The following is a 72,089-nucleotide window of genomic DNA, read 5'->3' on the forward strand; positions in this document are numbered from 1 at the left end:
GATGTCAAAGTTTCATGTCTCAAGCAGTTTTTGGGAGAGAAAAGCATAACATTCTTTATTTATTTGAGTTAAACCCTTGGGTAACTTTTAAAATTCATTTTTAATGTTCCCTTGCAACAACATCTTCCCAATTACCTTGTCCTTCACAAAGTAAGATTGATCATAGAACTCAATATAGATTTTAATTTTTTTTATGTTAATTTTGATATACTTAACAATTTCTTTGTAGTCTCAAGAACATGTAAAACATCTTTGAGTTTTAAAGGTTTATATTTAATATTTATTATAACATTTTCATAGGCACAAATCTTAAGATTTTCTCCCGGCGGTTAAAAAGTTCTTACCAATATGATAATTTAAATCATGAAATTTGTTGGAGTCATGAGTTATATCATTACTAGCTCCACTGTAAAGATACCAATTAAGATCTTGTTTAGTATTAGGAGATGTCACATAGGCATGATTAGAGTGCTCTTTTTTTTCTTTTGATTTTTCTTTATTAGTTGTATGTTCCAATATAATTTTTGTTGTATCTATAAAAATAATAAAATGCAGCATGATCTAGTTTGTAACAAACTTGATAAATAATCTTATCTTTTGAGTCACATACTCTTCTTCCTCTAAAGCCCTTTGATTCCTTTCCAACTACCTTGATTATTAGATTTGTCTCCTCTATTGTCACCTTTAGTGATCACATTAACTAAATGGTTCAAGGTAAGATTGAAGATGTTATTAATTTGTTTGAGTTTGTTCTCAAAGGTAAGAAGTTGAGTTTGCATATCAGCTCAAGTAAGTTGTGGTTTATCAAACAATTGACTACAATTGGATTGTATTCCTTGTCTAAGTCAACAAGTGTTTTAGTAACAAGAGCTATTATTAAAATAAAGCATGCAGCAAGAGTGAGGTTGTGAGCTATATCGTTCATCTTATTTAGGTATTCCCCCATTTTTATATTATTTTTTCGTATTCTATAAAACTCAATTTTTGTGTGATATTAGATCTTGAGTGTGCTCCTACAAGACTAAGTCTCTTGCCAAAGTTGATTTAAAGATTCAGGATGGAGCAATTGAGTTGCAACTTCTTAAGACGTCAATTTGAACAACCATCCAAGAAATAATTGTAACTCATTCTTTAAAAATTAAATTAAATTTCTTTCATTTTAAAATTGAGACAAATGTTAGTACAAGAATATAGTCATTGAGCTTATTTCCTTGAAAAAGTAATAGCACCAAAAAACTTTAACTTAAGAATGAAAAAAAGTGAAACTCACATATTTTTATAATTTTTAATAGATTTTAATCAATAATAAAATATGTGTTAAAAAATATTAATTATATTAATAACATTACTCTTTAGCTTTTATACAGTAAAAAAAGCAAGTGATGTAATATGACTTGGGTCATAACTAAGAAATTAATTAAACAAATATCAATTAGACTAAACAAAATAACTAATTTGTTTAACTATTACCCAATTGAATGTACATAGTCCTGTTCGCATTGAGATAAATGAATTCAATGAAATCTACATTTTTTCCTCTAAGCAGATACACCCAACAAAATCATGAATAAAATATTTGCATTATTCTCAAATCAACTCCAGACAAACGTGTACGTACGGATTGCCCTCCCACGTGATTTTCTATGTCGGAGATATTGGTGGGACTAACTCCGAGAGGACCCTTCCAAATCAGTAGAAGCAGCAGCATCGTGTTGTGTTTCCTAACTCCCTTTCTCTTTTAAATTATATAATAGTTTTATTAAATTTTATATTATTTAATATATTAATAATATTAAAAAAGGTAAATTATTGATTATATTAAAATATGAATGAAGGAGTGATTTGATAGTGATGAATCACGTCACATGGTTGGAAGCGAATATGTGTTGAATCCAACAGAATTGATCGGTTTCACAGTGTAAATAAAACAATAGATAAAAACCAGATAAGGCGATAAATGTAGTTGTGGGTGGAATTTTGAGGAACTGAACAAAGGGCCATGTGCCATAACATAGAGAGTTTTAAATAAATTACAAATAAAATAATTAAAATAAGTTTTTTTTTTATTTTAAAAATATTTTGATAATGACAATTTTATTTTATACCATTAAACTTAACTCTCTTTCAACATTTACTCTTATTAGTTTTTTACCAACTCCATTTATTATAAAATTTTTTGTAATAAGAATTACCAAAACCTTTAAAAATTTCTTATATATAAAAAAAAGAATATTTGATTTTTTTTTCTACTTTCATTTCCTTGAAAAGAAAATCAATTGCTATGTTAGTGCGTGTATGGATTAAAACCCAGGAAGTGATAAATCTAGCTAGATTAACAACAATTTCACTTACAGTTCATCAAATTAACACAACCATGGATTAGTTTATAGATTTGAGACTCGTTAACCAACAATTTTATACATTTGTGGTAATTTGCATTGAAATAGGCAACTTCATGCAGAAAAATTGAATATTTTCAATAAATGAAACCATAAAAACATTTACTATTTTCTGTATTTAATAATTAAAATAATATTAACCGATATCATAAGGACGCTAGTTAAAGATTCAAAAAGAAAAAAATAAAAAATTAAAAAATATAATATTTAAGTTACTTCACATGTTTCTGCAAATGTAAGTTAAAAAAATATTGAGATATATTTAAGAGGGAATAAAATATTTAAACTAGAGTATCATGGACGTAGATTGTCACCACTCCCCAAATTCCAACATATACACAATTTGGGTAACTTAAGGACCAAACAAACACTTAAACTAATGACCCTCAAATCCTGCCCAGTGCAAGGAAAACAAGGTAGTTGAGACGTAGTACTCACATTAATACTTAGTACAATATTTTGAGTTTTGGATCAGTACTTTGACACTAATCACCGCCAAAAGGGGGTTTGGAAAATCACGTCATCAAATTAACCAAAAAGGTAAGCGATCAATAGCGGCAATGGCAAACCATAGCTCCATCCTAGAAATTATAATTAAATATAAATTCAAACAAAGTAAACAAAAAACGAAGGAAATGCAAGTAGCCTTTCTTTGATACAAAGGGATAAGACGGTAGTTTACGGGAAAAAAAAGTAAAATTAATTTTTTTATTTTTTAACTTTAAAATAAAATAAAATTTAATTTAATTTTTTAACTTTTTTTTATTCAATTTTATTCTCAAAGTAACTTTTTTTTACGTTAGTTATTTTTGAAAATTCTATAACTTTTTCTTTCTCTTCCCTATAACTTCCTCTCCCCTCTCACAATCCCTGCGTTTCATCATCCCTCTCTTATTCTCCTTCAACTCTCCTAAGTCTTCTTTCTTTTCTCTTATTCTCATTCCTACAGCCCCCTTTCCCCATCCTTGTAGCCCCCTTCCCCCTTTCTTGCATAACAAAATACATGTGTATTATTATCTCAAATCTTTCATGCAGCATTTTTAGAGGTAATTTGCTATAAGTTTGTTTTCAATAGCTTTTGATAGGCGTTTATCCACATCTTGTAAATTTAATATTCATCTTTTAAATTAATTTCCAGTTGTGACTCTCAGCACTTGCAATTTGTGAAAGTTGTTGATATTTTTCACTTGTAAAATTATTTTATGTTGATCATTAGTTTACCTTGATACAGAGCATAAAGAAGTCTTAATGTCCCAAAAGCTTAAATCTGCAAATTGAAGAAACTTTCTAGATTGCATTCAGTTTTAAGTTAATTACCTTTCTACCTCAATATTAAAAAGTGAACTCAATCTTGTAAAATAGCAAAACCAAAAATAAAGTGATATGTAAGCAAATGAAACAAAGGGCATAGAAAGAAGTGTGTTTCCCCACATTGCGCTGGATGACATGTAGTTCAAATTATCTATAAAGTATATTTCAGAATAAGATATATAAAGAAACATCAAATCAATTCTTTAATATGGTGTGAATAATTTTTTAGTTATTTGTACTCAATGTTCTCACTTGCTGGAGGTCTATTAGGGGGCCGCGAGAAAGGAGAAAAGGAGCTGCAGAAATGAGAATGAGAACGAGAGGAGAGAAGGAAGGCTTGGGAGAGTTGAAGGGGAATAGGAAATGGAGGATGAAGCGCCAAGCTGTGGGAGGAGAAGGAAAATTGTAGGAAAAGAAAAGGCGGGGATGCAGGAGGAAGAGATAGGGTTGGTGGGTTAGGGGGAAGAGGTGAAGGAGCTACGGGAGGAGGAAAAAGAAGAGAAAACTTCACCATTTTTTAATAATTTTTTAAATAAAAAAGTCAACAGAGGATTAAATAAATAGCATTAAGTCACTTTAGCATCACCTAGGACGTCTATAACAATCCTAAAATAAAGAATAAAAGAATATTCCTTTTAGCTTAAGCGAGATAAGTCTTGTTCAAGCGACTAAGGATAATGTCCCCAACTATTCTTTTGTCCATGCGAGATTGATCTCGCTTAGGCAAAAAGACACAAGGTGAATGAGGAACTCTCTAGACCTATTCTCGCTCAAACGAGAATACCCTCGCTCAAGGAAGAACATCAAAAAAAAGTTGAAAAATCATTGTCTGGTTTTCTCGGTCAAGTAGAAAGAAGCTCGCTTAGACGAGAATGACCTCGCTCAAGTAAGAGTGCGCAAATTTGAAGGGCATTTAAGGAATTTAAACTCAGAAAACTTGCATTACAATCAAAGAAACATTCTCTAACTTTCCTCTCTGAACTCTCTCTTCCTTTCCTCTCAAAGAAAACCTCTGAGCTCTGAACTTATCCCAAATCCGAGTTTGAACCTTCGTTCTACTGAATCACTAGTAAGTTTCTTGGAGCTTGACTCTTCAATCTTATCTCTATTTTCTTCTATTTTCTCTCTTCTAAAAAAGTACTCTTCTTTGTAATATGTAGGAAGACATTGGTCTTTTGGACGATCTATTCCACTAATTTCTTCACAAAATTATCTATTTAAGGTAAAGAGAACTCTATTTTATTACTGAGAACATGATGTGTTTTGTGCTCATGAGAATGTTATTGTGTGTTTCTTGTTTGTATATGTTTGAATGAAATTATTGATGAAATATGTTTTCCTTATCTTTGATGACTTGAATGATATGTGCGTTGAATATAATATATGTAAGATTTGGACTGAGTTCAGAGGTGTCCGAACTTTGGCATGATTGATTGATATATGATATAAAAAGTGGACTTGAATAAAATAGAAAGAGAAAAAAGATGAAAAATATATTATCATAAAAGTGACAAGTTTATGTTATGATGAGAAATAAAAAAAGAGTAAAGTCATAATAAGAAATGAAAATGATAAGGATAAGTGTGGATAGTTCAGAGATATACTAGAAGTGTGGAAGATAGAGGTAATTTTGGAAATCTTGGAGAAATGATGGTAGTGGATGTTTTTTCTTTTTATTTGTGCATAATTTATAAGAGTAAAAGCACCATAAGCTTTACATTCATTTTCTGACGTAAACTCCTGAATATACTTTTGCTAAAAAGAGTTAGGTTAGCATACGTTGTATCCGTGTTGCTACAACTATCCAACAACTATCTATATTAAGGAAGACCTCAGGAGATTCTAGAATCAATGAATGTTGAGATAAGGAATTTAGGAATATTAAAAAGCACGTTGGAATAAAATTATAATATTCATGTATATGAAATGTATTTTTTTATTCTTGATTGATTGGTGTGTTATTCATGTATGTATTACCTAACATTATTGTTAATCATGTTTAGTAATGAGAAAAGAGACTCATCCTTACTAATTATTGCAGGGAAGCAAGATGAATATTCCTTAGAGAAATATTAGAATTTATGTTTAGTTGGTTACATCTTGTATTTAGGGAGTGACAACGATTTTGTTACTACAAGTTTATTATAGATTATAATGATGAATTGGTAATGTCTTTATGTTAGAAATGAATATGGATTATAGTATTTCTTTTGAGTACCCAGTGGTAGAATTTGACACACTTATCCTGTATGTATATATCAAGGAATAGTCCAGACGCTAGGTGCGACGAATTATTTGTATACTTTCTTTATCATGACTATATAGGAAGACTTACTCAGTTCACTTTTAAGCGAGTGATTAATATTGAATTAACATTAACTGTTGTTTTGTTGAGGTTTGTATACCGAATGAGTTATAATCTAACTTTTACCCTAACAAAATGCTTATTTGTTTTGAAAAAAATATAGTTTTCCCTTTTGAGGTTTGTGTTCCGGGTAGTTTTATAATTACCTAAGAAATTTGAGAAGATGATTTGATTTTGGGTTGGATTTATGTATGTTTCCCTCGTTTATGCAGCCCAAGACAAGAACTTCCAGAATGGGTTTTCTAAAGTGAACAAGGTAATAAATGTTTGCATTTTTACTATACTATTACTAACATAACATTTCAGAAGTGTATCTAAACTTTTGCAACATAAAATTATCAAATTCCAAATATTGTATCCATGTGAGTGACGAAAAGACACATGAAATCCATGTTAACCTTCTTCTGTGGTTAACAGTTTGAATGGTACTTTTAATTCCTTCTGCTATTTTTTAATAAGAAAATATTAATACTTTTTTTTTCAACATGAGAAATATATAAAAACTCATTTTTAAATAAATTATTTATTGATGTGGTTGAATTTAAAATACCGGTATTTTTCTATTTATACAAATTATATATTGTTCTGAATACAGAATATCTGTACATTTAAATTGCACAATCAACATATTTTTTTGAGTGCATTGAATTCAAATTCCATTAAAATGAAAGGCTAATGTTGGGGGCGTAAACGAAAATAATTAGGATCAAATCAGAACTTTAGTGAAACGTTAGAAATGAAAAAAGGTGTATATCAAGTAGGAATACAAATCCAACTAAACTTCACAAACAAAATAATTCAATTTTAAAAGCATACGAGAGTTAAGTGAATTCAATTCCCAGCAATAAAATCTAAGCAACACAGTTGAAGGAAATGTAAGTATAAGAAAGAAAAGTACGAGTGTCATGTTGCCTGCAGTCACTGTCACACTTGATGTAGGAAGTTCAATTATGTTAAATTTGAAGCACTGACACAAATTATATCGTGCCCCCTTACTTCTTCCACCTACTACAATTTGTGGTCCTTGCAAAACCAATGGATCATAAAAATAAAATAACAAAAAATAAAATAAAAATCTCTGAAAATATAAATGAAGAAGAAATTTAAGAAAAAAAAACATTTGTTTTTGCAATTGCATGTCGTCCACGTGTGAAGACATATGTGTGTTTCAAAACTAATTAAAATTATGTTAAACCTTGTCTAAGCATAAAAAATTATAACTTATATAAAGTTTAAAACTAATTTGATGTCAATTCAAGCACAAACTATGTAGTGGCATGCCTCAAATTAAAAGAATGACATTCAGTACTTTCCATGATATATAACTTCTAATAAGGTCATGTGGGTAGGGAAAACATAGTATAAAACCAACATCTAAATATAATGTGACTACAATGAGGAAATGGGGATAGCTGTAAACATGTACGAAGGTAGGACCAGAAGAGGCATTTGAGAGGGAAAATTTTGAAGGAAGATAGCATTTTTTAGTTTGTAGGCGAATCAAATTGAAGAATTGGAACCGTATCTGCAGCACCAAACAAAATCTTGAATTATCTGTATTTAAATATGGGAGCACGTTTAACTTGATGCACAAGCCAGTTTGAAATGGATAGTTGATGCTTATGTTTGGCCTAACAATGTAATTTAAGTGCATTGGTCCATGTTAGTTAGATGTCACATTTATGTGGAAGATTTATAGGGGTACCACTCTCTCTCCATCCATGTGAGATGCTGTGGATATTTAGACTTAGTGCAGTGCCCATATGTTTGATCAAGAGAGTTTTTAGGACAATGAGAGCCACTTAAATTTAATGTTTCTACAATGCTTCTTTTGAGGATTGTATCTTCTAATAGATCCTCCCGTGGAGTTTATGCCAAGGGAAGAAGGGGAAGGTTTGGTTTTGTTTAGGATCAAATTACATATCGATTTTTGTTGCCCAAATTATGCAAACCATGAGAAAGAAATCTACATGAATTGCTTAAATACAATTAGAAAAGAGGGTTGGTCGGTAAAACTACTTGGTAACTCCCTCCCTTCTTTATTATATATGACACAACTTAGAAAATTTTGAAAACCAAGTGATTGATGTGGAATTGTTTAAATTTAATTTGAAATAATTTTGCTATATTAAATATTTGGAGAAAAATTTTGTTGTCCATAATAATTTTATTTAACTCAATGAGGATTGATTGATGGGGAAAATATCTATGATTTAGATGGAAAAATTTTAAAAGTTTTGGTTGTCCTTGTTACAAGATATGTTATAGTTCTTAAGAATCATTTTTTATTCTTTGTTTACTTTTAATGAATGAAGTTGATAAAATATTAAATTAAAATATTAGTAATGAGATTAAATATAATAACATTAAATGAAGATAAAATTAACAAGTTATGATATATTTTTAAATAAAAAAATCAATATATTTTAAGGGGTTTTATTAGTTTATGTAATTTAATTAAAAGTATGGCTTCTGGTTCCCTTCAATTTGGTTTTAGTTATTTACTCTGACAAATGACATATAAAAAGATCATTGGACAAACAGGGTGAGTCACCAAAGAAAATCAAAATTTTCATTGCAAATTGTTAATCTGAACTAAGACTTGGGAGTTTACTCAAAAAGGAAAAAAAATAAAAAATAAAAGATTTACACTTTATTCTTTGTTAAACAGAAAACATAAATACACACTAGACATTGTATTAAAAACCTACGAGGGCATATAATGTGAATTATATTATCAAGGACTAAACACATACTTGACATTGCATTATCAATGACAATACAATTAATATATTTATCTATTTGTTCTATAGATTATATGAATTGTATTAAAAGCCAAGGAGGGCATATAATTATATAAACAGTGAATTATTTATTTATTTATTTATTTTGTCAAAAAAGCTGAAGTTTGAGGCTTGAATGTAGATAAATGATGTCTATGAACCAAAGTTTTTACAATTGGATACACCTGGGCCTTTGAGGGACCCTCATCAACCGAATATGAAAACCACAGCAGCCGAATAAAGGTTTCAAAATGGGCCAATTTGATGCGTGCCTTACCCAAACATCGTTGTGGTGCAAGATTCGACCCAAACCTTCTTCTCAAGACCAAAAATGACTCAATTTTGAATTCTTATAATGACGAAAAAAGAAATTGAATTCTTGTGAGAATTCACTCACCTTTGCTAGAACCAACACGTTATTCTTTTGTTTTTTTCTCCCTTCTAATTGAAATATATTGAATATAGTACTATATCATATTTGATTAATCCCAGTATAACAATTTGGCAAAATACTAGTATATCTTGAACTCTGACCAATTATCCATAAAATTTTGATGTGTTCATTTATAAACTCATTTTTATTTCTTGTTTTCTTGATACTCATGCCATCATATTTTAAAAAACTACAAATGCTTTACTTTTCCATGCATGTCTCTTCATTTCGACAATTAAATTTAAACTAAGTATTTCCAAAAACAAATATAAAACAGTAAAGACTCTTTTGATAAAAAAAAAAGTCACTAATTCAGTGACCTACCAAACGAGGAATTAATAGTTGTCTCACAGCGACTTGTGTTACATAAATTCTCTTATGTTACTTCCATCCTTTTTTATTTTTCAAAATAATTTAATGTCTTGATTTTCACTGCTGGGGTCTGCTTATAAGAGGTGATTCAATAAGGATAAAGGATGCATTTCACAAAAACTCACTGCAAGCCTAGTTTATTAAATTAAAAATATTTAATAAATTTAGTTGTTAAATTAACTGATAAATATAAAATGACAAATGAAAACATCGTTAAATTTGGGTTCAAAGATTAAAATTTAATAATTATAAAATTTTAATTTTACTCTCATTTTAGAATATTTTTATTAAATAAAATGAAATAATATGAATTAATTAATTTATTTATTTATTTTTGGTGATTTTATATTGTAAAATATAATATTTAATGATTTAGTTATATTTTAATAAAATTTAACAATGAAATAATTTATTATTAATTACATGGATCAATTAGTAAGAGTTTTTTCAGCTTAACCTATGGTCTTGAGTTTGAGTCTCAATAAAAATAAATGCAATTATATTAAATACTCTAAGAGAGAGCTTTGTAATCTATAGTAGTCATACTTGACTCAAACAACCGTGTTAAATACTTAGAAGAATAAAAAATGATAGTTTTAAAAAGTTGAACTTGAAAATAAAGAGTAAAAGTTAAAGGAATAAAAAATATGAAGTTTTTAAATAATGGAAATAAAAAAAAAAAACTCATTTTAACTAGTAACTAAAATAATATTTTAAGACAAGTAAATAGTTGGTTCTTACAAAAGTTGTACCTTTTGAATTTAGTTCTACAAAAATTTTGTTATTATATAATATCTAACTTTTTTTAACTTATTAAAAATTAGTTCCTACTTACTAAACTTTGATAAGTGATGAAGTAAATTGCAAAAGTTAAACTCATCGCTTCCATGTGTTTGTTTCATTTTCACATTCTTCAAAATAGCCCTTATACCCATCATTGTTAAGAAAAAGGTGCATTGCAACAAAATTATTATGAGGAGATGTTTCAATGTCTTTGGACTGAAGGCTTATGTGCATTGCAGAGAATTTAATTTTCATTAATGGCACTTTGTAAATTAAGAAAAAATTGGGTTAGGGCTTACACATCGTCACAGCACAATCAGATCATCAGATCGACACCCTCACCATTAACACTCACCTTCATAGTCAATGCTCACCCTCAAAGTTGATGCCCACCTTCATTGTCGACACCTTTAGATCAACACCCTCACAGTTTACCTCACCCTCATAGTTGACACCTTCAGATCAACACACTTGCAGTTGACGCCCACCCTTAAAGTTGATTAGAGAGAAATATTTCTTGCCATGTCTACTGATAAAAAACAAGCATGGTTATTTAGGCTTTAAGGATAAAACTTTAGATATCTTTTTAGTATATTTATTTATTATTTCTATGATTATGGTTTTAATTTATGGTGAACATTTATTTGAGTGTTTTTATGAAATATTTTAAATTTTATGTTTATGTTATTACATTTTTATTATATAATTTTCATTGAATAACTTTTTTTATCAATGTTTTGTTGAAATTATATGACAAGTTATAATTATAATGGATATTAATAAAAGTGATGATTCTTTTTATGATTTAAGTGATGATGAGTTAACTAAGTTTCTTTTAATTAACATACTTTATGATTATAATCATAAATTTCTGAACAAAGAAAAAGTTTGAACATTTGCATTAAGTGATTTTGATTATACTTAAGAGTTATTAAATCGAAATAAAGAAACTTGTTTCGAGTTACTTCGAATGAAGAATGTCTGCTTTGTTAAATTTTGTGATGAGTTGAAGGCAAAGAGTTACTTAAGTAACTCAAGGAATATATTTCTTGAAGAGAAAGTTTTTATATTTTTATTTATAATTGGGTAGAATGTTCACCATAAAGTTATTGCATATCGCTTTCAACATTCAACAGAAATAGTGTTTTGTTATTTTAAGCAAGTATTAAGAGTAGTATGCTTGTTGGAAAGAAAAGCTGGAAAAACAATTGAGCTATTGTTATGGAACTACATAGGTGTAATTGATAGCACTTATAGTGTATGGGTTCTTGTTGAAAAAAAAATTGCATATAAAGATAAAAAAAGCAGCTATCACACAGAATGTTATTTTTGTTTGTGATTTTAATATAATGTTTATATTTGTGTATTCAAAATAGGAAGGAAGTGCACATGATTCAAAAGTTTTTTTTGGATGCACTTACCAACTCAAATGCAAATTTTTCATGACCATCTAAAGGTAAGTAATTATATTATAATTCAACTATTTTAATTGATGAAAAAAATATTCATAAATATATGTTCTATGTGATGTAGGTTTGTTCTATCTTGTTGATTCTGGTCATCCATGTACAGGAGGTTTTCTTCCCCCTTATAGGAGAGAAAGGTATCATGCACAAGAATATAGAGGTCAAGCCAGGCAACCAAGGAGACCTACAGAGTTATTCAACTACAGACACTATTCTTTGAGAATGACAATTGAGCGTTGCTTTGCAATCTTGAAAAATAGGTTTCTTATTTTGAAGTTGATGCCTCCATATAAAATCTTATAGGCAACAACTCATAGTAATTGCATGTTGTACTATTTATAATTACATACGATAGTGAAATTTGATGATTTATTTAGGATATGAGAAGAAATGAATTCTATCGAAATTGAGCATGAGAATAGAGTTTCGAGTCATAGAAGAAACTAGCTCCAATGATCATAATTTAGTCAAAATATTTAATAAAAGTACAATTGAGATGGAAATATTTAAAAATCATATTACAAATCAAATGTGAGCACAATATAAAACTAGTTAGTATTGGTTTATGCATATCCAATTATAAATAGTTATACATACGTTGCAAAATTTATTCTTAATATACATATTTACTTGTTTTATTATATTAGTGTTATTTTTTTTGTGATATTACTTATTCATATTATTTTTTTATTAAAAATTATTTAATATTAAAATTAATCATTATTTTATAGTTTAATATTGATTTATTTTGTAATTTTCATAATTTATAAAACTCTCTACATCACAAGTATTACTTCAATTTAATATTGAATTTTAAGATTTTAAGAATTTTTTAATTCAATATTTTTCTTTTAAATATAAAATATAGATTTAATTAAATAAAAAATTACTAAAATTAAATATCAAATATATATATATATATATTCATTTAATTTTAAATATTAAATAAAAAATAAATAAAACCAAACACATTTTTTTTAATTTTTAAAATTTGTTTTTAAAAACAAATTTATTAAATAAATTTTCTTATTTTCTCATCTTAAAAACAGTTTTGAAAATTAAATTAATAAACAAATTTTATTTTCATTCTCTTTTTAAAAATAATTTTATAAAATAATTTTAAAATATAATTTTTAAAAACTAAAAAGTAAAACTAAATCAAACAAACCCTTTGTACAGGTAACAAAATCTTGTCCAACCTTACAACGTACTGCAAATACTAGTTGTTGCTTAAAGCTTTTTAAAAAGTTCACCACATTCATGCATAAGCAAAACTGTTGCGTTTTAGGGTTGACAAAGTCGGAACTTGAATTCTCTTCCTCAGAAATTTTCCAAATCCAAACCAAACTCAAGTAAATGTAATAAACTGAAACGTTGTTATAAAAATGTTTAAAGGAAACAATAAATAATAAAAGATTGTGAATATTTTAATTTTTCTCAATTTTTATGAATTTTATTCTAAATTTTTAAAAATAAAAGTTGTTTTTTAACTTTTTCTTTATTATCTTATATAAATGTTTATTCTCTGTGAATTTACGTATTTATATTTATATTTTATTATTTTAAAATATTATATTTTAAAATTATTATAATTTTATTAAATTTTTATTATTTTAATATATATTACTTAAAATTAGGTTAAAATAATTTTTTTACAAATTAATATTTTAAATAATTTTATTATATATTATAGATATTTATTTTAAAATAAAATATTTGTATACGTAAGAAGTCTTCTAAACATGTTAAGACATATTTTTTAGGCTTTTGGCACCCTTTTATTTTCTGAGGAACTGTATTAGTATTCTTATATCATTAGATACTGGGTGTGAATTACGTGTCCGAAATTGAACAAGTGGGACGAGGAGACCTTTCTTTTCCGATAATCTAATAATATATAATGTAAAAGTAACTGAAAGTTATGGAAGCTTCGCATTTGGCATACTTTTTACTCTTCACTTTGTAGTTTAGTTTAAGCCTTTTCAGCTTTTTATTGTTGTCTCTAGCAAAATTCTCCTAAAGCCTAACTCAACGCTAACTCGTTTCCTTCTTTATTCCAATTCTCTGCTTCTGGGTATGTTACTCTCTGCTCAACTTCAACAACTGTCAACCAGAAACATCCCCTTACCTTGTCAATTTCGAGTCTGCTTATGCTTATGTTGTTCCTTGACTTCAATTTTGCTTATGAAATTGGCTGCTTTTGGGTTGTTAGATAATCTTATGCTATGCTTATTAACACTATTTGTGTATTTATCTTCCTGATGATGCTTTGGATAGTTGGTCGGTTTAGGAGTTTTGGTCATTATTGGCTATTTGCCATTATGTTGTTTGTTTTCTTCGTGAATTTGAGCTTTGGCATCTTAATCTTCCAAACTCAATATTTGATTAGTGCTTGCATTTGCAAGCATATTAAACCAGTTAGTTGTATCTCCTTTTATGGTGGTGAATCATTAAATTAAATCCTTATTGGCTGATTTGCTTATAATCCATCTACATTTGGATGAAATCTTGTTGGTACAATCAATATTGCATGTAGAAGCCCTGGAATTTAGAGATCAATTCATATTGCGATGTGTGGCTTTAATTTTCTGTGCTATGCATCAATTATGATTCATGAGACGAGGCTTCTATAAAAGGTTAATGCTAATTTGACTTTTTGAGAGACTAAAGAACAACAGCGTATAATTTAGTAATAATTTATGATTGCTCTTAAAACAATTTTGATATTGTTTTACAACAATGCTTAACTATTAGGACAGTACCTGCAAGAAACATCCTAAGAGGTGATAAGAAAATGCAGTTATATCATCATCCGTTGGATTTGGACAGCCAGAAGGTTAGACTTGCATTGGAGGAGGAAGGTGTAGATTATACATCTTACCATGTCAATCCCATAACAGGCAAGAATTTGGATTCCTCATTCTTCAAGATGAATCCCAGTGGAAGACTCCCAGTTTTCCAAAATGGCTCTCACATCATTTACAATACTATTGATATAATCCAGTATGCCCTCTTCTTAATACCCCTTGTTTATCATACCATTTCTAGTTACATGAATAGTTGTGCATAAAAGAACATCATTTTTGAAGAGTATGTGGAACTTGAAAGGGAAATACCAAAGAAAAAAGGATAAATTACATCACACCTCTGAATTTTTAAGCGATATTGCACCTGGACCTTCTTTTTTTGACCTCTCACAAACAATTAATAAAAGGTTTTCTTAACCTCAATCCTTAGAGCTGAATTTAAGCATCTAAATGTAGTTAGTTTTTATTGGAAATGAAAACATTCATTACATTAAAAATACTAAACTATATTAAATGTCTTATTTTTAAATGAAAACTTATTATTATTAGGTGTTTAAATTCAGCTTTAAGGGCCAAGATTAACATTTTCTAGTAATAAATCAGGAGATGTCTGTGTAAAGAGGACATGGTGTTATGTTATATTAATTGAGAGAGGTCTGTCTGTGATAAATAAAGGAGGGGTATCGGTACATTATCACTTTAGGGAGTGTGAAAGTAATATGCCAAAGAAGGAAATAGCTGAAAAATTGATTGCTGACAGAGCTGCTCTCTTCATGTACATCATTACTCTCAAATCAACTCCCTTAAAGCTGCAAATTGTTTATGCACTTAACATAATGGAGTGGTTTGTATTGTTTCTTGATTTGAACCTTCTTCACACTAAGAATAAAGTGTGTTAACAATTTGAATTTACTTTCAAATCGTTACGTTACAAACTTAAGTTTTATTGTTTTATTGAATGTTCAGGTACATAGAAAGAATTGCCGTGGTCTCCTCAGGGGCTGATAGCATCAGTACTAGCAGCAGGGAAGTGATTGAATGGATGCAGAAGATACAAGAATGGGATCCCAAGCTTTTCACACTTTTCTATATACCAGAGAAATACCTCCATTATGTTTCTAAGTTCATAAGGCGAGTGGTGATTGCTCGCATGTCTGAATCACCCGAATTAGCAAGTGATTACCATAGGAAGTTGAAAGAAGCCTATGAGACTGAAGAGAAATTGAAAGATCCAGATGTTTTGAGGAGAATCAAGGATCATTTGGTTAGATTGCTTGATGAAGTGGAGAGGCAGCTAAGTGAAACACCTTATTTAGCAGGTCAAGAGTTTACCATGGCTGATGTGATGCTCATTCCAGTATTAGCTCGTTTAGAACTCTTGAATTTAGAGAATGAGTACATAACTGGAAGGCCAAATACTTCTGAGTACTGGATTTTGGTTCAGCAAAGGCCTAGTTATAAAAATGTGATTGGTAAGTACTTCAATGGTTGGAGAAAACACAAAACACTGTTGAAAACATGGTGCTTAGTTCGTATTAGAAGTTGGCTGAAGAGGTACTAGTAACGTACTTGTATATTAATATCGCTCATGGTTGCCAAAAGGAGGTTAAATGAGTGAAACAGCCCAAGTTGCCAGTATCCAAAAGATCTTTTGAATGTGTATTGAACAATTTATGCGTTGCAATCTTCATCCATCAAAAGAATTGAGAAAAGGAAAATTTGTTTATACTGATATTGGAAGTACAGGGTTACTTCTTCTAATGTGTACGTTAACTCTGATATTTGTAAATAAAATCATAGAAGCAAAGTAAAGTAGTCTGATGTTATACATTTTCTTGCATTGTTCTACGCACAACTTGAACCACATGTGAAGTTTGAACAATGACTAGACAGAAAAGTTTACCATTTACTATCACAAACCGTGTCTTAGTGTGCCATAAAATTGTGAAGTGATGTTATTATATTTACATTAGACACAACATTGACTTGGTTGAGATATTGGGCATTGAGTCATTTAAACTAGTGAGTCATTGCTTAAATGGTTTAAACTGCACATAAAATATACGTACATGCATATATATATATAACATAAAAATTATAAATCATTAAAACTTTTCAATCCAATTTTTTTCACTTTACTTCCTTTAGAATATATCGATAAAATAATATAATAAAAAAAACATATATATCTTGGTCTAAGGTGTACGTAAATTAACTTTTGTTAAAATTCATCATTCTAGGAAACGGATTGGTCATTTGCTTTATTTCCTTCAAAGACATATTATTAAAATAACAATGGAAGGATATACTTAGTTTAAAAATAAGTTTTGGTTGTTCTTTTTCACCAAGAAGCGAACTTGTTTTTCAAGAAGGTAGGTTCTCGCCCTAGCTATCCATACAATCATTCCTGTGCAACGCTTGGAAGAGAGACAAATGAGCTCAGAGGTGGCTGCAACCTAGGATTAGACTGTCGTCATCGTCAACCTTGAAGGATGGAAAGGACTGAAGGGAGAAGAGATCTAAGGAAAAGGTGGACTTGGTGGATCAGAGTACAATGAAGGTAAAGATTGCCTCCAATGATTTGATTCATTTGCTGGAAGGAGGCATGCACGAAGACCCCAAATCTGAAGAGTTGTTGTCGGATCAGGTGTTCTCTAACCCTAAACCTTCTGATTCTTGTTCATATAAGGATAAAGTAATAGGTGTGAATGACTTTGATTTAGCTTTTAATGATGCTAAAATTGTCAAATCAGTATTAGACGATTTTAACATAAGTACTGAAACTGAAGATATTGAAGAAATACATCTTTCAAACCAAAACCTATGGCCCGACCTTAGGATCCCTCTAGAAGATTATGAGGAATGGTGTGCCCCTTGGAGATTTACACTTATTGTGAAACTTCTTGGTAAATCAGTTAATTTTAACTACTTGAATCAGAAACTGAGTAGTATGTGGGGGAAAAATAGTTTCCTAAAAATCTTGGACTTAAATAACAATTTTTTTTTTTAGTCAAGTTTGATAGCATGGAGGATTATACGTTAGCACTATTTGAAGGGCCTTGGTTGGTCTTGAACCATTACTTGTTAGTTCAAAGGTGGAGGCCCCTCTTTAGGATAAAAATTATAACCTTAGGAAAATTGTAGTTTGGGTTTGCATCCCTGACATGCCCTTAGAGTTGTATAATAATAAAGTTCTTTGGTAGGTTAGGTCTTGTTTGGGGTCGATGTTAAAAGTTGACCCCTATACTCCTTAGTCTTGTTTGGGGTCGATGTTAAAAGTTGACCCCTATACTCCGTACTTTCTAGGGGTAAGTTTTCTAAGATTTACATTGAAATATATCTTAGAAGGAAACTAATTCCTGCATTGAAAGCATTAGGACAGGAATTTAAGGTGGAATATGAGGGACTGCATTTAATCTGTTTTAAATGTGGTAAATATAGACATCATCAAGAACAGTGTATTGAGATGAGGAAATCCAACCAATCCAGCATAGGACCTGAACCTAGGAAACCTAATAATCTTGAAGCAGTTGGGGATGTGATAGGAAATAACTCTACTCTAAACAGGGATATGGTTATTGATAGTACTGATAATGAGGCAGGAAAGGAAGGTGCTCATTTTGGGCCTTGGATGCTAGCTAAAAAGCAACTTAGAAGAAAACCTAGTTCTCCCTTGACAAATGGGGTACCATCTAAATATGGTAAGGCCAAAGAAGTTTCACCAAAGTCAAGATTTGATGTCTTAAGTAGCTCCTCTAGGAACCAGGAACCTGAAGTAGAATCCAGTATTGATAGACCCTCAAGCCCTTCTCAGACTAAGGTTCCTTTTCCTACAGATACCTCAACTAATATGAAACCTAATAAGCCCTATAATTTCTCCAAAGTTTCTACTCCTGTTAAGAAAGGTGCAAAACCTAGACCTAACCCAAGAAAGGGTAGCGCCAACAAAGGTTTAGGGGGGAGTACTCAGCTTGCCCAAGGCAGCAATGATAATACAAAACAAAATGACTAAGGAAGTGATTTTAGTAAGGAAAGTAAAGAAACTCTCATGTTAATGAATACTTACCAACATATTCTTCATAAAAATATGGGCTTTAGTCATAGTATCCAGGACCTTATAGGACTTAATCCTGATTTTCTTTGGAAGGAGCAAGGAATCCCCTACCTGAACCCCACTAATAGACCCCTTGATATGGCCTTAACCATGGATCTTGATAAAACTCCTATCTAGGAGCAATTTCTTTTGGGTAATAATGACCCTATAGTTATTTCTTCTAGTTTGTCTTAGCATCCTAAAGATGCCTTAACCCTTAAATCTCTTAGTTCATGAATTGTATGTTTTGGAATAGTAGGGGTGCTAGGTGGAAGACCTTCCCCAAACTTATTAATGACCTAATTAGGATCTATAATCTGAATTTTTACCCTTTTTGAACCTAGGATTAATTTAAACAAAGCTAATCTAGTCTTGAAAAAGTTCTATCTTGATGGTTATGTGAAAGTTGATGCAGTAAATTTTGCAGGGAGTATTTGGTGTTGTTGGAACACTAAGAAAATTAAGGTAGATATCTTAGACCAGAATAAATACTTTATCCACCTGAAAGTGAGGAATGGCCAGCAAAATTGGGTGTTGTCCTCTGTTTATGCCAACCCTCAGGAAGGGCTTAGAGCTCAATATTGGAAATCCCTTATTAATTTTAGTCATACAATTTCAGGCCCTTCGTGTCTAGCTAGAGGCTTTAATTCAGTTCTCTTTGAAAAAGAGAAAGTTGGGGGAAGGCCTATTAATCTTGGGCTTTTAAATTAATTTGCTGACTGCCTTAATGTTTGTTGGCTTCAATATATGGGATTTAAAGGAAGCCTTTTTACTTGGCAGATAGGAGTCATCAAGGAAAGAATTGATAGAATTGTGATTAATGACTCTTGGAGGCTATTATTCCCTAATAGCTTTGTCATCCACCTTCCTATTATAAAATCTGACCATGTTGTCTTGTGGTTAAAAATTAGAGATAAGGAATGTCATATGCCTTGTCATAAATCTTTTAACTTTGTAGCTCTTTGAATAGCCCATGAGTATTTTAAAAATCAGGTTAAAAATTATTGGATCCCTTCAAACTCTTGGACTACTAATGTTAATAGTTTCCAAAAGCATATTATTTACAGGAATGTGAATTTTTTGGCAACATTTTTAGGAGGAAAAGACATTTATTAAACAAGATCAAGGGCATTTTTGCTAAATTAGATGTTCAATATAACCCTTTTCTTATTAACCTTAGGAAGTCTTTATGGATGGAATACCAGAATATCCTGGATTCTGAAGAAGCTTTTTGGTTCCATCATTATAAATCTAACAGGATCAATTTAGGCAATAGGAATAATAGGTTTTTTCATAGGGCTATTGTAACACCTTAAATTTAATTTCAATTTAATAAGAATTTCACAAATTCAAATAACCAATTTTTATAAAATACTTCAAAATAAAGGAAGGGTTACAAATTAATATCAAATGACTGCTACAAGACTAATTTAGTTACAACAAATTTTAAAATAAAAATTAAGTCCTATAGCAGTTCATCCATCCCTTCACTGAGTCCAGTACTGGTCGTCTTGATTACCTGAAAAAGGAATGTAAGAGTGAGTACTCTACACTACCCAAAAGCACATAGTCAGCATAGAGTCTCACCTCCAGCACATTACCAATACATTAAGCGAATACAACTACAGACAGCATTTCACATTCACAAGCACAACACACAAGCTCGTGCATACGCACAACAGCCACACTCACTATAGCACTGTGATCACAGATTTACACCATGAATGGTCGCCGATTATCCCCGCCTCACAGATACCACATGGGCAGTCACGGGTCGCTCAACAAAAATAGTGGTCAGAGGTCTGGTCAGGAAGAGAGTGTGTGGCCCGTGGTACACCCATTCCGCAGTCGGTGTCACCACCACTCCTTCTTCCCTGAGGTATTTTTACTGTCCTCATCTCCCACATCCCCAGTGTATTGTTGAACCATTCATAGCACATTACAGCGGCGTTACTACGCTCCAGTCACACACATTCAATACACGGCACATAGTTCACATTTAACAGTACACGACATTAGGCCCATATTTGTTAAACTATACGGCACTAGGCCCACATTTCATTTCCACAGCACACACAACACATAGCCCACAATTCATTCATGCCACACGGCCCCTAGCCTATTTTCATTCATACTACACGGCCCTCAGGCCCACATTTTCACAATTTTCATTCAGATATACACACATGTATAAACGGCACAAGTGCCCATTTCACATATCTCAGCAATTTCCTACCCTCTACTCAGCCACATTACAATATCATACATAAAGGAGTAGGGTAGAGTCCCCTCTTACCTCGAATTGACGTCCCACACGCTAAATCAACCAAGAAGTACTTCCCCTCACGGATTTCATCCTAAACACATGGAGAAACTCCATGAGAACCCAGGGAAAACACAAAAACAAAGAAAGGGGATGAAAAACTGAAACCCTAACAATTAAAACTCACCTCCAAGCGTTCTCCACACGGATTTAACCTTCAATCTATCTCCTGAACGACTTTGGAGGCAATTTAATCGGTGAAAAAAGGTTTAGGAATGAGAGAATCCAATGAATTTCGAAGGGAGAGGGAGAAATTACTCTCCCCGAACCCTAACCCTAACCCCCTTTAAATCTTTTTCTAGTCGCGACACTCTCGCTACAGCGAAAAAGTCAGAGAAAACTGCACTCTGGTTTCTGCAAGATCTCGCTACAGCGAGACCCTCTCGCTCTAGCGAGACTGTACCCAGAAATGCACCTCAAATTGTCGCTTTCTCGCTACAGCGAGAAGGTGACAGTTTTAGTCATTCTCCTAAGGCCCTCTCGCTACAGCGAGAACAGCCCAGTAATACGCCCTGCACTTAGGTACTTAGGCACTTAGCCCATTTCAGCCCAACCAGTTATGCATACACCCATCTACATATACATATATATATATATATATATATACATATTCACAACATATATCTAAAAATACACACATGAATATACATTTAGATTTATATAATTATCAATAATTAATATTACAAAATTAGGGGCGTTACAGCTATTATGATTTGTAGACAAATCAATCAGATTAAGACTCTTAGAAATGATAAGGGGATTGAGAATTTGATCCTATCATTCTACAAAACATGGTTTTAAAATACTTTCAGGATATCTATACTGATCATTGCCCAAATGCTGCTCCTTTTATAACCACATCTAATTTTGCCCTTAGGCTAGTTGACCTTGATATTTTAAATTATGTTCCCACCATAGTTGAAGTCAAAATTGCTCTTTTTAGTATATGTAACTTTAAGGCTCCTGGCTTAGATGGGTGATAAATCCATATTTTATTGATTTTTTACTAGCCTTTTTAGTGTTCTATAATAGAAAAAGTACTTAGAAAGTATAAATAAGATGAAAATTTCATTTCAGTCAAATATCATAGGTTTCTTAATTTTTGATTAATTTACACTGATTTACATAGATATAATTTGCAATCTTAATCATTTGAATAATTGTGCAGGAATTTTTAAACTTATTCTATGGATTTTTGGCTTTGGAGAAAATTTGAGGTGAAAGTGACTATTTTCAGAAGTGATAGTAACCACTACAGCAAGCTAATTCCAAAGGGTAGACCAAATTGACCACTTTCAGGAGCAATAGTGAACACTACAGGAAGCTCAGAACACTGCAGACTTGCGCGTAACCACTATCAGAAACGATAGTAAACACTACAGCGAGTACAAAATGATGCAGAGTTGTGAGTAGTCACTTTTGGTCACCATAATAGCTATGCGCGCTGCGAGTAACCACTATGACTTGCAATAGTGACAAGTTCATAAAGGAATGTAAAGGCTTGGGAGCTACGCGTAGCTACTATGGAGGACATCAACTTGACTATAAATACATTTTTGGAAATTAGGGTTAGGATCTTTTGACACTTTTATATTTTTTCCATTTTAGGAACACTTTATAGAGCTTAGATCAGTTTTGGGTGACAGTCAAGGGTCCAACCTAGGGTTTGATTTCTATTTCCTTCCTACTTCTCTTTGATTCTGCATTGATGTTAATGATTTCTCTTTACTTTTATTTTGTAATTGTGAGACACATCCTCATGGAGGGCTAAACTTCTTGTAATCCCTAGTGAGTTCATAAGAACTCTTGAATTCTTGAATTTTGAATGTTAATATAATTCCTTTTCTTGAGTACTATGATCAAAATTAAAAAATTGGTGAATCAAATGAAGGGCATTTTTAAAATTCATTGTAATATAGACAAAAGTTAAAAATTGGATGGTACCTGTGATATGACCCGATGGCGAAGAAGCTCTGAAGAATGAGAGGACATGTGATAATGAGTTCATTTGGTTGGTTATCACTAGAAGTCATTAACGCTTCTCTAGGATAGTGAATAACATATAATATTATAGAGGAGCAGACCACAAACCCCAGAAAATAATTAAGTGAAGGCAGAGAAGAAGCACTGATGAAAGGTTGGTGGCTTTGGGTTGGCCACTCTGTTGGAAAGGAGAGAGGTCGCTTAAGCACAATGTCTGAATTGCTAGGGGCAATTTGTTGCTTTCTATTTTGAGCTCTATGTTGTAAATATGTGTTGCCATTTTAATTCAAATTTTTTTTTCTTATTTCTATTGTATTGCGATGATACACTTTTGTTGTTACTATTACATTTTGAGTTAATTTTGAGCAAGAAGTATCCTGCTTATCCGGCATGACCAATGCCATAAGCAACTGAGAATATACATTTTTTTTTTATAAATCCCTCTTTTTAATTACTAAATAAATAGTATTTAATCTTTCTGACCTTTTGCTGAACGAAATTTGTTTCAAAGCAATCAATTGAAGTTCATTCTGCACATTTCTCCAAATCCAGGTCAGTATTCTACTTCTCTGATTTAGAAATTAGGGTTCTTCATTTTGCAGAATTGTGGAAAACACTGATGTTTTCTTAATATACTTTCAAATTTTATTTTTTGAAAATAAAAAACTATTTTTTTAGAAAAGCAAACATTTCAAGTTAAGAATGGAGAACAATAGGTTACAGAATTATTACCGATATCCATGTGCTCTCCCGGTCGCTTATTCAATGTGTTACAGTGCCTCACACCTGAACAGAAGGAGGCAGTTAAGTGTATGGGCTTTGGCAGCCTCCTCAGACATAATTTTGTCTAAAAGCCAGACGAAAGTAATTTTTTTATATTTTATTTGCTCATTTCGTATCAAAAAGGAACAAAACACCTGGGCACGTGGCTCTAATTTTGTATAACAATGAGATGAAACCGTAAGACAGTGACACGTTAGCAGTTGTAGAAATTTTGCTTAGAAATTAAGTTTTTAATCTTGTTTTTGAAGGAATAAATTGAGCAAGGATCATGGAAATGGAGGCTTGAAGACAAGGAAGAAGAAAGAAGCAAGTCTGGACTTATAGATCACACTTATCTATATGGAGTTGTTGAAGATTTATTGGTTAAAGTTGATAAGTTCATTTTTCCTGCAGATTTTGTAATTCTGGACATGGAGGTGGATGCAAACATACCTCCTCTTGGTGCGTTTTTCGTACCCTGGTGCCCTCTTGGTGCGTTTTTATGCACCCTGGTACCTACTTGGTGCATTTTTATGCACCCTAGTGCCCTCCTGGTGCGTTTTACTAGCTAACTCAAAGGCTAGTGGGATAATTATCTTACCGAAACAGATAGAGAAAGTATATTCTCTGCTGTCAAACTTGATAATAAAGGAAAAGCCATTATTGACATTAGTGAGCAACTCTCTGATGCTCAGAAAAATGGAAAAAAAAATGAACTCCAAAAATCTGCATGTTTCTGTTATTTATAGAATTTTCCAAATTTGCGCGTTATCACTTTTATGAGAAATAGTAGCCACGCAGAAGGTTTATGGTTGCGCGTACATAAAATTGTTAATACTTTTTAATATTTTATTTCAAGGTAGAAAGACGAGAAACCCACTCAAGGTCATTCGCAAGCAAGAAATCCGATAAAGATAAATCTATAACATATGGAGGGTATGGAATTTACATACGAATAGGGTATTGAAATTCCATCTTCCTTTAGAAACCTCTGGGCTCCATCAAGGCATTCAGGAGAATCAGAAGTTGGATTTTAAGGTTACAAAAATATGTCTTGTCAATTTGATAATTAATGGAAATTAGAATGGCTTTATGAAGAGATCATACCCAACAAGTCCAAGTAGGAACCTAATTTATCTTTTTAAGGAGAAAAAAATAATTTAAAAGTGATCTCGGCAAACATTACCTTAATTGTGAAGCTTATTAAAATAAGTTTTTTTGTTTCTTGTTAAAAGAAGATAATGAAAACTTATAATTCTAGTATGATTGTCTATGATGCAATTACCTAGGATATGCTAACACCATCCAGAGAGAAAGGAAACGCCTTCATCTTGACATGGTCTTCAGGCACTCCCTTATTCGCCCAGGATCAGTTTATGTTATTATTTTTCAAGGAGTTCAAAACTAACTTTTTTTTTTCTAAACACCAACTAACTAACTTATCATGTTAATTGTTTGTTAATCATTTAATGATAACATAATAAAGGGGCACTTCTTAGTAACTACCTTCAACTGTTGATGCCCATTATCCACGATTGTTTGTGATCGTGTTGTTGGTTGGAGCTTCTTTCGTAACCGCTATTGGCCATGATCTCCTTTGCGTAGTGGTGAATGTTGATAACTGCTTAAGTGATGAAGACGATCAGCGCCGGGCTCAGCAAAGGGATGGATGACACCACTATAGGACTTAAAATATTCATTTTGAAACTGAATTGTATTAACTAAGTCCTGTAGCGATTATGTGATTTAAATTATAATTCATCCTTATCACTGAAAATAATTTATTTTACTATATATTAATTTTTTTTATTTTGTTTGTTAAATCATTCATTCTGTCAATTTTGTAATAAACTTTTTTACGATAGTTGTGACCGAAAATGAAACTTGTTGTTTAATTCAATAATCTCTTCATTTTCTAGATCCCTGTGCCATTGTATGGCCTTGGTTCTTATTATTGGTTCCTGTGTTGCCTACCCATCAAAAGGCATTTGTGTGGTTAGCAAGGCTTGTTTATACCCAGCCCCCTCTGTGGGGACGTTGGGAAATATCAAAACAGTGCCTACATTGTTCCATTGACCAGAGGCTGTTCACCTTGGAGACCTGATGCGGTTATGAGTACGACCAGGCGTGGGAGGCACTCGGTCCTCCGAATTTTCAAGGGCCGCCGGGGGCGCACCCCAGCATCCCCATCAGTAGGAGAAGAGTCTAAGGAAGAATGACGCATGGAGCTAAAGACCGATGATGTTAGAACTAGTGGAAGAGGCGTGGAGCTGCTTGTTCTCATAAGCTCAAAGTATGCATGCATCTGCATAGAATTGTGGTGAATTTTTGGTTGAATGAGTATCCACACAACTTTTGTGAATGGTCATGGATGCATATGATGTGTTGGTGATGTCATGGTATTAACAATAGTGTTAATTTATCTTCTGCAGTTGAACACTGTAATATTAACTGCGTTAATTATATAGACAGGGTTTTCCATGAATTTCTTCTTCCTAATCTCTTGAATTAAATTAATGGTTGAATGAGAGGAACATTACTTAATTAATCCTAATTTGTTTTAATAAGGTTCTAAACTTGAATTGCTTAATTCTGGGTTTATTTCTAAGGTTGCGTAATCTTGGGATGATAAATTTGAGTTCATTGAATTACTTAATTCATATAGGAATATAAGATTAATTTTTGCTTATTGAATTAACCTAATTCTGGGAGTAGAGGAAAAATATTAAATTTTGAGAGGAATAGGGATAAAGTCTACATGAATGAACTAGGGGTTATTACATTTTATTGATTGAACTTTATAATTTTGCTTCTTGTTCTTTATATGGAATTTGCAATCACAAACTCTCCCTCCCCCCAGTTAATTGCTTTCTTAGTTAACGTTTATAACATGTTTGATGCATATTCTCAACCAATGTCATCAGAGACAACTTAGGCTTGCATCTTAGACTACATAATTTTTTTTGCATATTTTGATGAAGATTGATGACAAATCTTTATGCACATATGAGCAATCATTAATGGGCTACATGTTGTTTTCTTTAAAATCTAATGAGATTTATTGGCACCTTTCATTTTTAAGTTCGTTTATAAGATTTTTAATATTCCTTCTAATATTGTTGATGTCAATGAGACTGTGATTTCTCTAATTCCTAAAGTTGATACTCCTTTCCATGTAAAACATTTCAGGCCTATTTCTCTATGTAACGTTAGCTATAAAATCATAACGAAAATGCTGGCTAATAGGATTAAAGGGGGTCCTCCCTTATATTATTTCCACTAACGAAATTAGTTTTATTTAAGGTAGGCAAGGTATTGATAATGCCCTTATTTTGCAAGAACTTGTCCATTCCTTGCATATCCTTAAATAGAAACAGAAGTTCACGATAATTAAAATTCATTTGAAAAAGGCGTATGACAAACTTAGGTAGAATTTCATTAGAGATACTCTAAAGACTGTTGGTTTTAATGCTAATTGTTGTTCCCTTGTCAGCCAGTGTATATCTTCCTCATCCATGTCTATCAATTGGAACAGTAGTAGAACTAAGTTTTTTAAGCCTAGTAGGGGTATTAAACAAGGGGATCCTATTTCCCCTTATCTCTTTGTAATGTGTATTGAGAGATTTTCCCATATAATCCATGATAAAATTAATGTAATAATGGTTCTAAAATTTCTCATTTAATGTTTGTTGATGACATCATTTAAGTTACCAAGGTAGATAGACAGAATGCTTCAACTATTTTTGAAGTCCTTAACAGGTATTGTGTTGCCTCTGGTCTCTTTGTAAACAAGGAAAAATCTTCTATGTTTTTCTCCAAGGTTGTACTTCTGGCATTACTCAGGACATTAGTAGTTTTTTAGGCATTAGGTAGTCCTCGCAGGTTGGTACCTATCTTGGAATATCTATCAGTCACCTTAATCCTACTTGTTAGGATTTTAAATCAATTCTAGATAAAATTAGGAAGAAGCTTTCTATTTGAAAAATGAACTCTATATCCATGGTAGGTAGAATCACTCTTACCTAGTCTTGTAAAATGAGTCTTCCCAACTATATTATGCAGACTGTATCTACTCTTGTTTCTGTTTGTAAAGACATTGATCAAACCTGTAGGAAGTTTATTTGGGGCTCCTTGAGTGGGAAGAAATGTCATTTAGTTAGTTGAGAAACTATTTGTAAACCTAAGAGTGAAGGGAGCTTGGCTTTTAGAGATATTCATTTAGTCAATAAAGCGTTTAGTATGAAACTTTGTTGGAGACTTATAACATCTCCAAATGATCTTTGGGCTCAGGTGATTTGCCACAAGTATAGATTTGGTTTAGGAAAACCTATTATTTCTCCTAACTATAAAAAAAAAATCCCTTTTATGGAAGAATATGGTAGCTGTCTGGGACCATTTCTATAAAGGTCTTGGTTGGATTATAGGTAATGGTATGACCACTAGATTCTGGCAGGATAATTGGATACCTAATATTCACAATTTAGCTACTTTTTCCCTCCAACCCTTAAATGAGAATGAGTTGGAAGAGCCTATGGCTCTGTTCTCAAACCATAGTTGCTAGGATTGGCTAAAAATTAGGCAGGTTTTGTCCACTCCTATCTATAATTTGATTGCTTCGTTAGATCCCCCTATGCTGTCAAATAACAATGATCAATTTTTCTAGAGATTTGCAGGTAATGGAAAGTTTTCTCTCATGTTTGCATATAACCTAATTTCTAATTGTAACCATGATAGATTGAGTACTAACTAGATTTTTAAGTTTAGTTGGGACTAGAAAGGCGCCCTAGATTTTTGATTTTTCTCTGGAAAGTTGCTCATGGAAGACTTTTAACTTATGAGGAAAGATTTAAATGTTACATGACTATTTCTTCTCTGTGTCTTAGATGCAATGAAGTCTTAGAGTCTGTGATTCGTGTCTTGAGAGATTGCTGGTGGACTAACCAAATCTGGTCCAAGCTACTGCCTCCTAATAAATAGGTTTCTTTCTTTAGTTTTGATCTCTCTAACTGGCTTAATTTTAATTTGTCTAATAAATATTTTCTTGAATGGGTTTACTAGAAGTCTCTTTTTACTTTTGTGACCTATAATCTTTGGCATAATAGGAATTATTTTGTTTTTCGTAACTCCCCCTATGTAGTGATGCTCTGCTGCATAAAATAGTTCATGAATTTGATTATTTCTCTCTTTGTAACATGGACATTTTGATTTTTGTTGCTGGTCTTTTAAAGCACCATGATCAGATTAGATGGCACCCCCTTTTGGATAATTAGTACAAGCTGTACACAAATGGGTCGATTTTGTAAGGTGCACATCTTGCTCGTTGTGGTGGTCTTATTCGGGACCATAATGGAGTTTTTTTTACTAGCTTCCATAACTCTTTTCCCAGCTGCTCCTACTTTGCTGGTAAACTTTGGAGAAATGCTTGGGGCCTTACGTTAGTCATCCATAAGGGTATCCAAGTCATTTGAATTGAGACTGATTGTAAAAAAATCATTTCCTTAATTGTGAATATTCAGAATAGTAGTCACCTTTTTTTCCTTATAATTCTTCTTAGATGTATTAAATTTGATAGATTTAGTCATATATTAAGAAAAACTAATTAATGTGTTGACTGGTTGGCTAGGTCAAAGGCTGATTTTGGTTTAGATTCTTATTTTGATGAGACTTCTATCTCTCTTCTTCCCCTTCTTAAACTTGATTTGTTGGGGGTCGTCTTGGCCTAGACTTGTTGACTAGGTTGTTTGTTGTTTTTAGGCTTTGAAAGCTCTGTTTATTAGCAACAAAAAAAAAAAGTTTTGATTAACTTATTTTGTTTAATATTTTTTTTATAAACATTAAATTTTATTAATCAAAATGCTAACAATTAACTCTTAGTTATTAGTTAAAATTTATTAAAAATTATAAAATAAAAAAGATATACGATAATTTAAAAATAAAAAAATAAGACTAATATAAATTTTTTTTATAGTTTTTAATAAATTTTAACTCATTTAAAATAAGTATGATCTAATATTTTTTTTTAGATGAATTAAATATTATTCAATTAATGTAAAATTTTATATGCATGATGATAAAGATAAAATTGCATAATATAACTTTTATATATATATATATATATATATATATATATATATATATATATATATATATATATTGTGTGTGCGCATGCATACACATTAAATATTTATATCATTTAAATTTTTTTATAAAACATAAAATTAATTAATCAGACCATTATCTTGAAGGTTCTTATCAAATATATTAATTATATAAAATTTTATAAAAAATGAAATAAATTAATATTTAATCACATTAAATTATTTTAATATATAAGATATTTTTAAAATACAAGTAAAAATTAAATTTTAGACAACATAGATATAAATATTTAAATTATATAAAATTTAATATACATAATTATAAAGAAAATATAAGATGATTCAACATTTGAATAGATAATCTTATATTTTATAAAAAATTATGAAGTCATGGCTAATTCAATAAATATTAAGATATGTATATATATAATATTAAACATTACCATTTTTAATAAATATTTATTATTGATTGATTTCTTATTTTATATCGTTTAAACACATATTAAAAAATTGTATATTTGATACTTAATTTTTTTTATTATTATTTTACAAATTCATTTTACCTTAATCTTTTGTTTTCATCAATTTTTCTTCTTTCACTTGTATTCATTTACTATTGTAACACTTCTTCCACAAATTTCTCACTACGATGAAACAAACTTATAAAACAATTTTTGTTTATTAACAATTTAATATTGAATTAGCCTTTCTTAGTATAGATTTTATTAATAAAAATTAAATTTTTAATATAAACATTTTGAACTTATACAAACAATATGATGTATTATAATAAACAAAATAATTAGCATAAAATATTAGTATATATTATCGATACATAATAATAATTATTATTATATTATATATATTTCTTATTACAGATCTTCCAAGTTACTAATAATTTAATTTTTGTTAAACAACTATATTAACAAAATGTATCTTAGTATGTAATAATTTTTTTATTTGTAAACAAATGATTTATTTTCTTATAATGATTTGCATGACAAAGCTAATTTAACCTACTCTCAGGCTTAACTTAAGAACATTTGAGGCCACCTCAAATTTATGTTAAAGCATTTTTAATAATGTAAAATATTTTTTTAAAAAATTATTTTAGTAATAATCATCTACTAGTAGCACAACAACATATTAATATATCAAAGTGCCAATTTACTAAAGGATTTTATATATATATATATATATATATATATATATATATATATGATCATTTTTGTAATGTCCCAGATTTTTGTAATAATATTTTAATATATTAATATAAGTGTGTATGTGTATTTTCATGTGTTTGTATGTTTGATTTATGTATATGATGATGAGCATATGTGTGTATGACGTGGACATGTATAAATGTGTGAATATGATTGTGAAGAGGTCTATATATTGTGGTTGAAATGTAATGTGGATTGTGACTAGGCTGGAGTTGATTGAATATATATGCAGGTTAAATATAGGTGCTGTAGGGTATTCTACCTGTAGCGAGAAGACCCTAGGCGTGGAACATGAAACTGTGTTGTTCTCGCTGTAGCGAGAAGGCATTGGGACAGAGGGGTGAAATTGTCACGTTCTCGCTGTAGCGAGAGAGCGACAGTGGATGATGCATTTCTGAGTGCAGTTTCACTATAGTTAGAGAGTCTCACTGTAGCGAGATTCTACAGAAATTAAAGTGTAGTTTTTGTCTGAGATTTTCACTGTAGAGAGAGAGGGTGACCTCGCTGTAGCGATAATGTCTCACTGTAGCGATAATGTCTCGCTGTAGCGAGAGTGCCCCAATCAAAGGAGTATTTGAGGGGTCTAGGGTTTGAAAAAATCATTTTCCCACTTCTCCTTTCGAGTCCTCTCTCATTTCTCTCAATTCGCAAGTCTTTCTTACCGATTAAATTGCCTCTAAAGTCATTTAGGAATAAGATTGAAAGTTAAAAATGAATTTGAGGCGTTTGGAGGTAAGTTTGTGAGTTAGGATTTTTGAATTTCATCCCTTTTCTTTGATTTCTTGGTTTCTCATAGGATTTTTCCTATATTTAGGACGAAATCCATTTGGAGCGCACGTTTATTGTTGATTTACGTTGTGGGTCTTCATTTCGAGGTAAGGGTGAACTCTATCCTATCTCATTTTGCTAGAGATTTGTTTATTTTACTATGTATGGAATATGCGTGTTGATGGATATTTTGTGCTGGATATAATGTATTCTATGTTGGTTGGAGTTGAGTGTGATGGGAAGACTTGATTATGGTAGGATTTGTGTGAAAATATGATGATTATGTGTAATGTGATTGAGAATATGGGTGAAATATGTGTAAGTGTGCCATTGATTGACACTGTACAATATGAGATGATGGAAAGAGTGGGTGATGGCATGTTGAACGTATATATGGTTACATATGAATATGTTGGAATACCATGAATGGTTCAGCAATACACTGGAGTGTAGAAGATGGAGGCGATAGAAATACCTTGGAAAAGAGAGGGTGATGGTGACACCAACAGTGAGCATGGATGTACCACAGGACACACACCCTCCTCTTGACTTAGCCTTTGACTAACACCTTTGTTTGGGGCTTAATACCACACACGTTGTATTTGTGGAGCGGGAGCTATCCAGCGACCATCCATGGTGTGAATTTAGTAAGTCCTTGAGGTTGAAGGCACCAGAGAAACTGTGATTACAGTGTCACGGTGAGCGTGGCTAACGTGCAGTAGACGCACGGGGATGTTGTATGATGAGTGTTAATGGTGCACGATTTTAAATATGTTAGAAAATATGTGGAATTGGTAAGGTGAGACTCTATGCTTGTTTGTGTGTGGGGGGTAATATAGAGTACTAACATTTATATTTATTTTTCAGGTAACTAAGACGATAAGCACGGGGCCCAATGAAGAAAGGATGAAACTGCTATAGGGCTTAGGAATTTATTTTGAAAATTTGATGTATTACTTAAGTGTTGTAGCAATCATGGATACAAATTTGTAATCCATCCTTATTTCGAAACATTTTATTGAACTTGTGTATGAAGAACTATTTTAATGAAAATTTTATTACTCTCATCCTAAATTAAGGCATTACAATTTTGGCTTCAGAGCAGTTCATCCAAATTGGACTGGGGTATCGGGGTGAAGTGTCCAAGCTGTGTGTTGATATGTTTTGTTTACTTGGGATATAAATGTTGTTATTGATCTAATGTAGTGGAATATTGTTTGTTGAAATTGTTTGCTATATTAGATTAGAAATGGCTGGTAGAGGTAGAGGAGCTGAAGTCACCAATGACCTCCTAGAGCGGATGACCCAAGTTCTAGAGGCCTTGGTGCATAACCAAGATGTAGAGTCTGCTGAATACTGAGGGTTGTCTGCCTTCACTAGGCACAATCCTCCTAAATTTGAGGGTGGATTTGACCCCAAAGGAGCCCAGAGGTGGGTGGCTTGTGTGGAGAAAATCTTCAATGCTATGGAGTGCCAAAAGGAACACAAAGTGAACTACGTCACCTACATGCTATGTGGGGAGGTTGAAGACTGGTGGAGGTTTTCTAGTCAAACTTTGTCATAAGAGGGTGGCTACATCCAGTGGGAGGCATTCAAGGCAAACTTCCTAGAGAATTACTTTTCCCGAAACTTGAAAAAGTAGAAAGCTAGAGAGTTCCTTGAGCTAAAACAAGGAAGTATGACCGTGCAGGAGTGTGGAGCAAAGTTCCAAGAGCTGATAAAGTACTGGCCTTACTATCAGCATGAGGATGGAGAGAAAGACATGTGTGCTCAGTTTGAGCATGGGCTAAGGCCAGAAATTAAAGTTGTTGTCAGTGTGTTCTAGCTGACTGACTTGCCCACTTTGGTGAGCAAGTGCAAAATCTTTGAGACTAATTCGAAGGGCAAGACGGTGGACACCAGGGGGAGTGGTCCAATGAGACACGATAGAAGACCCCCTAAATTCTCGAAGGGCCATATTTAGGCTCTAGTAATTCTCAGTCGAAGAGGAGTTCATCCCAAGAAAGAAGCAGTGGGAGTGGCTCTGGTTTTAACTCTTTCAGAGGGCCAATCAAGTGCTTCAGGTATGAAGGACCACACATGCTAAGGGATTGCCCACAGCCACAAACAAACTGCTGTAACTGTGGGAAGTTGGAGCACACTGCTAATATATGATGGGCTGCAAAGAAGAGTGGCAGTGCGAGCCTAACTCAGAGACCTGAATCAAGGGGGAGCACTGGGTTGAAGCCGAGTATTCCTGGAAGGGTATTTGCTCTGAGTGGGGCCGAGGCTTTGCAGTCTTAGGAGTTGATCCGAGGTAAATGTATTATTAAGGGCAGACTACTTGATGTGTTGTTTGACTCAGGTGCTACGCACTCTTTGTGGTGACTATCCCTACAAGTAAGTCGGTTATGACATCGTGGGTATGTCTAGGATGTTCAATTATGGTGCATGGTAGGAAATTTAAGGTAGACTTTATTTGTTTGCCTCTTTTCCAATTGGACGTGATTTTGGGAATGGATTGGCTTGTTGCCAACCATGTGTTGTTAGATTGCAGAGAGAAGACGTTGATCTTTGGTGTGTCGATGTCGAAAGTCTCGAGAATTTTGAGTCATGATGCGTGAGAGAACACGGTGAACACTAAGATTTTTATGGTTCTATTCTCAATGGAAGCTGAGAGTGTGGTGGAACCGGAGTATATTCCGGTAATGAGGGACTTCTTGGAGGTCTTTCCTGAAGACTTTTCTGAATTGCTGCCTGAGAGGGAGATAGAGTTTACTATTTGACCTTATTCTGGGAGCAAGCCCGATTTTTGTGGCACCATATAGGATGTCGTAGTAGAGTTGGCAGAGGTCAAGAAGCAAGTGGAGGACTTGTTGCAGAAACGATTTGTAAGGCTGAGTGTATCATCATGGGAAGCGCCAGTTCTGTTTGTGAAGAAGAAGGATGGAAGTATGAGGATGTGTGTAGATTACTGGCAATTGAACAAGGTGACGATCAAGAACAAGTATCCACTTCTAAGAATTGATGACTTGATGGATCAGTTGAGAGGAGCTGTGGTGTTCTTGAGATTGATTTGAGATCGGAGTACCATCAGATCAAGGTGAAGGATGAGAATGTGCCCAAGACGATGTTCAGGACGCGATATGGTCACTATGAATATTTGGTGATGTCGTTTGGGGTGACCAATGCGTCTACAGTGTTCATGGACTATATAAACAGAATCTTCCATGAGTTCTTGGATAAGTTTGTGGTGGTGTTCAATGACGACATTCTAATTTATTCAAAGATTCAAAAAGAGCACGCCGAACACTTGAGGATAGCTTTGTAGATTTTAAGGGAGAGGCAGTTATAAGCCAAATTCTCAAAGTGCAAGTTTTGGTTATCTCAAATTCAATTTTTTGGGCATGTGGTGTCTAAGGAAAGGATTATGGTAGACCCTGCAAAGGTGGAAGCAGTGATCGGGATGGCCGAGTCTGAAGTATGCGACGGAGGCCTACAGCTTTCTAGGACTAGCAGGCTATTATAGGAAGTTCATTGAAGGATTTTCTAAAATAGCATTGCCCTTAACGAAGCTAACTCGCAAAGGAAAGGAGTTTAAGTGGACCAAGGGGTAGGGGTGAGCAAATCCGATTAATCTGTTTCGATTCGTATGAATCTCAACAATCCACCTGAGTAAAAACGGGTATTAATAAATTTCGGATGAATAGAATAATGTTTTTGGATTAAAATGGTTAAATAAGGTCGGTGACGGATATAAAATTATGATACTATCGATATCCGAAATCGACTGATTGTATATGTGAAATGTGTAAATAAATAGTAAAGTTAAGTGTTACTTTTTAAACGTGTAAATAAACATTTTGCTATTGGTGGATGTACGTTCATACTGGGTGGGTATTGATATCATCCCTATATATATGTACAACAGTACATGTGTGTCTGAAATCTAACAGAGCTTAAGGCCCAGCAATCCAACATAGCATGGTAAAGAAAAATCAATTAGCTGCATGAAGTGCACGTCATTGGTGGTGATTAACACGTCATTGGTGGTGATTAATAGTTGTAATAAAAGAACCGAAACACGTGGCACACAAGAAGGTAGACCATAATTAAGTTAGCCCTAGGTCCTAAGGTCTCCATTAGCATAAGATTTAACTGAATTAATTAACCGACTTATTAAGGTATCTGACGTATCCGAATCTGAATTATCCGAAAAAAAAAATTGGATAACATTGGATATTTTTTTAAGCATTTCGGTTAAGTATAATTAGTTAATTTTTTACCCCAACCCAAAATCGACCAGCGATCACTCCTACCAAGGGGTGTGAAGCTAGTTTCCTAGAGCTAAAGATAAAGTTGACTTCAGCACTTGAGTTAGTTCTACCCGACCCGGAGCGAAAATTTGACATGTATTATGATGCCTCTAGCTATGGAGTTAGGTGTGTTTTGATACAAGAAAGACGAGTGGTTGCTTATATCTCAAGGTAGTTGCTCCCGCATAAAGTCAACTATCCGACTCACGATTTGGAGTTAGTCGCGGTGGTTTTTGCTCTTAAGGTGTGGAGACACTACCTTTATAGAGTAAGGTTTGAGGTGTTCAGTGATCACAAGAGCTTGAGGTATCTATTTGATCAGAGAGAGTTGAACATGTGGCAGAGGAGGTGGACGAAATTCCTTAAAGATTATGATTTCACGTTGTCTTACCATTCTGGTAAGGCAAATATGGTGACCGATGCATTGAGCAGGAAGTCATTGCATGTGGCGTCTATGATGGTAAAGGAGATGGAATTGATTGAGGAGTTTCAGGACATGAACTTAACTATAGAAGTACGGCTAGAGAGTTTATATCTCGGAGCAACGACAATTCACAATGACTTCTTAGTATATATTCGAGATGCTCAACAAAGGAATGCTTTACTCCAAGATATGATGAGGCAGAAGAATGAGAGAAAGGATTTGGAGTTTCATTTCGACGATAACGGAGTAATTAAGTTTCAGAATTGAGTGTGCATTCTCCAAGTGGATGAGTTGAAGCAGATGATACTTGAGGAAGCGCATAAGAGTAGAATGAGTTTTCACCCCGGTGTAACCAAGATGTACCAGAACATCCAAAAGAGCTTTTGGTGGAATGGAATGAAGAAGAATGTCGCTAAATATGTGTCGAGATGTTTGACTTGGCAGAATGCGAAAGTGGAGCACCAACGTCCATCTGGGATGTTGCAACCTTTGGAGATTCTTGAGTGAAAGTTGGACAGTATTTCCATGAATTTTGTTTCTGGATTGCCGACGACCAGGAACAACCATGATGCCATTTAGGTAATTGTGGACCGGTTAACCAAGGCTGCACACTTTCTCCTGATCAACATGAAGTATAAGTTGGAGAGACTTGCAGAATTGTATGTAAGGGAGATAATCAAGTTGCATGGAGTGCCGACTAGCGTAGTATCTAGCAGAGACCAGAAGTTTACCTCAAGGTTTTGGGAGAACCTGCAGAGGGCATTAGGCACTAAGTTGAGACTTAGTTCAACGTATCATCCACAGAACGACGGTCAGACCGAGAGCACCATCCAGTCTCTAGAGGATTTGTTGAAAGCTTGTGTGATTGAGCAACAGGAGATTTGGAAAAAATGTCTATTGTTGGTCGAGTTCACATACAATAACAGTTATTACGCCAGCATTTGGATGGTGCCATTTGAAGCTTTGTATGGGCAGAGATGTAGAACTCCCTTGTGTTGGTATGAGACTGGAGAGGCGACCTTGTGTGCACCAGATATGATCTAGAAGCATAATGATAGATTAAGATGATCAGAGAAAAGATGAAGGCTACACAGGATAGACAGAAGAGCCAGTATGATAAGAGAAGGAAGCCCTTGGAGTTCCAAGTGGGTAACCATGTATTTTTGAAGATCTCACCTATAACAGGAGTCAGGAGAGCTCTAAAATCTCGGAAGCTATCTCCCAAGTTCATTGGGTCATTTGAAGTGCTGAGTAGAATCGGCCCTGCAGTTTATCGAATAGCGTTACCTCCAAACCTCTCGAATCTACATCCGGTGTTCCATGTGTCATAGTTCAGGAAGTATGTGTCGGATCCTTCTCACGTGATTGAACTTGACCCAGTTCAAGTGAGGGAAGACTTGTCCTATGATATATACCCAGTGAGAATTGTGGACCACTATGTTAAACATTTGAGAGGTAAGGAGATCTCATTAGTAAAGGTGATTTGGAGCTCAAGTAATGAAGGAGATGCCACATAGGAAATGGAAAATAGGATTAGTGAGTTGTATCTAGAATTATTTGTTAGTTTGGTTGAATTTCGGGGATGAAATTCCCTAAAGAAGGGGAGAGTTGTAACGCCCTAGATTTTTGTAATAATATTTTAATATATTAATATAAATGTATATGTGTATTTTCACGTGTTTGTATGTTTGATTTATGTATATAATGATGAGCATATGTGTGTATGACATGGACATGTATGAATGTGTGAATATGATTGTGAAGAGGTCCGTATATTGTGGTTGAAATGTAATATGGATTGTGACTGGACTGGAGTTGATTGAATATATATGCAGGTTAAATATAGGTGCTGCAGGGTATTCTCGTTGAAGCGAGAGGATTCTTGCTGTAGCGAGAAGGCCTTGGGCATGGACCATAAAACTATGTCGTTCTTGCTGTAGCGAGAAGGCACTGGGATAGAGGGGTGAAATTATTGCATTCTCGCTATAGTGAGAGTTCTCTCGCTGCAGCGAGAGGGCAATAGTGGAGGGTGCATTTTTTGGTGCAGCTCGCTGTAACGAGAGAGTCTCGCTGTAGCGTGAAGATCTCGCTGCAGCGATGATGTCTCGCTGTAGCAAGAGTGTCGCGATCAGAGGGGCATTTGAGGGGTCTAGGGTTTGGGAAAATTATTTTCTCACTTCTTCCTTCGAGTCCTCTCTCATTTCTCTCGATTCCTAAGTCATTCTTACCGATTAAATTGCCTCCAAAGCCATTTGGGAGTAAGATTCAAGGTCAAAAACGAGTTTGGGACATTTAAATACAAATTTGTAATCCATACTTATTTCGAAACATTTTATTGAACTTGTGTATGGAAAATCACTTTAATAAAAATTTTATTACTCTCATTTTTTTTAAAATTTATTTATTAAAAATTAAATTAAAGCGTACAATTTTGGTATATTATTTCTCAATTAAAAGAAAATAGATCTCCCAACAAGTTCCAGTTTGACACATATTTTAGTGAAAGCTTTCCTTATTTCTCTATCTAATTTTTGTCTAAAATTTGAATAAACATATTTTTCCTTCTTGTTATGAGAAACAATTTCTTATAAAAATAAAATATTCAAAATAAAATGCATTCAAAACAAATGTCAAATATATAGCTTACCAAAAAAAACCAAAACCACTAATTTCTTATTACAACTGTAACCTTATCTCATCTGTTACTCGTGACATTCTTTTACAGAAATTAGTATAACCTTTAACATCTCAATCTATGACAGTATAAAAATGATATGAATAAATTCAGTTTTGACATTTTCCTGCACAAACAGAATAATCTTTGACATTACAACCTATGACAATACTAGCAATGGCACCATCAAGTTTAATATTTTCCTCTGTAGCTTCCTTATTAACAATAATGTCAGATTTCAGCCAAAAAAAAGTTAGGTTTTCTAATTACTTGTTACTCAGGTCATTCTTCCAACAAGACTCAATTGAGTTTCAATCAAATACTTAGAAGAGTTTGAAAGGGAAATCGTAATCATGTGAGATTAAAAAGATGCAGACAGAGAAATGTAATGGAGATTCAATGATAAAAAATATCAATACAAGAAAATCAAGCTCGTCTATCATTTGTTTTCAAAGGGATTTTGCTCTAAATACAATCCTAGTTAATTTTAAAACTCAATTTGATAATTACAAATAATTCTAACAACAGGAAATAATACAAATTTACAATTATAAACCTATATTTGAATCTATCATGATTTAAACTTAATTCCACTAACATAGGCTTCTAGCTTTTAACCCAGCCTCAAATATGCTAGACAATTTTCCGATTATTCAGTCCTAATTCTAGTATTTCAACTGTGATTAAAATCTAACTCTATATAGGTCAAATACAATCATGCTTGCAAGAAGAATTCACAGTTGAAAAGAGAAGAATTCACAGTAGAAGGACGAAAAGAGAAGAAGAAAAGGGTAATCTTATAAATCCCAATGATTCAAGTTCAAATTTTAGGCTTTTTTTTTTTTCCCTTTATAACTATTAATGCTTCATAAGTCATTAATCTACCCTTGCCCAATCGCCCATGAAATTATCTTTTCAAAGACTTTCATTTGTTTCATTTGCGGAGTAAGATATAGCCAAAATACTAAAGCTATATATGTCATGCATTAGTGCCCAGCACCTTTGTTCTAAATTTAAGGCTGATAATTTCACCTTTGGTCGTTGTAACATGTTCCATTGGTAACAGAAATATATGCTGATTCTAATATTTGCTTAAAAGTTTAAAATTTGTTTAAGACTCGTGATGATGGAATTTGTATTTCAATGGAGATTGTTGGGTTTTATTCAAATTTAACCTAATTCCATTGAAGATTGTGATTGATAGATATGAAATATACAAGCGATTTGTTAGAGACTTATTTTAATAGAAAATACAAAATGTTGTGTGAGAAAAACTACGTTGTGAGCAAGCCTGAATGCTAGACTCCTTTTAATAGTAAATTTGACTCAATTCTTGGATGCAGGCATATGTTGAATGGAAACACATTAAAAGTATTTAGTTTATATTTTTATGCCTTTCCCAGAAATCAACTATTTGCATAAAATATATTAAAAAAATGTAGAACATATTCGCCAATAAAATAAAAATTAAAGAAAATGTGGTAATCGAAGACTTTTTCCAACATCAACCTCATCTCTCACCCCTGGTGTATCTTTTAAGTCCATGTAAATTTATTCCAATATTGAGCACCAAAAGCCTAAGTTTCTATAGTTTATAATAATCATGTCTAATTATCTTCACTCTTCCTTTAAGATGGCCTCACAAATTTTTTTTAAAAAAAAAAAAGCAAACAGGATAGAGAGGACATTTTAAGTGTTAAACAAAAAATTATTATCTGTAATTCTTATTCACACAAATTGTTATGCTTCAATTCAATGTAATTACACGTAGACAGCGAGATTGTAACTATAAAGGCTAAGAAGCCATTTGCCAGAGATCAGCTCATTAAATTACTTAATTATCTGCGTAAAATATTTAAGTTCTATTTTAAAAAATTGAAATCTCAACTAATTTAGTTCATTACGTAGAATAAGCTCAGCAGACATTGCTCCACTAAACTATAAATTATATATATATATATAAACGAATTACTATCAAATCAATACTGAAATGGACACTATGCATGCATGTTTAGAAACTGAAAGATTTTAGGATCTTATATTTTTAAGAGAAATAAAATACAAAGTAATTATATCTTTAAAATAAACTTTATATTAAACTTGCAGTTATTTTCAAATCATTTATTTACATTAGCTATTAAAATTTATTTCTTTCTTGCTTCTTTTCCCTTTTGGTCACAAAAATTGTATAAGTAATTATTTATGTTTAAAAAATCTTAAACATACGCATGCATAGCAGACTAATAGTGATTATTAAGTTTACGTACGTGTGTTGTATATATATAGACACACCAAAGCAAAAGTAATAGTGAAACCATACTCAAACACACACAGAGGTCATATAATGACCCAATTAAGATGGTTGGACACACACGGTAATATATTGTAACTTCACAAAGCCAAGTTTGGTTGCTTTTAATTTATTACAAGTTCATACCAACATACTTATAATTAAGAGTTGTGGCCAGAGGGCCTTAACTTAGATCCTTTCTTGAAGATTTGGCTGCATAGGTTGCACTCGGAAGGCAAATGGCATCTGGGAATTGAAATCCCTTACGCTCTGATCAAACCCATTGTCCACTTCTCTCGCACCTTCCACTGCCATACGTTGTTGCTGTTGAAAATAATAACACAATAAAAATAAAACAAAAAGAAGTTAGCATTTTATTTATATTCATACAATATATAGTTTTTATTAACTTTTCTATATAACCCTTTATATTTTTCTCTCTATCATATTAATTATCTTATCACATATTTTTTTATCCCTGCTCTTATCTTTCTCTTTATTAATACAAAATATCGTTACAAATGCAATTTCTCTGAACATTTTTATGAAATAAGAATATGTCAACCCCGGGGCCTGACGATTATACCCGACTTCCTTAATGATGAATGAACACCTTAAAATTTTGTGGGGTTCTGTTTATTGGTTAATATTTAATCTGAGTAATTAACTGGTTAAAACCCTAGTACATAATGACAAGGTGATGAGCATGCATGTAAAGATAAAAAATGGAGTATATATATGATCATTGATTACACCTTATACCAAGATTGGTTAACCGTATCTTTAAACGGTTCATTCACATTTCACCAATTATAACAAAAACAAAATGACTTTCCAGATGAGTCATGCATCCACTAAACAAGGCATTAAAATTTTCAACTTATGGAACATTTCTGACGATTGTGTAAAGTGTAATGAATATTTTTTCAGCATTTAACAGTTAAAATACATTTTTGATAAGTGGCCTCAACAAATTAATCATCTCAACTTTTACTTCTAATTAACTTCATTTCAGGAAGTAGCTAATACCCATTTATCAGCCCAAATGTAGTGACACACACACATATGGTCCATATACATGCTTTTAGTTTTTTCAAAAAATCATTATAGAAAAAATATCCCATTTAAGTTATATAATTTAAGTTGCATCTTAAGGATCATGTGCACAGGAATGTGTTTAAACAAAAGAGCGGAATGTCTGGTACCCAGATAAAATTAAGTTCCCTATTCTCCTCCTCCAAGATCTTGTCCTGATCACCAATGCGAAAAAAAATTAGTAGTTATGCACATTGTATATATTAGAATCTTGTAAATCTGAGAGTCAGTTGAACATACGTTTCTCCTGAACATCCTGTATACTTCCATCTGCAAAGAAACACAAAAGTTTATCTATCGGATCATATTGTTTGATTTAGGCTACCATTGGAGAGGTTTCAATGTAGAAAGCGGACTTCAACCGCCATGCACGCTCCTTACTCAAATGTACACATAAACCACATATACATTTATTATATAGAAGATATATGTACTATTTTTTTAATTACAGATATTTTTTAATTCTTTTAAGAAAAATGCATGGTAGCATATGGCAAGAAAATAAAATAGACTTAAAATTTTAGCATTTTGAAGATTTGCCTGTTTCTCCCGAACACTGAGGAGACCATTTTCTAAGGCATCTTCCAAGCTCATAAGCTCCTTATAGTTCAGTGAGTTTATGTCCTCCCCCTTTAAGTGCCTGAAATGTATTAGTTGGTAAAAAATGAGAGGGGGGGAGAGAGAGAGAAAGTGTATGAACTAAAAGAGCTTAACGATGTGCAATGTTATATACCTGAGCTCAATTTGCATGCTATCATTCTCTTTCTTGAGTCTCTCAATTTCGCTGTTTAGGTTCTATACAGTTCAACAATATTAATTGTTAAAAACCCTAACACACTCTTAGTTATCTTTAAAAAAGAAAAGAAATAAAGAAAAGAAAAATAGTGGGGATGGTATGATGTTAAAAAGCTAGAAATCCTCAAAAGAAAGAGCTATGTGTAGTAGATCTGACTCTCTATGCTGGTTCTAATGTAAGTCAATAGAGAGATCCATCAAGTATGAGAGACGTTTATGTATAAAAATATTAATTTATTCCTACATGTGTTCAGTTGATTTTTCATTTTTTGCAAGGAAAAGTAAGCAAGTGAATAACGTTTTTATTGCCAGATCTGTTCATAGATGTCACATTTCTTGGTGTTCCAGCTTCTCTTTTCAATAATAATAGAAAATATAAAACACTCAAATATATAGGGAGGAGAGGTACAATACCCAAATTTAGATCTACTCGGAGAATTCATAGTTCATGTTCCTTAGCATATTTTTAGCAAAAGAACTATTTCATTTTCCTTGGACAAATCGAAAACGAACAGAAAATCATAAATTATTTAACTACCAACCTCATGCTTGGCGTCCCAGAGCCTCTTCCCTGAGGTCTTGTGGTACCTCTCTAGTACGTCAATCAACCTTCACCAACAAAGAGATCCAACAAGAGCCAAAAAAAAAAAACACAAGCTAGAGTTTTAATTAATTAATTTATACATCAAGCAACTACACAAATACTACTATTTTCATGCACTTGGTCCCTTCTTGATGAAACAGCTCATTATGAATCAAGAATAGAAATATTATTAAAAAAAAAGCTTCAGAGGTAGGGGAAACACAAGAAGAATAAAACACAAAAACTGAAGATCTTTACGTGGTAGAAGGGCTGATGTAGTCATGCATTTTTCCAGATGCAGCAAAGATGATAAGGGAAACTTGGGCATCACATAGAACAGTGATTTCCTTAGCCTTCTTTAGGATCCCATTCTTTCTCTTTGAGTAGGTAACTTGCCTGTTGCTTGAGTTCTCGATCCGTTTGATCTCAATCTTACCCCTCCCCATCTCTCACACAACCTTCCTCTTCTTTCTCTTTCTTCCTTTTCTTTCTTCTATCTTCTACTCTTCTTGATTGTGATGAATGGTGAAGAAGTTGGGAAGGTAGCAAAGATAAAAGTAAGAACTTGCCATAACGGGTTTGAGGGTAAGGAACTTTCTTGGGGGCACAGTGGACAGTGACAAAGCCAACCGAAGTAGCTTTTACCTGATATTTGATTTGGCTTTGTAAGTTGTTGCACTTTCTTAACCATTGGTCTCCTTACACACTCTCATGGTTGTTTAATTACAATGGTTGATTTTTTATTTTTATTTTTCTTTTGGGTGTCCTTTTTTTAGTTATTTAATTAAGCAGTTTATAATATATATAGGGTTGAGATTCATGGGATAGGAAAGGGTAATGTGCAGTTGTGTGACTTGTAAAATTGGGTATGGTGCTGGCTTTGGACGAGGCATAATATACTTGTATATTGAAGTTTGGGATATGAGCATTCCTGGATAGGATTTGATAATGAAGCTATAATTTGTTTGGAGGATAGAATTGATCTTGAAAAAGATTACGTTAAGAATATTTTAAAACAAAGGTTAAAAATATGATTTTGCTTGAATGATAAAATATTATTAATTTTAAAATATAAATATGTTGTGTGAGTTTTATATTTAAGTTGAGTTTAAATAATTATCTATTCAACATATAAATTTATTTAAATAAAAATAGTTCGTAAATGTAAGCATGAAATTGAAATAACTCAACGTTTTATATAAAATTTATTAAAATATATTATACAAACTTTATACAAAAGTTATAAACTATTTTAAATTTTAGTTAAACTATATTGATAAAATAAATATTATCATATAATTAAAAATTATTGATTTTTTATAAATAATTATTTTAAAAATCACATTAGAAACAAATTTAATATTTGAACTCTTTTAAAAATAATATAATAAACCAAAGTTTCATTCAAAATTAAGAGTTCAAATAGCAAGCAAATTTCTTTGATAGATATTATTTTGGCCTCCAACTTACCCTTTTTGTTTAAAGGCAACGACAGGGACAATCTTTTAGGGAAACAAATTAACAAACGTGAAATAATGAGGGATCAACCATCAAATCGAATGAGATTAATGGTGGATTCCCACAGTAAGAAACAAAGAAGTAAAGTCCAAAAATGGCAAGGGAATTCATAGCAAGGGTTCCAAACATAAAAGGAAGAGCACAATTTGGTCTCAGTCAAGGCCATTCTCCAAACAGGAAGACCAATGTTTAGGTCTTTGTCGGAGGAGAGTCTCTGATTTGAAAGGTTAGTAAGTTATTGTTCTGTTCAAACCAACTGCAACCTTCAATGAATCACTGTGAAATGACAACATTCAAAGAACCAAGCCAACATATAAGAGTATATCAGACGGTGCTTTAATTCACTATCCATTGAATTATTGTGTGTTTCCGCGATTGTTTGCAAATTAAGTTAAGTAAAATTATTTGTTTCAAACCATTTATTTTTTAGGTTTGTCACAGAATTTAGGTCGTTTATTTTAGATTTTAGCAAAATTGACTTCGGAAAAATTAAAGTTCAAAATGTCAACTTGTGTTTGATAACGATATTTTAAAAATGAAAAATATTATTAATACATTTTTTAACACACTTTTTGCCATTAATTATTTTTTAAAAATTAGCATAACTTTTTTTAAAAAAACAATTTATGATATAAATATTTTTAAAATAGCTTAATTGATTATATTAGATTATTTTTATGTTGATTTGTGCAAATCTCTTATGTTTATTATTGATTAAATGATTTTAAAATTAAATTTTTTGTTAAACAACTGATTAGGAAGAAAAAAATATTATTATAATTTGATATAAAAATCACAATACTCGTAAATGACATGAAAAATATACGTACATTCGAAGATTTTGTGTACATAGGTACGTAAAAAAGAATATGTACAAAAATATTCTACTCTAAAAAAATTAATTATAACTTATTATCATCAATTATGATGTAAATTTTGTGTAACATTTATGTTTCTGGGAATTAGTCAATTAATATTTTTTTCCATAAAGTATTCATAGGTTATATAACCCATTCTTTCTTCATGTGTCTCACGATAGCTATTTTCGCCTATCAATTGGTCCTTTCATTGTTTAATGAAAGGGGATATGGATCACACTCAGTTGGAATAACAAGAACACCACTTAGAATTCAAAATTAACGCTCTAGCAGAATAAAATTGATCAACGTAGAGTATTATTTACGGTTAAAACAATTTGAAAGGCTACAAAATTAAAAGGAGAGTACAATTCTTCTTTCTCTGCTTCATTTTCTCTCTTTTTCTATTCTGATGTCACCTTTCTTTTTCTATCTTTCTCCTTTCCTTTTTTTTTTTTTTTCTTTTAAGTGAATATTATTGGCGTTTAGCTCATTCATCGCTACCTCCCTTGAAATTATGGTAGTCATTGAGGAGTGGTCTGGTTGGTTATCCATTGTTGTTAGTGAATATGATTATAGAAATTTATTTTTTAGGTTTTTTATAATTATTATTTTAATTATATTATTTTCATATTATCGTTTAAATTGTATCCTTGCAGAAACAAGCCTTTCTACCATTTCGTAATTCTTGTGAAATTATTGGATTTTAAATTATGTCTAGTATAAAATTATATTTGAAATGAAAAATGAGCAATTAGCCTAATTAATTATGAAAAATATAAGTATGGAATTCTTATCTTCGGAAATGAACCTTGTTAATTAATATTTTTGTATGAATTTTTTTTTTAAGAATTTATGTTAGAATCCTAAAATTGTAGTAAAGATACCGTGCATGTAGCTAGATTTCAAGATAAAATAGTTATCCATTAAATAGAGATGTGATAAATATGTATTTTAACGTCCTTTTATTGTCTGAATGGTTATTATTTTACTTTAGGTTTGCACTAATTTCTATAATTATTGTGCAGATTAATATTAGAAGGTCAAAGTTGAGTTTTTGGTACATTTTGGACCTAAATTGATTGAAAAATAGGGTTTTACTACCATAACAGACAGCACGGTCATGCTTACCTGTAAGAAGCCCAAGTTAAAGAAATTTTAGAGTTTTCAAATCCTATTAAAAGAGACTTTGACTCTTTCATCCTTTTGATATCATTCTCCCCATGCTTTTGATGTAACATCCTTTTTTCATTTTTCAGTAAATTATGTTTTGATTAATGTTAAGTAATATTAGAATGCATTTAGATGTGAGTATGGAGGATTTTAGAGGAGTTTTAGTGCAGGAGATCTTATTCAGGCGAGATAAATCTTGCCCAAGCGATATCGAGTGTGAAGAAATACCCAGTTGCAGGGCTATTTCGCTCAAGCAAAATGATTCTCGCTCAAGCGAGATAAGATAAATTTGGCCTAACTGTCACCTCGTCAAAGAAAGAGTGATCTCGTTCAGGCGAGATGGGTCGCTCAGGTGAGAACTCACAGGAGAAATATCATGCTCTTTGGACGCCATCTCGCTCAAGCGAGATGGAGCTCGCTCAAGCGAGCATATCAAAAAATAGTGGATAAAATTACTGTCTGCATATTTCGCTCAGGCAACAGACCTGTCGCTCAAGCGAGAGCGCACGGGGCTGAGGGGTATTTAAGAGATTTTCAGCATGAAAATTTCATTTCATTCTAAACTCACGTCCCTCTCTCAAGTTTCCTCTGAACTCTCCCTTCCTTTTACTTAGATAAAAGCCTAAGAGACTCCAATCTCTCTTCGAATCCAAGCTTGGACATTGAATCTAAGCGATTTCAAGTAAGTTTCTTCGGATTAAACTTGATTTTCTCCGATCGTTTTTCATGTTTTTGTTCTTATGGGATATCTCTTGATACTCAGGAGAACTTTCATCCGTGAACCTTAATCTTTTTCAACATCTCTCCATAAACACATCTTCAAGGTAAGGAGAGCTCTATTTTATCATATAGTATAGTATTTATTTTGTGCTCATAGAGCACTATAATGTGAATATTTTATGAGAATATGTAGTTAAGATATCTTTTGTGTGAATAATGGATGAAAAAATGTTTGTTTGATTGTTTGGACTATTTGGTTGTTTGGATTAAGTAGTTGGTACGTGTTCATATATATTATATGATGATTGTTCAATATGAATTATTATGAAATTTGCTGAGTGATTATTATAAAATTTTGTGAAATATGTTTGGGTAAAATGATATTGAACAGAAAGGAGTTAATAGTTATGACTATATCAATAAGTGTATGAGTGGAATGGACTGAATTTGAATTAGTTTGGAAGTACTTTATTAAGCATGATCTTATGAATGAGAAAGAGAATAACTTTGAGAATGACCTAAGAGTCGGATATGGATTGAATATAGTGTGAATAGTTACAGAGATACAATGGGAGTATAGAGTCCGAAGGCGATGAAAATCTGGAAAAAAAAGTAGGGTGGTGAGCAAAATTCGCGTATGTGCGAACACTCTTTCTGAGAGTGAATGCGTCATATGGCCTCACACTCATTTTCTGACTAGACTCCTGACTATGTCTTTGCTAAGGGGCCCGATTATTGTACATGTTGTATCTTTGTGCATGGGCTAATGATAGTCATATTTTAATACATCTTTCTCTCTATGTTTTCAATTTAATTGAGTCTTTTTAGTATATTATTTTGATGTGTTAGTTTAGATTTGTGTTGGTGAGTCATTTAGGATTTAAATTTAAATCTTTCTTAATTCCCGCCATAAATTCTTGTTTTGACACAGTTTCTTGAAAAGACCATATCTAGAGCTACACTACTCGGAATTGGACAAAATTGGTGTCCCTGGAAAGATAAGAGAGAGATCTACAACTTCTCTGTTTCAAGAAAAGCCCCGTTCGAACATCTTCAGGCCCAAAACTGCGTCACAATGTTGCGGTCCTGCAATGAATTTTTCAGAATTTGGTTTTATTGTTGACATTACTTAATTAGGGTTTTAGGAACCTCGTTAGGAAGCTGGGCCTTAATTAAGCCCAATTATTTTATCTTTAAATAGGGTTTATGATTTCGCGTGGGGATCTTCTTCCCTCTTTTTTAGCCTTAATTTTCAGAATTTTAAATAAAAGCTTTCGTAAGGATTCCTCTCGTCTCCCTCTCTTTTATTTTCGGAAACTTCATCCCCTTCTCTAATTGGTCGAGCAACATGATTATGAAGCAAGGCTAATTCACCAACCAGTTCAAGGTTTCAAAAACTACATTGCATTCGAGTTTCAAAATAGGTTTTATCGAATTCCTCCTTTCCTTCCTCTTTTCTAATTAGGTTTACGTTTTTCATGATATGGAATTTTCGTTGCATCCTAAATAGAAAGAATAGGTTAATTTCAAATTTGAATTAATTGGATTCACCTAATTTAATCAATCAATTGTTCTAAATTTTGTTAAAGCATTGGATTTGCGATTGCAGTTCTTGTTTTGATGGAATTCATAATCTAGATTTAGATTTTAGGGTTGTTGATGCGTATTGAATTAGTGTGATTGAAAATTCGTTGGGATTATATTTGTGTGAACGACGAGAATTGCATTGTAGGGATTGAGATCTTGAATTGGTTGAATTTCATAATCCTTAATTTTTGTTTTTGTTATTTTGTCGTTTAAATTCAAAACAAATCCTCCCCCAATCTAATTTGAAATTGCATGTTGGAACTAAAAATAAAATGCATTTTATGTCCTTGAGAGATGACCTAGGTTTGCTTCTTGTATTGCACAAATTTTTGAGAAAATCTAGCTTGTTTGATACCATTGCGACGTGGTTATCAAAATGGCGTCGTTGCCGGGGACATAAGTCATTTTGTTTTTATTTCATCATTCTGTGATTGTGTGTTTTTGTGATTCACTCTTCTGCGTTTGCATTTTTGTGTGCATTTTTGTTTGTGTTTTCGTGTGCATTTTCTTGGGCATTTTCGTTTTCGTCGTAGGGATTCTGTTTGTCTATTTTTTATTTTTTATTTTTGTTTATTACATTTAGTTTTGCAGATTTAATTCGTGTTTTTAGTGTTTAGTTGTGTGATTGGTGCCATTGTGGTCAATTGTGTGTGGCTGGATGCGAAAAACAGAGGACTAGTAGGAATAGAAAACATAGATGCTGCATAATTGCTATCAGATTTCACTGTTCATCGTGCACTGTTCACGTACTGTTCATACACTATTCATGCACTATTCATCCAATTTTAAAAAATTCCAAAAAAAAATAGCTAGAGATTGAATTTTGATCTGAATTTTTGTGTCCACATTTCTTTTAGTGTCTATTAGTGTTTAGAGTTGGTAGATTGCAAAAATCATTTATAGAAAAAAAGATACATCTTGGTGGCCGAGAAAATTTTTGCGAAACTTCAAAGTGGCATAACTTTTGCTAGAAAATTCAGAATTAAGCTTATTGCATATGCATTTGGGGTAGAAAAAAATTTCCTATTCAATGCAACCTACTTTGCCGGTTGAGGCTACCCAGAATTTCAAAAATTGCTTGTTTTCTAAAAGTTTTTTTTATTTTTCAGTATTTATTGACCTATTTTACTTGACTTTAGGCTTCTAGTTCCCATAGCAATTCAATTCAAAAAAATCTGAAAATTTTTGTGGTGTTTTCCCATACCAAAAAGAGATTTATCATGGTCCCCCTTCATTCATATCTTGCATTTTGATGGTACTTGCTTTGTAAACTGACTTTGTGCATTCATTTAGTATTTTCTGTTCTTGTTGGTTCTAACCTTGAATGACCAGGGCCAACCCTGTTATATTGCATGAACCTGACCCTGAAATAGAAAGAACACTTCGGAGGATAAGATCTAGCAAAAACAGTGGTAGTGGTAGTGGTAGTGGTAGCTTACTAGGTGATTCTGAAACTATTACTGTTATTCCTGTTGCTAGGGAGAACATGGCTGATAATCCTGAGCTAACTTTGAAGGAATTGGCCACACCTAATGTTGTGTATCAGTCATGGTGTGTCCAATATCCTGAAGATGAAACAACCTCTTATGAGCTTAAATCTGGACTTATCCATTTGTTGCCAAAGTTTCATGGACTTGCAGGTGAAAATCCTCACAAGCATTTAAAAGAGTTCCATGTGGTGTGTTCCACCATGAGACCACAAGGAGTGCCTGAAGACCATGTCAAGATGAAGGCGTTCCCCTTCTCCCTGGATGGTGTTGCGAAGGATTGACTCTACTTCATACCTTCAACAATCACCACATGGAATCAAATGAAGAGGTTATTTCTGGAGAAATTCTTCCCTGCCTCCAGAACCGCTGCAATAAGAAAAGAGATTTGTGGTATAAGGCAGCTGAATGGAGAGACCTTGTATGACTACTGGGAGAGATTCAACAAGCTGTGTGCTACCTGCCCTCACTATCAGATAAGTGAGCAATTACTAATTCAATATTTTTATGAAGGGCTAACTTTGACGGACAGGAGCATGATAGATGCAGCAAGTGGAGGAGCATTGATGGACAAGACACCACAGGCTGCGAGATAGCTTATGACAAACATGGCAGCCAACACTCAACAATTCAGATTCAGAGGAGCCGCTAAGGGAGTCAATGAGATAGCACTTGGTGCTGGTACTGGTGCTGTTCATGGTGTGGAAAATCAAAGGCTGGAAAACAAAATCAATGAGCTGACCACCATGCTGAGGCATTTGGCAATTCGCCAACAACAAGTGAATCCAGTAAGTGAGCAACTAGCAAGAGTCTATGGGATATGTACTTCCACTGAGCATCCTACAGATTCATGCCCTACCCTACAAGAGACGGATGCGAATGTTTCTGGAATCTACACCAACCAACAGCAGCAATATAGATCTCCACACCAACAGCAGAATTATATCCCGTACTCCCAGACATATAACCCGGGCTGGAGAGATCATCCAAACCTGAAATGGGGGCAGCAGCAACAAGGTCAACAATCTTCATTTCAACCTGCTGCAGGCAAATATCAGCCTCCATTCAGGCAACAGCCACCTCCACCTTCAACACCTCCTCCTGCACAAAGAAGCGAGCCATCATTCCAAGAGATGATGCAACAGATGGCTGCAAACAACCTGCAGTTTCAACAGAACATGCAAGCAACCGTCCAGGATTTGAAGATTCAGGTTGGACAGCTAGCCACTCAAGTGAGTCAGATTCAGTCTCAAGGCTCCAGTAATTTGCCTTCTCAAACAGTCATGAATCCAAAGGGCAATGTGAGTGCTATTACCCTGCGAAGTGGAAAAGAGTTACCAGCAGTTGTAGCTACAGCACCAGATTCTGAAAATGAGAGTAGTGTCACTAAAAAACATGTTCCGTTGCCTTTCCCGAGCAGACCAGCAGCAGCAAGAAAAAAACCAGAGTCTGACAATGAGTTGCTGTACATGTTCAGCAGAATAGAAGTAAATATTCCCCTCCTTGACGTCATTCGACAAGTTCCAAAATATGCAAAGTTCCTAAAGGAATTGTGTACCAACAAGAGGAAGCTAAAGGGCAATGAGAGAGTGAGCATGGGAAGAAATGGCTCTGCACTCCTCCAGAATAAAAATGTGTCTGCAATCATTCCACAAAACTTGCTCCCTGAGTTGCCACAGAAGTGCAAGGATCCAGAAACTTTCACCATCCCTTGCACTATTGGAGATGAAGTTTTTACAAATACTATGCTGAATTTAGGTGCTTCAATTAATGTTATGCCTGCATCTGTTTTTAGATCCTTGCAGATTGGAGATTTGATTCCTACAGGAATTGTAGTCCAGCTAGCAAACAAGAGCACTGTGCAGCCACTGGGTGTCGTAGAAGATGTTCTTGTCAAAGTTGAGGACCTCCTTTTCCCTGCTGATTTTTATATTCTAGAGATGGAAGATGACCTGCCCAGCCATGCTACATTGATCCTTGGGAGACCATTCTTGAGGACGGCGCGAACAAAGATAGATGTGCATGCAGGGACCCTTTCTATAGAGTTTGGTGACAATTTGGTGCAGTTCAACATTTTTTAGGCAATGAGACACCTAACAGAAAACCATTCTGTTTTCAGTTTGGATGTTATTGATTTACTTGTTGATGATTGTACAAATTTAGATGATTTGTTTGCTGATTCCTCAGACCTTACTGACCCATCATGTGCTTGTGATGATTCTTCTATGTGTGCTGTTTGTAGTGTTGATGTTGCAGGTGCAGCAGATATGGTTACTCCAGTAGATGATTCACTACCAGCAGTTGATCAAGCTCCATCTCCATTAATAGAGCTTAAGCCTTTACCTGCACATCTGAAGTATGCTTACCTAGAGGACAACCAGCGACTTCCTGTCATTATAGCTCAGAATCTCAAATCTGATCAAGAGGAGAGATTACTGCAGGTCTTGAGAGATCATAGGAAGGCCATTAGTTGGACCCTTACTGATCTTCCTGGAATTAGTCCTGCCATTTGTATGCACCAAATTTTATTGGAGGATGAGTTTCGACCTGTGAGATAGCCACAGAAGCGACTCAACCCTACTATTCTAGATGTTGTGAAGAAGGAGGTCACAAAGCTACTGGCAGCAGGTATTATTTATCCTATTTCTGACAGTAAGTGGGTTAGTCCTGTGCAGGTGGTCCCAAAGAAGACTGGGATGACTGTGGTGAAGAACCAGAATGATGAGTTGGTTCCAACTAGAGTTCAAAACAGTTGGCGAGTTTGCGTAGATTACAGGAGACTTAACCAGGCAACTCGCAAGGATCATTTCCCTCTTCCATTCATCGATCAGGTATTGGAAAGACTGACAGGTAAATCCCATTACTGCTTTTTAGATGGATTTTCTGGGTACATGCAGGTTCATATTGCACCGGAGGACCAGCACAAGACCACATTCACCTGCCCATTTGGCACATTTGCTTACACTAGGATGCCATTTGGCTTGTGCAACGCTCCGGGCACCTTTCAGAGGTGTATGGTTAGTATATTTTCTGACCTTTTGGAGAGTTGCATGGAGGTGTTTATGGATGATTTTACTGTCTATGGTTCTTCATTTGATGCATGCCTAGAGAATTTATCTAAGGTGTTACATAGGTGCATCCAAACTAACCTTGTGTTAAATTTTGAAAAGTGTCATTTTTTGGTCACACGGGGTATAGTCTTGGGTCACTTAGTCTCCAGTCAGGGTATTCAGGTTGATAAGGCTAAAATTGATATCATTGCTTCTCTACCTTACCCCACTTCTGTGAGAGAAGTGCGTTCCTTTCTTGGACATGCAGGTTTTTACAGGAGGTTTATACAGGACTTCAGCAAGATTGCATTACCATTGTCCAAGCTGCTGCAGAAGGAAGTAGAGTTTGTTTTTTATGAGCCCTGTCAGCTAGCTTTTCAGGAGCTGAAGAGGCGGCTGACCACCACACCCATTGTTCAGCCACCTGATTGGGAGCTTCCTTTTGAGCTCATGTGCGACGCATCCAACTTTACACTTGGAGCTGTTTTAGCTCAGCGGGTTGGGAGACTTTCTCATGTTATAGCCTATGCTTCTCGCACGTTGGATGCAGCTCAAGTTAATTACACCACTACTGAGAAAGAGCTTCTAGCTATTGTATTTGCCTTAGATAAATTTCGTTCATATTTGCTAGGCTCTAGGATTATTGTGTTTTCTGACCATGCAGCTTTGAAATTCTTGTTGAAGAAGCCCGATGTTAAACCTAGATTGATCAGGTGGATGCTTCTCCTTCAGGAGTTTGATGTTGAGATCAGAGATAGGAGTGGTGCAGAGAACTTGGTAGCAGACCACTTGAGTAGGATTGAGGGAGGGAATGTTGATCCCTTTCCTATTAGAGATGATTTTCCTGAGGAGCAGTTGATGCAGTTGCATGATATTACTCCTTGGTTTGCTGATATTGTGAATTACTTGGTTGCAGGTGTCTTTCCTCCAGATACATCTAGAGCACAGATAGCCAAACTGAAAAGTGAGGCTAAATATTATGTTTGGGATGACCCTTATTTGTGGAGATTTTACAGTGACCAGGTAATCTGCAGGTGCATTCCAGATCAGGAGATCCATTCTGTGCTTCAGTTTTGTCATAGTTCACCTGTGGGAGGACATTATGGATCATACAGGACAGCTAGGAAGGTGTTGGAGAGTGGGTTTTACTGGCCTGCCATTTTCAGAGATGCACATCAGATCTCTAGCACCTGTGAGCAGTGTGAAAGAGCAGGGACGGCCATTACACACAGGCATGAGATGCCCTAGCAACCGATCATTTTCTGTGAGGTTTTTGATGTTTGGGGTATTGATTTTATGGGTCCATTCCCTGCATCTTTTGGTTACACATTCATTTTACTAGCTGTTGATTATGTTTCTAAATGGGTGGAGGCTAAGGCCACCAAAACTAATGATTCCAAAGTTGTTGTGGATTTTGTTAGATCCAACATTTTTTACAGATTCGGTGTGCCTAAAGCCATTATCAGTGACAGGGGAAGCCACTTCTGCAATAGGAGCATGCAGGCTTTGCTTCATAAGTATGGGGTTATGCATAGAGTGTCTACAGCTTATCATCCCCAAACTAATGGGCAGGCTGAGGTTTTTAACAGGGAAATCAAGCAAATTTTGCAGAAGATAGTCCACCCCAATAGAAATGATTGGAGCAAATTTTTGGAGGATGCTCTTTGGGCCCATAGGACGGCTTACCGGACACCGATTGGGATGTCCCCTTACAGGATTGTGTTTGGTAAAGCATGTCATCTGCCCGTTGAGATCGAGCATAGAGCATATTGGGCGGTTAGACATTGTAACTTAGAGTTAGAACAAGCAGGTATGGAAAGGAAGCTTCAATTACAACAACTTGAGGAGCTTCGCTTGGAGGCCTATGAGAGCTCGAAGATCTATAAAGAAAAAGTCAAACGTTTTCATGATAGAAATATTTTGAGAAAGGAGTTCAAAGTGGGCCAACAAGTGCTTTTGTTCAATTCCCGCCTAAAACTTATAGCCGGTAAACTTAGATCTAGATGGGATGGTCCTTTTGTTATTACTAATGTGTTTTCCCACGGTGCAGTTGAGATTAAGAATGAAGTTACCGGTAGCATTTTCAAGGTCAATGGACATCAACTCAAGGAATTTCATCAAAGTCCAAAGTTGGAGGAGAAAAATGTAGAAAGCATAGCCTTGGAAGCACCAACCCTTAGACCTTGAGGAGTTCTTTCCCCATTCTGTATTCTTTGAAATTGTCTTTGTTGTGTTGCTGCATTGAGGACAATGTGATTTTTAGTGTGGGGGGAGTTGCATGCATATTGTGTTGCTATTTTCTGTTTTCATTTTTCTGGTTTGCTGTTTTCGTTTTCTGTTCTGCAGTTTTTGTTTTCGTTTTCTACTGCAATTTTTGTTTTCTGTTGCAGATTTTGTTTTTCTGCTGCTGTTTATAATTCTATTTTCTGTTTTTCTACTGTTTTGGAGTACGAATTCTGCATGTTTTTGTGCCTCTACTTTTCTGTTTTGATGATGTTTTGTTGGAGTAGTTACACAAATTTTCATTCTTTCCTTTTAATTTCTAGATGTAGGAATTGTGAAAGTTGTTACACCATTTTTAGTTGATAGGTTGCAATACTTGATATGAGTCATTTTTACATTTTTAGTTGAGCAAGTTACTTGAAAAAGGATGAGTTTGATTCATTAATGATAGAATATGAACCTTGTGAGAATTTTGAGCATATTTTACTTCTTTCTTGTGTGATTTCACTCATGTTGCTAGATTACCTTTGGTTTTGCCTTGTATCTTTTTGAAGCTTCTTGTCACATGCATTATTGATATGATTTAGGCCTTCTTTCAAAATGTAGCCACTTTGCCAATTGACTTACCTCGCATTAATTCCACTTGTTTACCCCCTTTGAGCCTTTATAACCCTTCCTTGACTTTAGCTCATTATGAACTATAAAAAAAAATAAAAATTAAATAACCATGATGTTCCATAACCTTAGGGATTAAAGGAGCTTTGGAATTGTTTTGGAAATGGGTCTTTAATAAGTGTGGGGGTACTTCTAGGGAATGCTTATTCTAAATTGTGGATATTGATGTTGAGTTGTTTGGTATTAAGTAAAAAAAAAATTAAAAAAAAATAAATAAATGTGTTGCAAGACATAAGATTTAGGAGATGTTTCAAGGGGTAATCTCTTTGCTTATTTGAACTTATTCCCCATTGCTCCTCTTTTCTCTTTGGTTGTTTAGCCTTAATATCTTTCTCACCTAACCTTTACCTTGGCCACATTACAAGCTAAATAAAAGTCCTTTTGATCTTTAATTGCATGTGTTTCAAGTTGTGGAAATTAGAAGCTTGTCAAAACTTAAGTGTGCTAGTTTTCATGTTGTGATTGAGTGTAAACACTAGCCGAAATTTTTTTTTGAGAGTTAAGAGCTATATACTACCTTGTGAGGTTCTATCATTGTTGAATCTTTCTTTATTTTGACTTGTCTTCTTGCTTACTCTTAATGTCATTTGTGTCTCATAGATTGTTTGTTGCCTTGATTCTAGAAGTGTTTGTTCTCTTTCTTTATTCTTTGCATTGGAAATTCATTAGAAAGTTTTGAGAATTTTTGTAAGTTTTGCCCCGGAGTGCAAAGGATTAAGTGTGGGGGTATTTGATAGTCATATTTTAATACATCTTTCTCTCTATGTTTTCGATTTAATTGAGTCTTTTTAGTATATTATTTTGATGTGTTAGTTTAGATTTGTGTTGGTAAGTCATTTAGGATTTAAATTTAAATCTTTCTTAATTCCCGCCATAAATTCTTGTTTTGACACAGTTTCTTGAAAAGACCATATCTGGAGCTACACTACTCAAAATTGGACAAAATTGGTGTCCCTGGAAAGATAAGAGAGAGATCTACAACTTCTCTGTTGTGAGAAAAGCCCAGTTCGAACATCTTCAGGCCCAAAACTGCGTCACAATGTTGCGGTCCTGCAATGAATTTTTCAGAATTTGGTTTTATTGTTGACATTACTTAATTAGGGTTTTAGGAACCTCGTTAGGAAGCTGGGCCTTAATTAAGCCCAATTATTTTGTCTTTAAATAGGGTTTATGATTTTGCGTGGGGATCTTCTTCCCTCTTTTTTAGCCTTAATTTTCAGAATTTTAAATAAAAGCTTTCGTAAGGATTCCTCTCGTCTCCCTCTCTTTTATTTTCGGAAACTTCATCCCCTTCTCTAATTGGTCGAGCAACATGATTATGAAGCAAGGCTAATTCATCAACCGGTTCAAGGTTTCAAAAACTACATTGTATTCGAGTTTCAAAATAGGTTTTGTCGAATTCCTCCTTTCCTTCCTCTTTTCTAATTAGGTTAATTATGTTTTTCATGATATGGAATTTTCGTTGCATCCTAAATAGAAAGAATAGGTTAATTTCAGATTTGAATTAATTGGACTCACCTAATTTAATCAATCAATTGTTCTAAATTTTGTTAAAGCATTGGGTTTGCGATTGCAGTTCTTGTTTTGATGGAATTCATAATCTAGATTTAGATTTTAGGGTTGTTGATGCGCATTGAATTAGTGTGATTAGAAATTCGTTGGGATTATATTTGTGTGAACGACGAGAATTGCATTGTAGGGATTGAGATCTTGAATTGGTTGAATTTCATAATCCTTAATTTTTGTTTTTGTTATTTTTTCGTTTAAATTCAAAACAAATCCTCCCCCAATCTAATTTGAAATTGCATGATGGAACTAAAAATAAAATGCATTTTATGTCCTTGAGAGATGACCTAGGTTTGCTTCTTGTATTGCACAAATTTTTGAGAAAATCTAGCTTGTTTGATACCATTGCGACGTGGTTATCAGCTAACCAACGACTATTTACCTAATTGAGTACGACCTCAAGAAATGTTGGAAGCACCGATATCTGTGATCACAGTTCACTGAGAGTGCGTATTGAAATAAGAGGATGAATAGTAGATAATAAATTATGAATGATGTGTGTTTGAATATGTTTGCTATGTGAAATTAGTGTAAATATGGATATGTTGCATTTATTCTATAAATTATAATTTTGTAATATAATGTTTAAAAAAGGATAGAATAGACGCTCATCTTTACTAATATTTTCAGGAAACTAGGATGACGGAACCTCAGGAAAGAATTAGACTAGTAGATAGTTCAGTACACTATAGATTAAATATGTATTTAATGAATATTAGAGAGTATGTTATTTTAAATTTGTTGTACTTGTAGAAGATAAACCTGGAGTTTTTGTTATGATAGAAATAAATTTTTCTTGTAGTATTCTATTTGATTTTCCTAGGAATAAAATACACCAGACTTTATGTGTATATATGTATAGAGGTACGGTTAGAACTCCAACAGCCCTCACTTATCTTTTCACTTATCACAACCACCTCGATGGACCTTCGAGCACTTTATTGGCATAGAGGTCAGAGCAGATTCAGAAGATCGTTATTTGGGTTCAGATGATGATCTTGATTTAGAAGATTTGGTTGAGATAGAGAGCTGGCACAGAGTGGATGAATAGGATCAGTCTTCAATATATGGTTATGGGAAAGACTACTCTAGGAATTGTATTCATTTATGTGATGTAAATATTTTGGTGATGTAATTATTTTTTTAAGTCCCATATATTTTGACAAATAATTTGTAAATTATTATACTTGATATATGGAATGCATGTATAGTCTCTTAACTTAAAAATTTTGATTATATTTAATACAGCATTTAAAATTTTTGTCGTACCATTTATATTAAACTGAATGGAAATATTTGTACAAACTACTATATCGAGAAGAAGATTTTAGTAATTAGTTATAATAAAGTACTTTATACACAAACTTCGTATTTTACATCAAATTCTAAAGGATAAAATATATATTGTGCGAATTTTGAGATTAGGATGTTACATTTGACACATCATTTTCACAATCTTACTCTTGGTCTTTGACACATTCTTAGCAAAACTTAGAGATTTAAACGATCATACTTAAATACCAGACACTCTTCTCATCCTCAATTCTTGAAAATAATCTAGTTTGCTATTTCTTTTTAACTATGATTTTGTTTATGATTGTTTTAGTTCTTTTATCTAGAGTAAGTAACTAAGTTCATAGTTAGAGTTATGAGAACTCTTGTTCATAAATTTATGTGATTTTGATGTTTAAATCTAAGTTTGATTTCTATCCGTGATTAGTATTTGTCCTATTGCACATAATTGTATGTTGTGAATTGGTCATCCGTAACATAACTCTAATTAAATACATCGTAGGCGACCATACCATGATTAGTTAATAGATCTTTAATATAAAACAAGGCAAAAGATTATGTGGACTAAACCAATTTTTCTCTTCCAATATTAAATTAACAAGTTCATAGATGATTTACGCTTTCTTTGATTGATATCTTGCATGACTATTGTAGATATTAATTTAGAGAAAAGAATATTAATATTATATGACCAGTGAGTATTGATAGTATTTGTATGAACTATTGGTAACCACGAGAAAATCGAATTTAGAGTTAAACAAAATAATAACATAAAAGATTGAATGAATAAACTCACATGCCCTAGGTTCATTTCCAATAAGTTCAGCCAAGAAGTATGTTGTGTTACTTGCTTTAAATTTTATTAATAATTTATTTATTTTTAACACACTAAATATTGATTTTGTTATTCAAACAATTAAATTAAGAAATTCCTAATAATTGAAAATAATTCTTGTGAAACAATATTTCAAAAACTTATTATTGAATCCTTTATTATTTTTCAATGGTACACTTGCCTACAAACAATTTGTCAATATAAAGATAGAGTAATCAAAAAGATGAAGTTATTTCCTAGTATAATAAAATTAGATATTATGACGTAATATGATTTTTTTGAGAGAAAAGGCACATTCATTAGATAGAGTTAACCCTAAGGAAGCTATGAGAAGAATATTTCCAACAAGGTGGTGTTAGCTTATACCTTTATTTTTTTCATGTATGATCACAATAGAATTAAAATTCTTTTATTTATAATTTTTTGATAAATTGTTATTATCTTTCTTAACTATACATAATTTATTATGATAATTTTGAATTTAAGAAAAACAAATATTGTAAAACTACATAACTTTCTTTATTTTTTAGTTATGATCTTTCTCTTTAAAATATAATTAGATAAATTCATACATATTAAATAACATGGCATTTTCATGTTTTATAGTTGCAAATCATTAGTGTATTAATTATTTCTCTTTCTTATTCATTATGATTAGTATGTCTTTACAAAGTAGTTTGCATCTAGTATAAGGAGTTATTGTTATCCTAGTATACTGCATTCTAAATTTATCTCAGTTTACCCTAGTAATAAGAAGCAAATAATAATATTATTACTACATAATTATGATAATATAATGCAATTAAGAAAGAATGATTAGTAATTGAGTAAGAAATAATTCACAATAAATAACTTATTAACTTTTGATTAGTTTTAATATAATTATAGATTCAATAGATCAAATGCCTGATGAAATATTTTTTTTTTTGAGACATTACTAAGAATTTAAATACTTTAATTTTACTACTATTGACAAATATAATTGCTCAAAGATAAAAATTTATAATAATACACTTTACACTCTCACACCAATATTAAGATACATTCTTATTTAGTATAATAAGCTTTTTACAATGACTTACTAAGGTTTTATTGTGTAGGTCTAAGCTAACACAACATACTTTCTAACATGCCTTTTAATCATTTAAAAAACAAGCTACAACTTTTAGTATTTTTTTTTTTAATATGTAAGAAAAAACTATGTATTCTTATGCTTTTTTTTCTTCAAATATTACTAATAACTTTATAATGTGAACTTTAAGATTATCTTTTTTTACCAACTTTTGATGCTTAATTTCTTGAATCACTTCTTTCATAACTTGAAATCCATCAAAACATAATATAATTTTTTAAATGAATTTAATGTATATTTTATTTGTAAATATTTTAACTTTGAAAGGTAATTATTTAGTTTTGTCAAACTTTTTTTCAATAATAGCTTGAGATAAAATCTTTATAATCATTACCTTCTGACTTCATATTATATCCAAATTTTAAAATTGGTTAAAACATGTAAATTATGAGTTGTAGAAATGTTCAAGAAAGTGTATATGTTTTTTGAGAAAAGAATTGTTATCCTTTATAACATGAACCAAGGTAAGCACATCTTTTGACTTGGGCATAAAGAAACATATGAAAAGTCATTTCTTTTTGTCCCTCTACTTTTACTATATATGCTAGTAAAAGAAGAAAAGTCCATACTCATTGTGAAAACCAATTTTTGTCTCCTACAAATTGCCTCCAAATTTTTTAAAAATATATATAAAATAAAATAATAAAATTGTTTTATAGAAAAATGGAAAACTTTGAAAAAAGGTTTATTGGTTTTTGGAAACGAAAATCGTGCACTATGCAAGTTTATATCCAATACCAAAAAGTAACTTTATACATGAAAAGAGAAAACTCGGATTTGACATTTTGTTAAACTCTAACAGCAAAAAAAAAAGACGACTAGTCTACATAAATGAGGAATATGAGAGAAAATATTTGGAGGGCAGGAAAATTTTAAAAAAAAATTGAGAGATCTAAAAAAAGAAGAACACGTTTTTTTTTAGAGCAAGAAAGAGGCAACAAGTTTTTAAAGGGGGAGGTTTTCTAGACAGAGCAAAATATTTTTAGAAGTAGATATGAGATTAAGAAAGGGAAAGCAAAAATCATAGAAAAAAAAGAACAAAACATTTAGCCGAGATGAAGGAGAAAGAAAAAGCTGTCATCCTTAGCAACAATTGAAACATCAATAAGATAGCACTTTTGAAACCAAAAAAGCTACCCACTGCGACTCCATTCCGTTATCTCCCTTAAATTCTTTCGCAGCAATAAACTCTTTTAGGTAAATAAGTATTTTTTTTACTCTTAGCTCTGTTGAACATTGGTGGTATATAAACTTGAATTAATATAATTTTTTTTTTGTTTCTGTCAAAAAACTCACTGAGGGCACGTGAATGAAATTGCATATATTAATGTTTACGGCTATGTCTAATCATTTCTTTTTAAAAAAAATATAAAAGGTGAAAAAATTGGTACGTAATTTGATATTTTATCTGAACATTCCCATCTTCACACACTTTTTATTTCTACTTGTACATGTTTTACATTTATTCATTTATGTTAATGCCTTTGGTTACCTTTTTACTTTTCAATATTCAATCTGAGCATTTCTTTACTTTGTTATCCTGTTTATGCGATTTGGTGTTTCAAGTGTTTCATTTTTTGAAAATATAAATTTATTATTTATTTACGTATTTAAGTATGATGGTTAAAATAGATTTTTTTTGTTGTTGTTAACTTTATATCTAAGTTTGTTTTATTTATTCTAGTGTTTTATTTGAACATTTATTTTATTTTATTATAAATTTAGATATTTTTTATTATGTATATAATAATAAAATAATAAACTTTTTAATGTATCATCTCATATTTTTTTTTATCTAGTAATTAAATTTTAATGTTTAATTCTTTGAGTTGTTATTATTATTATTATATGAGATAGATATAAATGAATTTAAGAACCAATTTATATATATATATATATATGGGCATAATTTTTTTATACTGGTGTAAGTCTAAAAACTATTACATCAAATCTAAATCTTTCATTTAACTTACATCTAACAGATTATAATTTATTACTTCATTGATCATTAGATATAAGTTAAATAAAAAGTTTAGATTAGGTGTAAGAGTTTATAGACTTACACTGGTATAATAAGATCCTTTTATATATATCATCATTAATATTATTATCTTCATTTATTTTATATGTATATCGATATAATTTCTTGTAAATTTATGTGTTATTATTTTCTATTATCATTCTAAATTATAAAATAAAATAATCTAAAATCAAGCAAGTAAGTAATATAATATTTGCATTGATTTATAACATTAACATGTAGCTACTCTATTGCTATTCTACCGTCAAGTTAAAATAATTTTCAAAATATTTTTTTCTTTTTAAGATACCAATTGAAATTTTAATAAATAATTTGTCTTCTTTTAAAATAAAAATAACAATAATTATTGTTTAGGGATTAAATAAATAATTTTAAAATTAAAACAAATTTGCACAATTAATTAAAGATAACTGTTTTTTAAACTGACGTTATAAGATACTAATACATTTTCTACATGTAAAAGACTCATGAACTCATTTTTTGTTTCAAATATTATTTTTCAAAAAATTTTCAAAATTTTCTTTAATAAACTTTAGTAGCAATTCATCTAATTTTTTAAAAAATATTTTTTTTAATATTAAAGATATTTTTCTTAATATTTTTTTGTCATACCGTTACGCATCTTTTGACTTAAGCATAGAAGCATATGAAAATGTCATTTCTTTTCATTTTTCAATTTTACTATGCTAATAAAAGAAGAAAAGTTCATACTCACTAAGGCACATAAGATAAAAAGTTAAAATAGAACAAAGTTAAAATTTGTTAAACAAAATATATTTATAAAATTAAAAAGGGATGAAGTTCTTATGAGCACTAGAACATTAGATGTAGTAGCTATAAGGGTTTCTTGACTAACAAAATGTGTTCCTCTTTTGCTTATAATAAACTTTCTCAACTATTTTATAAATTACACATCATTGGATGACAATGTTTCTTTAAGAGATAAGTAATATTTTTTAATAAAGAAGTGGTGTTCAATTATTAAGATAAAAAAAATTAAATAACTATTGTCAATTAAATGGTATTTGAATTTATCTTCTTTAGATCATTTATAGAGTATAAATAGATACAAGTAGGAGGAATTTTAGGATTCTATTGTAGCTTATACTATGATACATTGATATGTGTTGCTAAAAATGAGGTTATTCCTTGATTTAAGGGATTTGACGACTAGTATTTGCAATTAACATTTTTGTTTTCTCGTAATTTTAATGCTTTATACCAATACTTCCCATTAAGTTGGAGCATAAATGTCTTTAATGCCCAACTTGTTAAGAGAGTCATAGAAATTTTTATTAGAAATTGCCTTTGTAACAATATCTATCTCCACATGCTTTGCTTCGTCATGTTGGACATGATTTTTGAGATATCAATTGCAGCTTTATTGTCACAAAATAAGTTCACCTCCATGCTGTCCAAAGCCAGTCTTCATTAATAATCTTCTAAGCCATAATAGTTCATGCAGGCCTTTTTTGTTATGATCCTAAACTCAACTTCAATATTACACAAAGTCACTATGTTTTGCTTTTTACTTTTCTATGTAACTAAATTTCCTCCCACAAAAGTGAAATAGCTAGATGTAGATTTTCTGTCTAAAACATTCCCTTCCTTATGATTTTTTGAACCTTAATTTAGTATACATTTTTTAGGAATAGCTAGTTAAATCTAACGGTCAATAATATCATAGAAATTGACAACTTATATTTGATAGCCCCTTCATAAATAGAATAGTTTTCATGCATTAACATGTCATAAAATCTCTAGTATTTTGAATTAAGCGACTCTCTCATTTTGAGTATCATTTTTTATTTTTATAGTGACAATGACATATTAACTAGTAGCATTTTGATAAAATTAATTTAGATCAATATTAATTAGGAATAACTTAGGTGCAATGCTAAAGGTATTTTTTGTAATATTTTTCAACTTAGATTAGAATTTTAGCTCAATAATATGCAATAACATTAAACTTTTGTCTTCATGCTGAATCTAGGTACAATACCAATTTGTACAAATATGTTTAACTTCGCTTGGAGTTAGCAATTTCATACACTGATACTTTAGACAATGACATTTATTTCTTGAACAAAAAGAAAAGGTGTTTCATATCACTTTAACAAACTCGTCTTTCAACTTTTCTCTATTATCGTTAATTAAACCTATCATACATCTAACGTATAATTCATTTTATGTATTTTAACATCTATCTATATATACAAAATACTATGAGTACAATACAAGTTTAGAGCAACTTTAGTAACATAACTTAAAAATTATAAATATTGAAAAAAATATATGTATAATATGCACTTTATTCAACTTTGATCTTCACTAACAATTAACAAAATAAATATTTAAAACACATGAATAATTGGAAAAGAAATTATAACATACCACAAACATCTTGCATCTCATATAAAATCGTATCCTATTAACTTTATTCTCCGCTTATAATTAACACATTAATTTGTAGAAGACATGCATAATTTGTGAAAAACTTACAGCACACAATCAATATTAACCATCTCAAATTGAATCAAATTTTATAAAGCTCTCCACTAACAAAGCATGCATAACATTATAAATACTTTTTTATCACACATTCAATCATCTTGCATTTTAAACGGGACTACACACTTATTTTGCTCTCTACTAATAATTAAGACATTAATGTAAAACACATGCAATTAAAAGCTCTTACCATTAAAAAAAACATAAAAACAATTAAAACATTATGTACGCACTTTTAAGTTCAACTTCTATTATAAGCTTCAATTACAAAGATTAAGAATCATTAAGTTTTTTACTTTCTAAAATATTTAAATTACTTTTAATTAATTTTTTTCTAAATTTCTATTTAATTTAGTTCAAAATTAAGCATTCAAAGTTTTATATAAAAAATAATTACTTTTATTTAAATTGACTGTAAAAATCCAAAAATTAAGATATTCAACTAAAATAATATTATTAAATAAAAAAATAATTATAGTAAAATATCAAAAAATCATTAATATCTAAATTTAAATTTTATTCAATCCCAATTTTTACTCATATTTACTGTTGAATCCTAAATCTAAATTAATTTTGAATGTTCAATATATCATATATTCTATCATAGTCTCCAATACGACGAGATCACGAGTACTTTAAAAATATTATTTAAAATATTTTCTAAAATTATAGGAGTTGTTACCAAAATTTATAAATATATATATATATTTTTTTAAAATAATTTCATTTTTTTAAAACTAAATATGAGTTTGAGAATCATTTAAGTATAAGATGATATTAGTACTATAAAATATTCATTTGAATAATAATCACTTTAAATTATAAAGTGAGAGTACAAATTTATTATAATTTTAAAATAATTTATTTAATTTTAAAATAATTTTTATTATTTTATTTCTGAAAAAGGAGAATTTACTTCTAAAAAATATGTTAATATTTTTTTAAAAATATTTTAAAAAATATTTTAATTTAATAAGTCCAATTATCTCAATAATTGTCAGATGAAATAGAAAAACAAAATTTCATAATTATATCATAAAGATAATTTAAATTTTATAAAATTTTAAAAGGAGAAATTTTCTTTAAGGTAAATTTTATTTTAAAAATATATTTGTAATGCATAGAATACAATATACATAAATTGTACATATTATCTTACAATAAATAATATTAAATGGCATAAAAAATTATACATCCATATGATAAATTATTGCAAAGTTTAAAAGAAAATAATAATTAAAGTAATTTGATTTATAAGAAATATTTAAATAAATATTTTAATAAAAATCTTTACACCCTATAAAATTTAAGATAACGTAAGTTATACACAAATTTATACGACTTATACATCAATAAAAGACAAAATAAATTTCAACACATTAGTATCATAAAATATTGCATCAATAAAAATTGATTAGTTTATTAATTAAATAACAAACATAATTTCAATCAATAACTTTATATCGCCTAAAACAAAGCTACACATATTTTGCTAATTTATAATGTATAAAATTATAAAAACTATATTTATATAGGTCTTTTCATACTAATTTAAGTCTAAAAATTTTTATACTTAATTTAACCCTTTTATTTAACTTACATCTAACGGGTTATAATTTATTACTTCATTGATCATTAGATGTAAATTAAATAAAAAATTCAGATTGAATGTAAAAATTTTAAAGTTACACTAGTGTGAGAATATTCTGCTCCTATTTATATTATAAATTATTTTGTTAATAATTTTAACTTAATTAATAAATTGATTATTTGATAATTAAAAAATATAATTAATTAATAAATTAATTATTCAAATTAATAACGTGGGTGTTCAGGTCTTAGTGGTGGAAGTGTGTGGTTGTTTGGGCAAGCTTACTCGCTATGGGTGGAGAAAGTACAGTGGTTTTGGGGTTTGGTCAAGCTGGGACATGTGTCAAAGTCGAGAATGGAGATTGATGTTTCAATGGGAGTATAGTGATTGGGATAAATGGTGTTTGACTGTAAAAGGATGAGATTCTCTTTTTCTTCTTTGTTCTTTTCTTATCTTCCTCTTTCTTTTTCTTCAATTTTTATTCCTCCCTCTTGCAATTTGTTTTCTTAATTTATAGGTCCAAAAATTTGAAGCTTCTTCTAACCTCCGGTTATCTTTTCATTTTCGTGTAGAAATATTTCATACTTGCTGCAAGAGTAGTGTTATTTTTCCATTTTCTGAAGCAAAATTTGACTTTTTGCTTGTTATGATGTTTCTGTCAAGACTAGTGTTTGCTCTCTTTCTTTCAAAATTATTTCCATTCCTTCTTTGCAAAACATAATAGATTTGGACTAGGACATGACATTCTTCTTCTAACCAAAGGTTGATCACTTTTCTGATGTTCATAGAAATTAAAGCTAAGGTTAGCATCGGTCAAACTGATGCTAACAACTGGCAAATCAATCAATCACTATATGTTTTTGTGTTATGTGTAACAATGTTAACGGTGCTACTTTATTTTTGCTAAATACATTATTTCTTGTAGCAGAACAAACTATGATTTAAAAGAAAAGTATATTTAAAGAAGCATAATTCTATTTTATATATTTCCTTTGTAATCACAACGAAAATCAGGATATTTTTTTTGTTTAGAAAAACGAAAAGTGAATTTTAGAATTTTTTTTAATTAGCATGGGAAATAATGTTCATTTGAATATCATGGTATAATAACAACGATGTAGACGAGTCAAAAGTCTCAAACCTGTGCAAAAGGTTTGAGCAGATGTTAGGGAATTTCCAGGCTTGACATTCTCCAATCTCTATTCTCTACCACATCTTATAATTACATCTTTGGAACCTCGTCAAATTCAAGCCAGTATAAGAAAGTTGTACATGCGTATGTGTAAAGGGAAAATAAAAATGAGGAGTCTAAGCTGGTTGAGGATAGCAAATCAGGTATTGCACTCAAGAACAGATGAACTACTATGACCCTATGCGTGTAGCCTCAACAATATTACCCGAGGACAAAGGAAATGTTCCTTGCTTGCTTTTTTCATCCAACAATTTTAACTCTTATAAATTGATGATGGGGTCCTATATTAATGATTTTGTTTGTGTAGGCCTAGTCTATGACTATAATCGAAGGTGGCAAGAAGCATGGGCATACTCCAAAAATGAAATAATGAAGTGGAGGGTACATGGTAAATTAAACTAAATTTCACCCAGGTGAGTACAAAATAAAATTTAATTATTTCAAGTCTCTAGATTGTTATGTAGTATTCATACTAAGATTTAATGTTTTGCTAACCTTGAATACATTATAAGAGTGTAATAAATATTTAATTTTTAATTAAATCTATTATTTTTAATAATTTCAGATATAAAAATATTAGCCATTCATGCTCACTTAGAATAAAGGGGCTTGTAAGTGTGAAAATGCTTTATACGTACAAACTTTTGCTATAGTTTTGAATATATTCCCCCCTCCCACTTATCAAGAACATGTTATGGTTCCACCATCCACTACTGCATTAAGATATAAAGAACTAAACATGAGTTCAAAGACCTTCGTTGTATGGTTAAGGTGATGATAATTTATAGAAAAAGAAATAGATTAACTATGTGTACACGTCTGGTTCTGCTATTATATTAACGATTTACACAAATATTAATCGCTAGCTAGATGACTTTTTTAGACATGATAAGGGATTAATTAATTTATACGTTTATTTAATAATCTTTTAAAATAATAATTTGTGACATAAATTAATAATAAAATTGTTGAAATAAATTTAATTTATAGCATGTGCATATAAAATGCAGAGTGTATAAATATGGATTGGAGAGATAGAGCTGGATTTTGTGATGAAGAGGATGAATTTAAGTCTTTTATTAAGAGGTGGTATGGAATAAATTTTATTAAAATATTAAGAGTAAAAAGGGGAAAATATCATTTGAAAAAAATATAAATTAGTGAGATAGATTTATTTTTAAATATATTTTTGATAAATATAAATTAAAATTTTAATTGAAGTGACTAGTAATTGAAGGTGTGTTTTTATATACATGTTGGGATTTATAAATAAGTATCCTTTCAATGATGTGTACTCTTCACCAATAATAATAATAGTAATAATAAGGTTAAAATAATTTGTAGGTTCATGAACCACGTCATTTTTTAACTAATTTTTTATATTTTAAAAGTTTTTAAGTAGTTATCTAAACTTTTAAATTATTTTTATATGATCTTCTAACCACATTTTTTATAACATTTCATTAAATGTAGAGATATAATTTAAGAATTTATTGAATAATTAAATCAGTGCTCTAGTACTTGAATAATTTGAAAAAAAATTAATTAACCGATATTTAACAAAGCTTTAATAAAAATGTGATAAAAAAATCAATTAAAATGTTTTAAATATTCAGGAACCTATAAATTAATTTAGCATCATCATAAATGGACGCATTATCTTATTTTATAAGATTGCTCTTCTCTACAGCATAAGAAGCTTCTTAGACGAGTATAATTCAACGGTTAATCAAACTTTTTTTTTTCTCTTTTGTATATAAAAGAACAAATGTATGTTTGTTATTAATTTTTGAATCGTGAATGAGTAACCAATTTCTATGGATTAGGATAAATTAATTTATTTCGATTAATCAAATGAGATTTGGTCTAAATTATGAACTCCCAAATATTCAATTATGACCTTCAACCTTGTGATTGTAAATAGGACCTATAAGGTGCTATCAATTTTGTTTGAAGATATTATTTAAAATAATGTATTTCTTAAAAATTCTCTTAAGTTGTTAAAAACTTTTTCTTTAATTAAAAAAATTAATTTATATATTTATGTGGGTAGGAATAATTTACTGGAAAATAACTTTTATTAATATTACTCTATTTAATAACTCTTATAAACATTAATTTTTATAAATTTAAACATCAAATTAAAAACTCTTATTGAGTATATTAAATTTATAAAATTTATATAAGTAAAAAATCAATTTACACCTCTTGTATAATATATATTTTAAAATTATAAATAAACATTAAATTTTAATATTTATTTATAACTTTGATTTCTCTAAAACTTGATCTCAATGATTAATAGGTTAATATTAAATGTTGAAATTATAAAATTTAGTGTTTATAAAGAGCTATTAAATATAATTAGAAATTTTCAATATTAAATGAGGTGATTTTACAACTATATCATGTGAGTGTATTTTAAAAATTATTTTTAAAAAAGTATCTTTAAGAATTTTTTTATTATGATGTGTCTATTTTTTCATTAAACATTTAATTTTTATTTTAAATTT

At 31.7% G+C, this 72,089-nt stretch overlaps 2 protein-coding genes across 3 annotated transcripts; one reads left to right on the plus strand and one right to left on the minus strand.

Annotated features, from left to right (window-relative positions):
• Positions 1-13,857: 13,857 nt before the first annotated feature.
• On the plus strand, positions 13,858-16,280 carry LOC113847981 (glutathione S-transferase TCHQD-like). 2 transcript variants are annotated; one of them, XM_027477323.1, is made up of 3 exons: positions 13,858-13,986; positions 14,672-14,915; positions 15,686-16,280. In XM_027477323.1, the coding sequence occupies exons 2-3, from the start codon at positions 14,707-14,709 to the stop codon at positions 16,278-16,280; spliced, it is 804 nt and encodes a 267-aa protein (XP_027333124.1). In that variant the 5' UTR covers positions 13,858-13,986; positions 14,672-14,706. The 2 variants fall into 2 exon arrangements, with proteins under 2 accessions (XP_027333124.1, XP_027333125.1); XM_027477324.1 differs by having other exon boundaries at positions 13,918-13,986; positions 14,667-14,915.
• A 25,561-nt stretch (positions 16,281-41,841) lies between these two features.
• LOC113847666 (floral homeotic protein GLOBOSA-like) lies at positions 41,842-44,571 on the minus strand. The gene is made up of 7 exons (XM_027476901.1): positions 44,384-44,571; positions 44,085-44,151; positions 43,481-43,542; positions 43,288-43,387; positions 42,988-43,017; positions 42,858-42,902; positions 41,842-41,976 (listed from the first exon to the last, which is right to left on the minus strand). The coding sequence occupies exons 1-7, from the start codon at positions 44,569-44,571 to the stop codon at positions 41,842-41,844; spliced, it is 627 nt and encodes a 208-aa protein (XP_027332702.1).
• Between the last annotated feature and the right edge of the window lie 27,518 nt (positions 44,572-72,089).

This window comes from Abrus precatorius, unplaced genomic scaffold (assembly GCF_003935025.1).
Source record: "Abrus precatorius isolate BTA unplaced genomic scaffold, Abrus_2018 Scaffold8, whole genome shotgun sequence".
NCBI lineage: Eukaryota > Viridiplantae > Streptophyta > Magnoliopsida > Fabales > Fabaceae > Abrus > Abrus precatorius.

Coding starts and splice junctions, on each gene's coding strand:
- LOC113847981 (XM_027477323.1), top strand. CDS start 14,707: ATGCAGTTATATCATCATCCGTTGGATTTGGACAGCCAGAAGGTTAGA. Junction 14,916..15,685: donor AATACTATTGATATAATCCA/GTATGCCCTCTT, acceptor TTGAATGTTCAG/GTACATAGAAAGAATTGCCG.
- LOC113847666 (XM_027476901.1), bottom strand. CDS start 44,571: ATGGGGAGGGGTAAGATTGAGATCAAACGGATCGAGAACTCAAGCAAC. Junction 42,903..42,987: donor ACAGGATGTTCAGGAGAAAC/GTATGTTCAACT, acceptor ATTGGTGATCAG/GACAAGATCTTGGAGGAGGA. Junction 41,977..42,857: donor GGGAACTTAATTTTATCTGG/GTACCAGACATT, acceptor TATTTTCAACAG/CAACAACGTATGGCAGTGGA.